Source organism: Prosopis cineraria, unplaced genomic scaffold (genome assembly GCF_029017545.1).
Source record: "Prosopis cineraria cultivar Desert tree isolate PC_DT_omini unplaced genomic scaffold, ASM2901754v1 PC13, whole genome shotgun sequence".
Taxonomy (NCBI): Eukaryota; Viridiplantae; Streptophyta; class Magnoliopsida; order Fabales; family Fabaceae; genus Prosopis; species Prosopis cineraria.
The window spans coordinates 34,217,440-34,289,528 of record NW_026555344.1 but is presented as its reverse complement, the minus strand read 5'-3'; the positions used below and the strand labels follow the sequence as shown (position 1 = coordinate 34,289,528).

The 72,089-nt window shown below is 28.5% G+C and overlaps 4 protein-coding genes across 7 annotated transcripts; 1 reads left to right on the top strand and 3 right to left on the bottom strand.

Moving 5' to 3' along the window:
• Positions 1 to 13,368: 13,368 nt before the first annotated feature.
• Positions 13,369 to 18,960, bottom strand: LOC129291698 (signal recognition particle 9 kDa protein). Its single transcript, XM_054929183.1, has 5 exons — positions 18,835 to 18,960; positions 17,269 to 17,424; positions 16,947 to 17,015; positions 15,003 to 15,096; positions 13,369 to 13,765 (listed from the first exon to the last, which is right to left on the bottom strand). Exons 2-5 carry the CDS (start codon positions 17,338 to 17,340, stop codon positions 13,689 to 13,691), a joined length of 312 nt encoding a protein of 103 aa, XP_054785158.1. The 5' UTR covers positions 17,341 to 17,424; positions 18,835 to 18,960; the 3' UTR covers positions 13,369 to 13,688.
• Positions 18,961 to 23,074: 4,114 nt separating this feature from the next.
• On the bottom strand, positions 23,075 to 29,120 carry LOC129290372 (enoyl-[acyl-carrier-protein] reductase [NADH], chloroplastic-like). Of its 2 annotated transcripts, none has more exons than XM_054927127.1 (13): positions 29,023 to 29,120; positions 27,659 to 27,936; positions 26,951 to 27,060; positions 26,795 to 26,850; positions 26,620 to 26,704; positions 26,477 to 26,524; positions 25,560 to 25,634; positions 25,375 to 25,486; positions 25,243 to 25,294; positions 25,100 to 25,151; positions 24,896 to 24,953; positions 23,589 to 23,687; positions 23,075 to 23,497 (listed from the first exon to the last, which is right to left on the bottom strand). In XM_054927127.1, the coding sequence occupies exons 2-13, from the start codon at positions 27,933 to 27,935 to the stop codon at positions 23,343 to 23,345; spliced, it is 1,179 nt and encodes a 392-aa protein (XP_054783102.1). In that variant the 5' UTR covers position 27,936; positions 29,023 to 29,120; the 3' UTR covers positions 23,075 to 23,342. The 2 variants fall into 2 exon arrangements, with proteins under 2 accessions (XP_054783102.1, XP_054783101.1); XM_054927126.1 differs by having other exon boundaries at positions 28,884 to 29,106.
• A 12,657-nt stretch (positions 29,121 to 41,777) lies between these two features.
• Positions 41,778 to 44,861, top strand: LOC129291342 (U-box domain-containing protein 9-like). The gene is made up of 2 exons (XM_054928636.1): positions 41,778 to 42,212; positions 43,514 to 44,861. The coding sequence occupies exons 1-2, from the start codon at positions 41,898 to 41,900 to the stop codon at positions 44,606 to 44,608; spliced, it is 1,410 nt and encodes a 469-aa protein (XP_054784611.1). The 5' UTR covers positions 41,778 to 41,897; the 3' UTR covers positions 44,609 to 44,861.
• A 7,225-nt stretch (positions 44,862 to 52,086) lies between these two features.
• LOC129291047 (E3 ubiquitin-protein ligase CHIP-like) lies at positions 52,087 to 60,563 on the bottom strand. 3 transcript variants are annotated; one of them, XM_054928155.1, is made up of 8 exons: positions 60,196 to 60,560; positions 59,998 to 60,065; positions 59,823 to 59,884; positions 58,246 to 58,319; positions 55,469 to 55,602; positions 55,099 to 55,252; positions 54,897 to 55,007; positions 52,087 to 52,257 (listed from the first exon to the last, which is right to left on the bottom strand). In XM_054928155.1, the coding sequence occupies exons 1-8, from the start codon at positions 60,313 to 60,315 to the stop codon at positions 52,240 to 52,242; spliced, it is 741 nt and encodes a 246-aa protein (XP_054784130.1). In that variant the 5' UTR covers positions 60,316 to 60,560; the 3' UTR covers positions 52,087 to 52,239. The 3 variants fall into 3 exon arrangements, with proteins under 3 accessions (XP_054784130.1, XP_054784129.1, XP_054784128.1); XM_054928154.1 differs by lacking the exon at positions 52,087 to 52,257 and adding an exon at positions 53,414 to 53,546 and having other exon boundaries at positions 60,196 to 60,563; XM_054928153.1 differs by lacking the exon at positions 52,087 to 52,257 and adding an exon at positions 53,829 to 54,161 and having other exon boundaries at positions 60,196 to 60,555.
• Between the last annotated feature and the right edge of the window lie 11,526 nt (positions 60,564 to 72,089).

Genomic DNA, 72,089 nt, shown 5'->3' with positions numbered 1-72,089 from the left:
TCATACGAAGAATTGTCTAGCCAGTGATTGATTGTGAAATATTTTATTTTTCTTCCTCACCTGTTCATGTTATTATTTTGTACTTTAATTAGAATATTTGGTTTAGATTTAAACCAATCACAAGGGCAATTAATACTCATTAAAATAATGCTTGTAAATTGCGATGATTTGATTAGAAGTTGAGTTTTGAATTATATTTTATGAATAAATATATTTTTAAAATTGAAAAAGGTGGACTGGAATTCATAATCCAACTTGTTTGGATTTTAAAAATGATGTACGAAATAATCGTATACTTTTTTCTTAATTGAAACCCACTTTTGATTATTGAAATTTCCTTTATGATGCAATTGTTCGTTAATTCTTTGTTTTTAAGAGTTAGTTAATTCTTTTCTTTGTCCAAATTGAAAAGAAAACCAAAACTCTACTACATAGAGAAAAAAGTCTGAATTATATTAGATAATTTTTATAGCATAGTGTATTAACTTAATTTTTCATTGTCATTACTTTAATGGAATTTTCGCTACGTTACACATAAAATATATAGTTCCTGAAAAAAATTTCGTTACGATCTTAGTTTCAAATTATATATGTGTGTGTGTGTCAAATATGTTAATTAAGATATTTACTCCCACCATTCAATATTATAAAACACTGTTTACACTATCTTTGACACAGGAAAAACTAATTTACTTAGATAATGACATTTAAAATTATACATTATTTTCATGTTTGACTTTATTTAATTGATTATCTGAATTAGACAATAATATTAATTATATCTTTAATTAAGATCATTTTTAAAAAATTATATTAATTACATCTTGAAAAGCTCAAAATGTTTTTATTCTACATGACATTTCAAAATAATTTTATAATATTAAATGGAGGAAGTATTTTTTAGGATCCGATAATATTTGAATTTGCAGTAGTTGGTAATACAAAATACCACCAAATAATTTAAGAAAGAAGTGTCTTAAAATAAAATTGAGGCAACAACATTTTTTATTCAAGGGAAAATAGACGAGGGACAAAAAGGTTGGTTGAGCTGGTTTCCTTATTAATAATAGTGGGTTAGTGTCACATCAACCTAAACTAAATACTTGCATTCAGATTGTCCAACAAAATAAAACAAACATAAGAATTACCTTAATATCTTACAAAATTAGGTATTGGAAAAAAGTGAAGTTTCAACAATTCAACTCATGAGCTATTTCACAATTTAGTGCCTAAAAAAATAAATATGAAATGAAATAAGAAAGAAAATGATAAATGTTAAATAATTTTTGTGCATTTATTTTAAACATAAATAAGATTAATTAACTAATAATAAGACCATAAATATTACATATCTCATTCTTTCATTCATTCATTTATCCTGATTCAAAACATTTTTATTTTTTAGTGAGATAGCATTGACTTCCCCCGTTTGATGAACATTGACTTCAAAAAATTACATCATATAAATTTTGCAAAATTGTTTACAGAAAAAAAGATGTTATCAAAGAGGGAATCCTAAACTTTTTTTATCAAAGAAAAAAGATGGAATCCTAAAGGGATATATCATAAGATTTATAATCTTGTAGGGTGTCGTATAATTTTGTATAATGAGAAAATTAGCCCCTTAAGTTATAATCCAGAAATGTTTGGGATTATAAACTTATTTTTAATACAATATTCTCCCTCAACTTTTAAAATGATGCAATTTGACCCTTATTGTTTAAACAAAAATTAATTTTGACAGTTAATTAACCAGAAAATGACATAATGTGACGTCAAAAATTATAAAAAAGGACTCAAAATTATAGTAAAGAACTCAAAAATTACAGACAATGACAAGAAAAATTATAAAAAAAAGGATAAATTTTTTTAATTCTTTTATGTAATTTTTTAGGTTTTTCTATCATTTTTTCATTAATTAACTATTAAAGTTAACTTTTATTAACAAAAAGAGTCAAACTATACTATTTTCAAAAATTGGAAAGAAACATTATATAAAAGATAAGTTTAGGCTTCTAGATACTATTTTCAATAATTTTTTAAATTGATTTTAAAATTACATATCAAAATGTTATCCCAAAAAAATATTTTTAAATTCTTTAAATTCAAATCTAATAATTAAAAAAAAAATAAAGGGAGTGACATCTTCAAATTAGCCTTATGTCTTTAAAAAATATTTGGCTATAGTAAAGGTTCATAAACTAATTTATGCCTTAATTAGGAAATAAAAAATGGTTTTTTTCCCAAATAGAAGAAACTTATTATATCAATAATTGGTACCTTGATTTTCTCCTTTTTTTCCCCAAAAAAAGAAGAAATTCTTTCTCCAGTAGCTAATATATCAAATATCAATCACCTAACTTGCTATTCAAGAACTAAATAAAGTAAAAAGCTGGTGAGTTCCAGTGAAATGAGGTCATCTATGAACCAAACTGACGTTTCAAATTTGCAGTTCAATTGTCATAATCAAATGAAACATGCAGTATAAAATGTCCCTACTAAGATAAAAAAAAATGAATTTGTAATATTTTTATGCACATAAAATATACAGAGCATACATCTGAGTCAAATTATCTAAATTATATTAAGCACAATCCAATTTTAATTTATTTTTATTTTATTTGATGATTTAAATAGAAGAAAATGAGAGCCTACCAACAAAGAAAAATGTCTGTTTTTTGGGAGAGTTTATAAGGCACTTAAAATGATGATTAGGGTAGGTACCCTACTCATCAAAGGTGTCATTGTAATAATATCACCCACTCTTCCACTTTTACTTTGGGTCCCTTCTCTATTTCACCTCTTATGAAAGAAATAACAATAATTAATAATCAAGAGTCACATGTTTTTAAATAAATCAGCATTCTTTGACCCAATTAAAAGTAGTTTTTTTAAAAATATTTTGACATTTACATAAACTCGAACCGATATCTCGTGTTAAGTGGCCATAACTCCTTTTACTAGGACCAATGCAATGTGATTTGACTTTAGTGAAATGGATCCCATCAAAATCACATTTTTTTATTAAAAAAGTTATTCTTTTTGTTCTTGTAGTTATTTTTTAATTTTCCAAATTAATTTGATCTCTATTTTTATTTTCTATATTCTATTGAATTTTATTGACATAGCTAATTGTATCCTATTTTCGCTTTGTTATATATGATCCTATTTTCCTTTTTTGTCTATAATTGATGCTATTGAAGATTGAATATAGTTTTGAATCCTCAAAGTGCTCATGTTTAATATCCCATCATGTCTTAAAGATAACTGTCTCTAATAGAAAGAATATTGGTAAGTAATTAAAAAAAACAAGAAGATTTACACTGCAAAGAAGAAAAGTAAAGTTTTTTTATTCCTTATTTGAGTGAATTACACACAGATTTTCTACTTTATTATAATTAATTATTTTTCAAAGAAAAATCAAAAAATAAAAGAAATTAAAAATTGCCGTAAAATCCCTTTCGAAATTGTTTTGAGAGATTAAGACCAATTTAAGGATCAAATGTACACTAGGCCTACCACTTTGTATCCCAAGCTTATCACCTTGCACACAAAGTCTATCATTTTGCACTCCAACCTTATGATTTTGCACACCAAAAAGGTGCAAATTTTATGAAAATATAACCTATTATCTTAAAAGTGATGAGTTACAAGAAAATAATAACATGGGCAATGGATTGTTGAGACCACAAGCATATAAATTATATAGAATTTTCAAAGGCTAACATGTAATTTTGTTGTGCAAGGTGATAGGCTTAATGTGTAAGGTGATAGGCCTAAAGTACATTTAATTCTTAAACTAGTTTTGGTCATTCAAAACATTTCCCTTCTCAGGAAGGATTTTGTGGTGAACACCTTCCATTTTAGTCATATTACGTTTGTTTATCAAAATGCCCTCCATTAAATTTTTTTTAGTTTTAATAATATTAATTACATTAATAGATGACATTTTTATAAAAGCATTCAACAGTAAACGATAATTTTAAAAAATCTGTATATTCTAAAATTAAAAAATGATCAATATAAAATATAAAACTATAGGGACTAGGGAGTGAGATGATTTATACCATGGATGAAGACTTTGTGATTTTTTTTAATTCTTAATATTTCTTTACATATTTCATTAGAAATTTTTTATAAAAAAATATTTAGATGAGTTGAGTCTCAAAATGTTTCCTTTTGTTAGATTTTTATACAACTTTGTTTTCATTCATTCAATATTTCTATATATATTTTAATAATGTATAAATATTATAAAATAATTTTATTTAAGAAAAAACTTTAAATTATTATACATGATGAAGAACATATCAAATTTGAGAAAAATTTATATAAATGTTATTTTATTTTAGGCTTTTACAAACTTTTTGGTTGGAGGGGGAAAAAAAATCAGGACACTGGAAACTAATCATTCGTTTCACCAACCCCTAATCATTTATCATTTTCTATAAGTAAGTTCCTTTTTTTTTTCAGAAGTAATTTTGGTTACTGACAGACATGGAATATTTTGTTAAGCATTACAGAAATAAAAAATTGCTATAAAAATTATTATGATGGGCATTTAAAATTTAAAATGTAAGAAACAAATAAATGGAAAATTCCTTTTAAATTTTTTAAAATGTAAGAAACAAATAAATGGAAATCCTTTTAAATTTTTTGTTGTTTCAAAAAAACTACAAACTATGAAAAGTAATATATGAATATATATATATATATATATATATATATCACAAAACATATGAATTTAAATTTGAAAATAAGCTTATAAAATTTGTATTACATTTGAAGGAAAAGCAATGAAAGTTAGAATCATTGCATAAGTCATAGTCATTCCTTTATGTTTATCATCCAGTCACTATCACATACCTAGATTTAGTGTTTGGTTTTAGGGGTTTTGGTGCTTAATTATGGATAATCACATCGTTTAAACACTCACTAATTATGATTAGATTTAGGGTTTGACAACTAATTATAATCTCTGAGGTTAATTCAACAATTCGACATCAGAGTCGTTTCTTGGGTCCCACTACATAATCTATCAAGATTTTGCATTCAAACTGTTTATTAACAACATATCAGAGTATGGATAACACCTGGGTTCTTTGTCGGTGTAAAGTAACAGAACAGCACAGTATTACATTGGTTTGCATTAATTAGAGAATATGAATAATCTGCAATTAAATTTCAACGGCCTAGTTATCAAATTTCTCTTCAATCATTTTTTTAATTGAAATATATATCTAATTCTTTAATTTTATACAATATTTTATTTTAATCTCTTAATTTATAAAATATCTTTTTATTTCGTTAACCCTAATGTCATTGGTTTCATCATAAAAAAAAGTATATTAAACTTTTAAATATTGACAAACATTTTTAAATGTTGTATTTAATTTAATTTTTTAAAAATAATAATGATTGACATAAAAGTTAATCATATGAAATTAATAGTGTTAGGCTTAAAGAAAATACTTTATAAAATTAAGAGACTAAATTAAAATTTTATGTGAAATTAGAGATAAAAGTATACTTTAACTTATTTTTCTTATATTTAATCGTTACACATTTTTAGAAGATTACAGCTAAACATTACCTTTTATTCCTTTTGCATAATCATATGTTCATTTTCACTTGTAGGAGTACCATCAATTGCGAGATTACATTTGAATTTCACAAAAGGCTATTCTCTATTTTTTTGGGGAGAAGGACAATAAAGTTTCAAACTATAGAAATTATGATAATTTGACCCCAATAAAGTTTTCTGAACAAATAAGTTATAAATATTGATTCAAGTAATTTTAAACAAGAATCCTAATTACAAACTGAAATAAATATTTAGAATTTAAATGTATTATTTACAATTAAAACTTATGAATTTATAACTATTTAAATTAATATTTAATATTTATTTTTTTAAAAAAGAATTTTGAGGGCCTAACTATACTTAATTTTTTTATTTTAAAACTCAATTGTTCTCCTATTTTTTGAGATATTATATGTTCATACTAAGTTAATAATTTAGCTCAAGCTCAAAAAATCTTATAGTCAAACTTGGGAGTTCAATTTTTTTTTACTTCAAATTTATTCCGGTCACCTGAATAAGCTTGAAAAATCTAAGACAAGTTTGAACTTGAATAGGTTTAGCTTAAATAACCAAATTATTTTTTATTATTAATGAATTGATATTAACTTTCACTTCAGCTATCACTTACACTCACAAACCCTCTCCTAAACTCCAAATTTTTACATTTCACACTATTGAATGAAGTTTTAATGTTTTAATAACCTTTTCTTTTGAATATTTTTTTTAAATATTAATGAAAAATAAACACAAGAGAGGTTACCTCATATTCTTTCATTTTTACCCTTTCAATATTTGGTCTTATTTTAATAAGGATAGGGGAAAAAAAGGTTCATTGTAATGTTATATTATTTGAAAAACTTTAATTTTTTAAATAAAATTAAAATTGGCTCAAAAAAGAAAAAAAGTATTTAATAATTTGAGTATTTGGGTTAATTTAAATAAGTCTGAAAGCCAAAATGTTAGATTCGGGCTTTTCGGGCTTGAGCTTGATATGTGTTTTTATAAATACTTGAATATTTTAATCCCAATCAAAATAAATACATTCTAAATGAATCTCAATCTGAATTAACCAGCTGGCAGCTCGAAATATCGGCACTTTTCACAATACAGGGTACATATTTTATAGGCATACAAAACATAGGTGAGAATTGGGAGGCAGAATTTGTACCCCAATATCGATATAATTAGATTGAGTGGAAGGGAAGAGAAATACTTGAAAGAGATTAGGTGTATCATATTATTTATAATGTTCAATAAAAAATATAATATTTAAATATTATTAAATATAAATTAATTTCGATATTAATGATAGTAGATAAAAAAGATAAAGAAATTAAATATGCATTTTATTACAAAAATAAAATTAATTTAAACATTTCACACAATATTTTACTTAGGTTACTTAGAACATTTTGATTGAACAGACTACAAATAACATAATGCACCATGTTCTATCTAAATATTTCTCGAAAGGGAATTGATTTTCTTTAAACAAGTTTGAAAGTTCGAACCTTGTAGATGGAAACATTTTGTTGAAAGAATTACCCTTGTTTTTTATTATAATTAAGAAAAATTATCATACGCCCTCCAGTTTTTTTACAAATAAAATTATAAATTTCAAAAAGTATTATCATATTTTTCTCAAACTACCCATCATAAAATTAATATTTATTTTTACAAGAAAAATTTGTTTTATTAATTATAAAGATAATTTAATCTAATTTTTTTAATTTTAAATATAATTATATACTTAACTAACTTTTTAAAATTGTGCGAGTTGATTATTTTTTAGAGGAAGTACTTTTAATATTAATCTAAGTCAACACAATTAGCTATCCTAGTGACAATGACACTTTCCTTACTTAAAAAAAGTCTCGAATTTAACTTAATATTAACAATTTGTATGCATGAGTGGACGTGTAAGTCCCCATTTGTTACAGGAAATAACTGGGTTAGGAGTAAAATTAAAAAAAATATTATTAGATTCAACAATATTCAAATCTGACTTGCGTATCAGATGCTACATGGTTGTTTCAAACATATATTGGTGATATCACTTTAAAAATTTGAAGGCTATCTTTGTGAAACCTGGCATCACTTGTGGTCTTATCATAGAAAATAAAGAAAGTAATTCTAAGCAACGTGGTATAAATTCAACGATTTAAGTTATGGGATAGTTTAAGTCTTTTCTAAGTCTCGTACTTCAGATAATAGAAGACATCTGGCTTCTGGTAATTCTAAAGAGACAAGAGAGTTAAATCATTTTTCAATCTCATTGGGGATTTGATAACTTGCATTTAAATCTACTTAATTTTAACAGGATAAATTAAAAGGAGAATTTCAGTTAAAGACCACTGTAGATATTAATTTTAAGTGGGTTTAAAAAAATTCTGAAATTTTATTTCAGTCCAAAGGAAAAAAGTTAAAAAAATTTTGACCTTGAAAATATTAAAATATCATTCACTTATTATATAGAATCACTAGTTGTTAATTTTTATTACGCTTATTAATTACCAATATCACTTGTACATTATATCTGTTTATTAGACAATCACTAATATTAGTTGTTAATTTATTAATTTTACTTATTGATCTACTAATATCAGTTGTAAATTACAAGATCTATTAGTAATTTATAATTGATATTAATAAATTATAAAATCTGTCAGTAATTTACAACTGATATTAATAAATTGACAAGTAAAATTAACAATTTAACAACTACGTTGCAGCATATGATAAAAAATTTGATGTCAAGTTTTATATAATATTGATATGCTAACTCATGTAATTTGTAACTCATATTTACAACTAACAACAAGTGGAGTAAGAAAATTAATAATTAATAATTTTACATAATAAATAAAGGGTATTTTGATTTTTTCATAGTCAAATTCTTTTGGCTTTTCTCCTTTGAAGTGAACTGAAATTTTAAAAATTTTTAAATCCACCTAAAATAAATCTTTAAAATACTTCTTAACTGAAATTCTCCCTAAATTAAATTCTCGAGATTTCATTGCATTAAATATTTTATTATTTATCTATATATAAAAATATGAACTTTATGACAGAATAATTAAAAGAATGTGACTGGATATGAAATTTCACATTTCATGAAGATATAATTTTTTAAAATAGATATTTCTTTTTAAAATATTATATATTTATTATTATAAATGTAAAATGAGAATCGTTATTTATAATTTACCCTCTCTATCCAAATAGTAACGAATTTTCCTTGAACTTCCAAAAGACTTGGGCTTACTCCATCATAATAATAGAGGCTTGCGAGAGATGAAACAAATGGTTAAACACGGTTTTTTTTCCCCCGGAATGCTTGAAGAGAGTTTGATAAATTGATATAAGATCCACCCTTCAAGAATGAAATACTTAGGTACAAGATACACTACATCATCACAATCTGTTCAATTAAAATGTTTAAAGTAATTTAAATAAAATATTGCATGACATTTTTAAATTGATTTTATTTTTATAACAAAATGAACGTTTAATTTCTTGTATTTTTCCTCTATTATCACTAATATCAGAATTAATTCATTTAATATTATTTAAATATCATGTGTTTATTGGACAGATCACAAATATCATGCATCTAGTTTATCCAAGTATTTCTCTCAAAAATATACAATTAACCCAAATATATTAAGCAACTGATCCAAACTTAACCTCTGCAACCACTATCAGATTTAGAGGCAACCATTTTGTTTATTTACAGCCATAAATTTTATTAAAAAAGAAAAAATTTTAAAAAAATAAAAAATACCATTTATATCTTTGTTTTAGAAAATATTAAAACACAAATATTAAATTAAATACTTATTAAAGTATAACAAAATATTAAAATAAATTTATTACAACAACTATTTGGCAATCGGTACTTCCAACTAATCTAGAGCCCAACCCCTTGCAGGAGGGCCTCTTGATATACTTAATCTTTTTTAAAAAAAAATAAAAAGAAAAAGACCTTCATGAGCAAAAACAGTTCCACACGAACGCAGCAAATGGAAAACAATGCTTTCTGAGTGCCGTTAGTTAGATGCCACCTTTATGAACCAAGTGAAAATCTGCCATCAACAAGGAAGGAATACATTAGTTTGACTCAAGGATCAAACCCAGTATTGACAGTCAAACTGACTATTAAACTAGTGGACGAAGTGGTTCAAGGGTTATTTGTCCAAGTGAGAATCAGACCGGTGATAATTAAAATAAAAAAAAATAATTAATTGATCTTTCATTGTACTGAATTTTTAACTCAATCCCTGTACTTTATAATATTAGCAACTCTGTCCTTAGCTCGTTGTTGTGTCGGTTATCAGTAAAAAAATTATTGCAGAGAGTGCTGAGTTGGATTAAAAAACCACATACCTTGCTGCCACATCACCACACTCCTTCCTCCGTGGCTTTTTTTCCCTCTTCGTCTTCTCTCTTCCTCTCTCTTCTTTGCCTCTTTTAGGTCTGTTAGAAGAGAAGTGTTTTGAGATCAGAGGTGTTCAATCAACTAAAACTAATGGGTTAGAGTGTGAACTGTGGACTTTAAAAGCAGCAGGGGCCAAATCAATGAAGAAAGTGGAAGGAGCGATTTAATGAGGCCAAATCAATGAAGTGTTCCAGTTTTGAATGAAGGTTATCCAGTTTTATTCAAAAAAAAAAAAAAAAAAAAGGCGAATAGCATCGAATCAGAGAGAGAATGTAAGGTGTGCGGTGATGTGGCAGCGAGGTATGCGGGTTTTCTAATCCTACTCAGCACTGGGTGCAACAATTTTTTACTGATAACTGACACAATAACGAGTTAAGGACTGAGTTGCTAATATTATAAAGTACACAGACTGAGTTGCTGGTTTTTAAAGTACAGGGATCGACTTAAAAGCTCAATAAAACTATAAAAATCAATTAATTAATTTTTATTAAAATAATATAATTTAATTGAAATATAAAAAAATTTATATTTAATTATGAAAAAATTAATATTTAAATAAAAAGGTCATTAATTCTCAAGTAAATAGAATATTTATCTATAAAATCTTATAGATGTCATACACAAATATTAATTATAAGTTTTTGACAATAATGAAATACAATAACATTGAAATTATTAATTAAAGGATTTGGTTTTGATGTTGGGTTCATGATTTAGAAAGGGAAAGGGAAAAAGAAAAAAGAAAAAAAAAAATATATATATATATATAAAATTTAACTCAAGTCACAAGGTGATCAATTTGCCCAATCAACTAGATTGTCTAGGTGACTCATCCATTGGCTCTCAGACAACTTGGCTGGGCCAATCCAGGTTTGCAAACGATGGTTAGATGACCCCCCCAAAAAAAAAAGAAGAATTACATTTAGCTCCCGCAACTAAATAGTTCTCATTTTACTTTGCTTTTTTTTTTGGATAATGTCATTTTACTATGTTAAATTGCCAATAGAACATGTAATATCTATCTATTTATATTGTAAAATGCATCAATATTACTGTAGAACAACAGTTCTTTGAACAGTAAATAGTGAGATCCAGTTTTTCTTTTCTCCTTCTTTTTCTCAATTTTTTCTACCTCTAAAAGTGGTAGGGCCCAGCATTTTTCCTTTTGTACATGTAAAACGGTGGGCCATTTTTTTAAACAAATCTGCCTCTATTGTAGTTAGCATCCAACCTCTTTTTTTCAAATTTTTTACGAACATTTTTTATTTTTATAGTAATTTTTTAATTATTATATAGAAAATAAAAAATAAAATATTATGAAAATTTTATAATAAAAAGGCAGGCAGGAATGGGACTCATAGGAAAAATGAGTGGTTAACATGGAATAAATATTAAAAAATATTTTTTTTCCAAATCACAATATATAACATCTTCTAAAAGTTTTACTTAATTTAAAATATAAGAAATTAAAAATTTTTATAATTATTTTTTAACTGTGTACCTGCTTCATTTATTACACTTTTTGAAAATAAATTATGCATTAAATTTTAATTGTCATTATTAAGACACTTATCTAAAGTATTTAATAAGGATAAAATTAAAAATATGTAAAAAAATTTTAAAGATTAAGGTTTCAACTAAATTTTGTTAGAATTATAAAGTAATTACCAGTGTCATGTATTATGGTCATGTATTATGGTCCAAAGGAAGTAATTTATAAGATATTTTTTTACAAAATTATGCATATTAATAAATTTCATTAAATATACTTCATAATCTTATTGTTTTAAAGTAAAAATATAAATTTTTAAAAATAATCTTAATTTAATATAACTTTACTTGTGAAACATAAATTAAAAATGAAATATAATAAAGAATGAAGGGTAATATTAAACAAGTATAATTAATAAAATTTTAAAATATTTTATATTTTGGGATACTAAATTATCTCCAACCGTGTCTCACAAATTAAGATTGAGGGTGTATATGTATCACAATTTATTTATTTTTATACAAAAAAGAAATACTTCATGAAAATTAATGGATCTCAATTTGAATTTTTTTTTTCAAAAAAATGAATGGTGAACGGAAAACTTATACATAATAATATTTTGATTCATTGCATGCATAATACAGATAATTTATTCCTTTGAATTTTGTTACCTTTTATGATCAATATGTACAATTGTAAATTTCTAAAATTGTACAATTAAAAAAATTATGATCTATATTTTTTTTACATAGCGAAAGAACAAATTGTAAAAAAATTTTACCTTTTAATTTATACATAATACTAAATTATACATAAATAATTTGATGCTTATTTTCAAAATGTAAAAGGTAATAAATTGTATAATAAAATACTATGTAAAAAATATGGATCATAACAAATATTGCTAATTTAAATAACTTTTAATATACATAATTAAAAAAATTGAACTTGATTCTTATGAGCTCATTTTTCTAAAGCCTTTTACCTCAAAATTAGCCATTCGTTAAAACCAATATTTATTAAACAGGTTTAAGGCCAAGTCTAAAGGGCCATTTTTAATTTTTAAAAAATAAGTTTGACATTAGAATGTTATATATTCATTATCTAAAATATAAATTGTAATGTTTTAAAAATCTAAAATAAGTACAAATCCTTATTTTAATCTCACCCTAATTTGTTTTCAAATTAATATTATCTTTTTATATATACCCTTTTTTAATAGGATATTTCACTTTGAATTATAAAATGATTTATTCATTACCAATACTTTTTGAAAGAATGATAATCATTACACCTTCAAATACTAAAAATACTCTTTTCATTAAAAAATATAAGACATTTTTAATCAAATCTCACCCCAATAAAATAGTTACATATTTTCAAACTATCCATGTCTTTTTTCTATTTATCTCTATTAAATACTTTACAATAAATATAAAGTTATTCATCACTAAGAACACTTTGGAAAAAAAATAATTTCTAAAACTAAAAATACTTTATATTTTTTAACGGGTAAAGTATATAATATTTTTAAACATTTAACTCTTTAAAAAATATTTTATATTTTTTAATGAAAGAGTAACTGAAAGTTGCACGGGTATAAAAATCTAGTTTAACTGTATTGTGAAGCACCTGGATAGTTTTCTTAAAAAAAGAAAAAGAAAAGGAATGCATTAACAATTGAAATAGATTAGGAGGACTAAACAATTAAATTTTGCTTTAGAAAAAGATGGGGAAAAAGGGGTAAATCCTTGTCTAGTTTTTTCCGTTCAAAACCTTGTCCCCCAAATCTTAACCAAACGTGCACTTAAAATACACATCAGATTTTCTTCAATTGAGATAGCAGCTGCTGGAAGCTCAGAATTCGCCTTTATAAGCTATGCTTTGATAGAGAAGCAGACCTCAAGCACATAAAAGCCACATAGTCAAAGCAAGGATTCAAATACCGCAGCATGCATGAATCAACCAACTTAAGGCGGGCATTGAAAGCAAAATGGGATTTGCAATGAATTTTGATTGACGTCCACAATCAAGATTTGTGAGAGCCAAGACTGGTGGGGGCAAATAGAAAAGTATTCTTTTTTTTTTTTGGGCCAAAAATAGAAAACTATTCAAGATCATACAAAGGTCCTGCGATTCATAAAATATCATATCGATGTGAAAAAAAGCCAAAGTCATTGCCTCCTCCCTCTTCCTTTCTTGGTGGGTTGTGCATCCATTTGATCTTTCCCAGTGACTTCTGATATATCCACTGCATAAAATTAATGGGTCCCACAAAGTACAACCAAGGGCAACATTTCTTGTCAGTAAATAAATTGAACAATAGAACAACAGAGTTTTTGTCATGCTATCCTATCAAGCAGGACTAGTTTGCAGTTCCAAGTAATTACTGCTTCAGTATTTGAATCTTACATGATAACATTTGAGCAACATTTTATGAAACCCGCCTAAACCAGAATGTTTGAAACATCTTCAAATAAAGCATTGTAAGGTGTTCGGTAATTCTCGGCATATACCGAGCAGTTTCAAACCATTTTGAAGAATGGGGGCAGAGTATTATGGTCAACAGTCGCGTGCCTAAATATTTGAAAATCAGAAATAATAAAAGTTTAGGTTAGGGATACCCTTTAGGAAAAATGACATTTAAGGACCTTCTAAGAAGATTCATTACAATTAAGGAATCTAAAATTATGAAATTTCATAAAAGATCATGGTTCTTAATTGAAATTAAAAATTTTCTTATTGAAATTTTTCAGTACTCATCTACACTTTCAATATTCATCATTAGTATTTTCAATATGCCGCGGTATTTTGTTTGTTCAGTAGTCACCTTAAAGGTTTTCAATACTCATCTTCAATGATTTCAGCATTGAAAAGAATGAAAGATAAGTATTTTTCAGCATTGAAAACATAGAAGACAAGTATTAAAAACATTTGACATGACTATTGAAAATATGAGTACCGAAAATGTGAAGAAGAGTAATGAAAATATGGAAATGAGCATTGAGAAATTCAATCAAAAAAAATCTTAATTCCAACTGAAGACTATGGTCTTTTTTCCTGAAATTTCACAATTTTTGAGTCATTAATTGTAATTAATATTCCTATAAGATCCTTAAATATCATTTCCCTACTCTTTATTATGATTTCCTTTTGTTTTAAACATGTACATTCGGTTTCCTTTATAAACCCTCGTATACAAGGCGCTTGGCTATCAAATAAAATATCAGAAATTCATTCTCTCTCAATCTTCCTCCTCCTCCTTCTATCTTTATGTTTTCCCCCTTTCCAATTCTTTCTTCCTATATCTCCCTCAATCTCCTTAGTTCTCCCGCCATCTCACTTTTTCTTCTATTGGTCCCACATCACATATACAAAAGAAAAATATGCCTTGACCGATCTTACTCTTACGTATTCAGGAAAATGAGTTATAGCTTCTCCAAACTTCAAATGCAACAAAATTAAAAGAAGCTCAATGTAAAACATACCATCAGGACCGCGAGCCATCAAAGCAAAGAATATATTATTAAGTTTTTCCATCTTCTTGGCTTCTTGCGCCTGATCTGTCTTAAACTTCAGACACTGATGGAAAGAACAATAATTCACCTTTAGCACATGTTTAAACTGACCAGAAAAGCTAGTAGAGAACTTAATCCATGAGTTATCAGCAAAGGCAATGATTATTATCTAGCCGCCTCATAGTTCATCATATAATGTAAGCAACAAAGGTGATATTCTACTTTCAAATGGCCAGAGTAAGTAAAGCCATACAAATTTCATGGATTCTAGGAGTCCGATTTTGGCAAATTGTTTCAACCAAAACTCAATGAATTGAGATCGTCCTGTCTAACATGTGCAGAGCAAGACCCCTTGTTAAAATGGTCTCGTTGCAAAAGAGTGTCCTTTGCTACCTTAACAGTAAAGAATATGCCACCATAAATAATCAGACAACTACCACTTGTCATCCCTTAGCAACCCTTTTGCAGTGCCAAAAAGTCTGTAAAGATATATGGCGCACACGTAAAATGTGTTGCTTCCAAAATAAGACTTTGGAGATTCCTAAACATTGTACCGCCCGTAGTATGAGCATATTTAGTCCACCAATAAAATGTAACACCTCATATTTTAAATAAAATATTTGGATAAATTTAAAAAATACTTCAAGGGAATAGCCAACTAAACTAAAATAAGATCCTGCTCCTGCGATTAAAACTTAAAGTTTAGCAACGCCCAAGCACTTGAAATATTATTTACCAATATTAAAGTGACAAAAAATGCTCAAAAGAAGTAATGGCCACAAAAGCATGCAAAATTATTCAAGATACTTGTGAGAATGAACTCTAGCAAGCATCATCTTAAATATACAGCTTTAACAAGCAAAGACCAAAGGCTACCAAATTTTACTGTATTATTACTATGTGGCTATATGCAATATGGCAATATATTTTGGTATCCTAAATTCTTTTCTCTTAATAAGTTTTGAGCAACAAATTAAGCTCGTTGTTTTCATTAATGATATTCCTGAGCAGATGCATCAACTGAAAATTTCCAACACAAGTTTCCAGCCTCATCACAATCTTTGTAACTTCATTGGTCTAAAAGATGACACACAGGGAAATTGTGAAAGTTTTAGTCAGTCGTGAATTCCCAGGTACTACTTCTTTTTCCTTATTTTGAATAAGCATGCCAAACATTCCCTCTATTTAATCAGTGCCAAATAAGGCCTTCCATCAGCATCTTGAACTAAAAGCATTTTCAAATCAGATGACCAAGTAATCAAAGACCAATTCATCTCTTCATTCTTTTTATTTTTCTTGTGGCAAAAGAAATATCTTAAGTAATCAATCAAATACCAAGTAAAGCTAGAAGAACAACAAGTTTGTATATCAAAGAGTGATCTCAAATACATTCCTAAGAAAAGGAGTAAAGTATAATGGTAAGATCTCATAAAAAAGGATTAAAACCCTATACCCAATCTACATCATCTTACATAGTAATACAGTTGACATAATTTTTTGGGGAAAATTGGAAGAAAAAAAAAAGAATTTACTAAAAGACATAAATGATCCAAAGATAAGAAGCAACTAACTTGATTGTCTTCATTCCATTTCCATCAGTTGCGAATAAAATTGTATAGTCAAATTAAAGTAGAACAGTCGCAAGTAACTCACAACTCAACCATCAGTATTTTCATTCGGCCAATTATATTATAGGGGAAATCATAAATTTTATGTACATCAATACTCACTTAATTTTAACTCAAAAGCCAACATCATTCAGCAGGACAACTATATGGATATGAAAAATTATCATAATTTTAGGTGCATACAGACTATTGATCTCAGACTATCACATCCAGGATTGAGTGCATAACAAGGCAACAGCATTGGATAGAACATAATTTTTAAAAACAGAAACATAAGAAATACTACCTCACGATTATCAGTAACTTTAAGTACCAACTTGCCGTCACAATGTCTGTACTTCATGACATACCGCGTCTACACCCAAAAATTTTAGTAAAACAAATAAGATAAGCAACTTGAAGAATAGGAGCCTAAATACTAACACTTGTGCACGCATGTGTGGGTTATATACAAATTAATATCTTGAAAATTAATCAAGTAAAGGAAACTTAGGTTAACAAGTAAAATTGTCTCATGCAGAGATTGTAGAAAACATAAGAGTCTCAACCTTTTTACCCAACAGTTTCTACTACTTTTTTATATCAAAATAAAAGAAAGAGGACATTACAGATTCAGGATCTGCCCGGAACAACTGAATGGATCGCTCAACAAACTCATCCCATGCGCTAATATAAACCATTGCACCAGACAGTAAAGGAGCGATCTCGATTCAAGGCTTTCAATAGCCTTTTGAAGGTTTGAAGCTCTAGTCAAGAGAGATCACCTTTGAATCATGAGAAAACAGATGAATTAGTGATTTATCAGCAGGATTTTATGTTGTTAGTTGTCACAACTAAATATTGAAGTTGGTCCAATAGATTCCATTATCCTTGCCCCTCATCTACTCAGCTCCCCTCAGTGGAGTCATGCTTTGGGAAAATAAGTGCGGAAAATGCTGCAAGCAGTAAGCCTCATCCATGGAACTTAATTTTGCAAGATTTAAGATGCTCAGATCAGGGCATTATTACTTCGCTGTTTCTTTTCAATAAAAGGGGTGCCATGCATATGACATGGATTTGTTACTATCAAATGAATTGCTATTCATAGGTCTTGTGAGATAGGGTGATTTTCTTGACATCTCAAATTTCATGGCACGCATTCTTCAGGGATCTAACTAATGGAATTGCAGTAGGACTAGAGATCTGCTTCGAATTAGGATTTTTATCTTTACTTTTTTAGATCTTCTTTCTTTGGGCTTCTGTTGTTTTAAAATGGTTACTTGGTTTATATGTCTCTCTTATTTCTTTCTTCTTTTAACGAAATTTCACTTGAAGTAAGAAAATTGATTTTGGATGCACCAATCAACAGATTAAAATAATTTATTATCAAAATTCATCATATTTATTGTCATTAAAAAGCAACAGAGAAAATTCACCTGTCGCCAGAGGGTACTAAGCAAAGATATAGTGATTCACAGTCTTCTATTAGTATTAAAGCAACACTCATTGAGTCACACTTTGTAAAAATATGCGATATAGCAACAAGAAACATATTTCCATCACCACATACTCAGTGTACATGATTAATCATAATGATAATAGCATTTCTTTAGCAGCGACTTCTGCAAATTATCTAAACTTCGCTCGCTTACAGTTTCCGCAACCTCCAAATCAGCAAGTGACAAGTTCACATTTACCGCTTAGCATGAATAATACCAAGTGCTGACGCCAATTTCATAAAAATCTCACTCATATCCATAGGCGGACCTAAATTGAAATCTTTGAAACATGCATAGTTGTTGTTCCAGATGCTTTGACACAACTTTAGCCAAGTCATTTACAAGATCATATAAATCACAAATACCTTGAGAATTTTCTAAATTGATGATAATATAAAAAGATTAATAAACAGAATGCCACTACACAACAAATTCAACATTGCAAAACAACACGATGTAAATCATACAAGTCGCCAGTAATAGCCAATTACACACCATTCAAGCAAAAACTAGTACCAAAAATTTTTTATCTCAATCTGAAAATATTCCCAAATTCAAAACCGTCAATGTTCAAAAGATTACACGACCAGATTCAAAGCCAAATTAAAGTGAAAAATGTAAAACAAAGCAAGAACAACCACGCAAGGAACAAATCCAAATATAGATTCAAAGCCAGATTGAACAAATCAGTCTCACCGGACCGAGAACAAGCACACAGGGCTGACAACGGTGGATGGCGTCGGACAGAGGGTGGAATGCTTGTTCGTCGACGAAGAGAAGTTAGTCCGCTACCCACGAGATGGGGTTCAGTCGAGACTCAGGGTTATAACTAATTTTAAGGGAAATTTAGCAATGGTCGAAAATTAATCACTTAAACAAAAATAATTACCTCATCTATGGAGTGTAAAATAATATTGAAAATTCCTGAGATTTTTATAAGAAATTTATTTAAATTTTTAAATTTAAATATATCAAATATACTTTTAAATATTTTTTTTTTACTTTCTTTCCAAAATTTTTTCAAGTAATTAAACTGGATCTTAGAACATGTTTGGTTTTGAATTTGCATTTTCCAAAATATGCAAGAAACAATAATTTGTTCGTAAAAATACATTCCAAACATAGATCAAATAAATTCAAATTAAATAATAATTTTATTTTTAAACTATAAATTTACAAGTATCTGAGATTTAAACTATTTTTTATATTCTTTTTTAACTTTTAAAAATTAAGTAATGCCAGTTTACTGTTAACAAAATTTGACTATGACCATTAATTTAATGAAAAATTATAAAAAAGAACTTAAACAATTATAAAAAATGACTCAAAAATTATAAATAAGGGGTCAAAAAAATTTAAGAAAATAACCAAGGAAAACACAAAAAATTTCTTGGTTCTTTTCAGTAATTTTTGAAGACATTTTTAGTAATTTTTTTTATCAACTATGGGTCAAAATTAATATTTGTTAATGGTGAAGGTAATATTGTATTATTTTAAAAAGTTGAGAAAGAATATTGGATTAAAAACAAATTTAGAGTCTTAGAAGCTTCCGGATCTATAGTTTAATAATTAATTTGCCATTTAACTTAACAAAAACCAAAATGCTATTTCAAAAAGAAAAAAAAGTACAGCCGATGAAAATATATTCTAACTCACAATTTTATATTAATGCAAATGCAAAATACGTATAAATTGAGAAGATAATAATTTAAAATATATACTCCCTCCTTCTGAAAATGTAAAATATTTTTTTAGGATTGAGATGTTTAAAAATAAAAATCATTTTTAGAGTTTCAAGCTATAAATAATATGTTTTTTTAAAGTGTCCATAATGAATAAATCACTTAATATTTAGTTTAAAGTAAACAACCCTATTAAATAAAAGTAAATATAAAAAGATAATATTATTTTAAAAATAATTAACTACTTTACTAAGAGTGAGATTTAGTCAAAAATAACTTATATTTTTTAATAGATAGAGTATGTATGTGTGTATATGAGTAATAAAAATATCTATTATTTTGCAAATATTTATATGATATCCAAATATACTAAACATTTGACCTTTTACAAATATACTAACACAATAATAGAAATTTTATAGGAAAAATGACAAAAAAAATTCCTTGAAATATGCCAATGTTAATGAGGTTCCATGAAATATGATAATTCTTTTTAAATTTCTTGAGACCTTTCTGATATTAATGTTATTTGTGAAATGATTATAATGCTCTGAATTTAAAATAAAAAAGAAAAGTGATGTTTAAGTAATTATCATTTTTCTTTTAATAATGACTAAAACAAGATAATAAATGACAAATTTCATTTGCAAATTTTTTAATAATTAAAGTCTAAGTGTTGTAATAGTGACTATTTTAATTTAAGTATTGATTGTCTTGTTTCTGACAATGACTAAAACAAAATAAGTAATCACAACTTTTCATTTGCAAAATTTTCAATCATTGAAGTCTAAGTGTTATAAATATTGACGACTATTTTAATTTAAATAATGATTATTTTTTCTCTCGCAATGACTAAAATATAATAGCAAATAACAAGTTCTGCCCTACCTCGTTTCTCTTTTTATTTTAATTTGGGAGCATTGTAATCATTTTCACAAAAGGTATTAATGTTAAAAAATCTCAAGGAACTTAAGAGGAATTTTTATATTTTGCAAGACCTCAATTGCATATTACAAAGTATTTTTCTGTTATTTTTCTAATTTAATATTTTGGTGATGGGTTTGGGGAATGGAAGATGAAAATTAATAACTTGGTCGAAACTTATTTATAACTGAGGCTATACATTTTAACTGGATGCAGTTCAATTACTATAGTTTTGATGCAATTGAAATCCAATTTTTGAATTCTAACTCAGTGCAGGTCAGTCTCTAAATTTAACAATTTATTTTTTATAATTTTAATCATTTAAAATATTAATTCATAAGATTAAACAAATAATTTTATGAAAATTTGATTTAGATTACATTTTTATAAATGAGTTCAAGTTCATTAATAGATGATTGTGTTTGAATTGATCCTAGTCAAATTGATATATTTCAACTTCATATACAAAAATATTTTATAAAAATAAAGATAATTAAGTTTTTATCATTTATTGACTAATTTTATTAATTCTGACCAGATCTTGATGATTTTATCAATTTTTTAATCAATTCTTTCCCCATTTTTAGACTGTTAAATTGGACGAGAAATAGGACCCCATCAAAATTAATAGAACTTAATTTTCCAATTCATTAGTTGAATCAATTAAATCCAATCAATTTTAACTGCATTACTAATGAAAGATACACCATCGATTTTAATCTAATTATTGAAATGTAGGTTTTGGATGACATTAACTTTTTAGTAAATATTTTTTTGGCCAACGAATTTCAGTAAATATTTAAGTTGAAATTGACAATGATCTGAATTTTTTAAGGCAAAAACATATTTCTGCCTATATACATATTGGCCCAAGATTTCTGCCAATATAGGACAATAATTATCATTAAAAATAAATCATGCCTTTTCTTCGAAAAATACCCAAATTAAATAACCCTATCAACTTATTAAAAACGCAATTCTAAAGCATTTAAGTATATGTTAAACAGTCAAAGGTAAATGTATTAATCCCGTTACCAGATCTAATTTCCCTTTTCCATTAATGATTAAAATATAAAGAACCAATAGGAACAGAGCAGAACAGCAGGAGCTAGTCTCTCATGATATAACGAACCAAAGTTTGAATACTCATTGAAAAAAATACTCACATTTAGGGTGCATTTAGGTAAACAGCTTTTAGCATTTGGAAAGTACTTTGAAGTTTTTTTGAAAAGTTGTTTGGAAAATTTTTAATTGAGCAAAATGACTTTTAAGATGTGGATTGAAATGAAGATTGAAAGTAAATTTTGAAACTTTATCTTGAGTTGGATTTCAGATGAGTTAGATGTGGGTTGAGCATTTAACAAGGGTAATAAATTTGTATCTACCTTTTTAATTGGCTATGTTATCCTTGAATTTTTTGGCTTTCTTTGCATGAGTTCACTTCACAATCCTTAGATTCTCTTTCATCTCTACTTTTTAAGCGTCGTTTGTCATTCCCCTAACTGAACTCCTCCTGGCTCCCTCTCCTCACCCTCAATGATCCCTCATTCGGTAATGAATGTTGAACTATTTATTACATATTTTTTCCAACATATTAAACTTCATATTTTTTATTCTTATTATTTAACATCTTAAATTTTATGTTATTTTAATTTTTTCACATTTTTTTAGACATTTTTAAATATATTACTCCCTCCGTCCCAAATTAAGACGCTTTTAGACAAAATCTTACGTATCAATCAACCTCATTAAATACATTTAACAACCTTATTTTTCAAAATAAAAATATAAATTTTTTAAAAATATCTATCATTTAATATATTGAAAAGAAAAGGAATGAAAATTAATTGTAGAGGAAGAAAGGATAATATTAAAATTGATACATTTAATGAAATTTAATTTACTCAAAATGCCTTATAATTTGGGACAGAGAAACTTCTTTAAAAGTGTTTTGTAATTTGAGACGGAAGGAGTATATTTTTATAACAAAAATTATAAATCATTGTAAATCAATGTCTTTCTTAGTCATTATATATTCAAAAGCACACTTGAAAAGTACAAATCATCATTAATTCAAACAATTTTTAGTTTACCAAACAGACTTTTGAAAAAAAAAGTATTCAAATATAAATTTTATTACAACTTATTTTTACTGAACTGATTTTTTGTCAAATGAACTTTCAACAAATAAATTTTTGATAAACTAAAAGCTAAACATACATTTAGTGTGTGATCGTGTCTCGAACATAATGTCTTTTAATAAGAGGATGCCTGTGAGCAATATTTAAAAAAAAAAAGGTGCAGGTTCTCTTAGAAGTTAAAACACTCGCTGATCAAGGAAAAAAAATTACCTTGAAATTTCACGGGAAAGATAACAATTCAAAGATAATATGTAAACATCCTCACATCACATAATAGTAGCCTTACACCCATCGTGAACTCAATTAATAGGTAAAGGTAAGTCACTCAACGTGGGAAAAGGAAAACATTGTGACGGCATCATTCTAAAGGTAAACTGCAACAAATGGTGAATTGGGAGGTAAGGCAATAAGTCTAACATCATTTTGCTAAAAGCTACTTAAGGTACCAATAAACTCATCAATGCTGGCCCTTTGGAATGTCGAGATCTTTAAATATTGGGCTGTCAACTCCCACCCCCATGGCGTTCAATCCATTGTCAACATATAAAACAGCGCCGGTGATGGCAGACGCCAGCGGCGATGACAGGAAAGCGGCTGCATTGCCCACCTCCTCTGTTAAATTCAGCTTAGAACTTGTTAATGTCGGAGAGATGAAATGGGAAAGGCGCATTATAAGAAGGAAGAATCTTGAGGGAAATGTTACCAGCTGTCAGCTCTTTCTGCAAAGGTGCATTGGCTAGTGAATAATCAATCATCATGTCAATGAATCCGATTGCTTTTGCTGCACGGCTTCTGAGAGGACCTAAAGGGGAAAAACAACCATTAAATTCAATCAAGAGCAGGAGCAACAATATTGTATGAAGTACTTAGGCCCCAAAGATTAATGGAAAATGCGCAGTTCTTGGATATCATGTTCTGTAAGACTGATGTATAAGTACTACTTTTTATTATAATATTTAACATATTCACACATGAAAACTCTTTGGGCTTGATGTGTAAAGAAAATATAAGCCCAAGATAATTTGGATTAAGAATCAGCTATAATTAGAAAGAATAAAAGGTAATGAGGATCAAAATTCTAACCACTTGGTTATTGAGCTTTACCCTTGGCTTAGATGGGTAGAAAAATGGGAGGAAGAGAACTAGGAAGGAAAACTTCCAAAAGTAGTATACAAATTTACTATTTTAGGAAATTTTCCTCCCTAGTTTTTTTGAAAGAAATATATACTGATCTCATACAAGAAAATTAATTACTACAAGGTCAATTAACAATGCGATGTCAATTGCCTTAGTTCAGTTGTTAATAAATCTTATAATAATTAATTTTTTTATGTGGGACTTCAATGTAATTCTCCCTAAATTTTTTTTCTCCTCCCTACTTTCTTCCCACTTTTCCCTTCATCCAAACCAAGCCTTAATGTTTTGTCAAAAGTCACTTCATCGCAAAAAGTTAATTTAAGTAAATGCTCATCAAAATTATTTCATATCTAATACTATCATGTCAAATTTGATAATTGTTAGATCTAATTGGATATAGCTTTCACATTTTAATTCTTTTTCACTCACAAAATTTGAATAATTGAACTTGTTTAAAGGGAACCGAATCCCTTCTAGTTGACCTAACTGTCATTAATCATCAATAGTATATTATTAATTATAACAGTTATTGTACCCACTTTAGCAGAAAACTAGACGAAATATAATATATCTATCTGGCAAATACAAGTATCTAAATGACCCCTAATGATGTATACCTGAACGCAAGACCCTGTCACATGTAAAAAGAACATCTAGAGAATCTTGATTATCCATTGTGTAAAGGAGTCCTCTACAATTTTTTCTTGTCTTTTAAATTTTGGCTAGATTTCAAACAGTAAGATACCCAACTCCCACTGGCATCAGAATAACAAGTTCAAGAGCATGTTAAAATCTTGAGCTGGTTAACCCTTTAAAGGGAGGAAAGTAAAGCAGACCTGAAAAAAATTTAATGAAACATGCAAAAATTTTTACCAGCAGATATTGTGTTGACTCTAATTCTTTTCTTCCTACCAGCTTCAAAAGCAAGCACCTGAAAATATGGAAAATTAATGCAAGCATTCTAAGGCAAGGGCCTAAGGATGAGCAAGATTGAGTGAAGAGTGCTACTAAGATAGTAGCATATCTATGTGAGTCATGCATTAACAGGCTAGAATTAGAGAAACATTGAAAACTCACTCTTGTGTCACTTTCCAAAGCAGCTTTTGCAGAACTCATACCACCACCATATCTGCATTTAAGTAGGTGCAAAAAGCTGTCAATCTGGACAAGTTATTTTATGACAAAAAGTATGCAAGTCTCCAAGGCATAATCAGACCCACCCAGGAATAACCCTCTCTGAAGCAATATATGTAAGAGAAATTGAAGAACCACCTATAACCAAAGAAGGAAGGTGAGGAAAAGAATAAAACGATGAAGGAAACAACATAAAGGTAGGCTATCAATAAACATGCCTGGGTTAATAATTGGAAGAAAATGCTTGAGTAAAGAAACATATGAGTAACTAGATGCGGATAATGCAGCAAGATATCCATTCCGAGATGTCTCTAACAATGGTTTGGTGACCTGCAACATAGTTGACTGCTTGTTAGCCAACGGGAGAGGGCAGAGGGAAACTTTGCAATTGAATTTACCATACCTCTGGTCCATTGGCAAGTGAGTGTACAAGGATGTCAATGGTTCCAAAGTCCTTCTTAACAGATTCGACTACTTCCTGCAAGTTCAAGCAAGTCCTTTTTCAGACAGATTGTGTGGTATAGTTCTGAAGATAAACCTGGCATCAACATCTTCATATATGACCTCAGACTGGCTCCCTGTGTCTCCGCAGAAATATAGCCAATACGTTCCATGAACTTACAATTTACAAGAGAAAGGACCACAGTTGGTCTTTCCACCTCCAAACTTACAACAAGCTTTAGTTTTCTCCCACAAGCACTGATCACTGATGTTTTAGTTAGTCCTTAAACTTGAATTTGAAACAATACTGTCCAAAAGCAGTAATGAGATTACTGTTGACATAAGTGATAGAATATCATCTTATGCAGAGTTATAAGTGAATAATTTTAAAATTTCTGAATGGTATAGGCGTACTCTGGTAAGTTGCACTTCATTTTTAATTAAATATCCTTTGAAAAATAGAAGTTACAAACTTACAACTACAAGTGAAAACTAGCTTTCACAATAAGTTTTTCAGATAAGTCATTTCTTAAACTCTACATATCTTAAAATAGACTTAAATAATTACTGCTTTAGGCTTATTATTGTATGTTTAAATTACAGTAAGCTAAAAGCAGCATAGTTGTATCCAGTGAGCTCTTTTCTTAAGTCCGATAGAAAAAGCACAAAGGAATCATATTTTAGCATTTATGGCATTGAATAAACACTTACTAGTTAAAAATAATTGCATCTAAATAAAGTTGACAAGAATGCTGATAAATTCAAAGCCTTGGACAATACTAAAGCGCAAATTACTTGAGAGACAAATTTAATTAACTTCGATAATTGAAAGGAATTCTTCAAGTGTAAAAGATTTAGGTAACAATGATAAATCCATACCTGGACAGTCCAGTTACTGGATCCAGCATAGCGCTTGTTTGTTTTAACCTACAGAAAATGTTGTTATGAGTTACATATATCCATGTCTATGGATGCATTTTTGAGTCTTTCGGAAAAGAAAATCTTGTGCATTTCTCCCTTACATCTTCTGGAACATCCTCAGGACTGTCGTAAACTGCATCCATGGGATAAACTTTAGTGATCTTCATCAGTGAACCATCTGGTAATCTGAAATTGGGATTTTCCTGTTAGCAAAGTACACGCAGATAACATAACCACTCAAATAAATAAACTAAATGGCAGAAACTAAAGTTATACATTCGTGACTCATCAAATTTTCCACGTCGAAGGCTGGACTCAAAAATATTTAGAGCCTACACAGAAAGGTCCAAAGTTAGTTCCTGCATCATTCTGCATGGATAAGAAAACTCAGGGCACAGACAGACAACCCTGAGATTCTGCAGATCTACTTACAGGTACCCAGGTACCAACAAGAATTTCAGCTCCAGCTGCTGCAAGAGATTTTGCTATTGCCCAACCATATCCATTGTCATCAGCCACACCAGCAATGAAAGCCCTTTTACCTACACAGCATCTTACTTTCAGTGAAAGTACAGATTGTTCCTATTCAGAGATTACTAAAAAAGAGAACTGCCAGCAAGCTTGTGGTGATTGACAGCAAATATTAGATAACAGCCAAAGAGATTTAGGAAAAGTCAACATAACAAAATGAAGATTTACTAATAATGAATTCGTATGAAAAGGTGAAAGACATAACTTGCAATTCGTATAATTCATGAACCTCAGGTGCAAGGTCTCCCTTTAGCTAATACAATTTAGATCTGAGTTACTGGGTGGTCAAATAATGTTTTAAACCCTTCAAAGGATTCGGAAATAGTATGTCAATGCTCAGTAGAGTTTGTTCTGGGATGAATAAACATGTGGAAAGGGGGAAAAGAAGTTGTGTTGCTGGTTAAGACAATACAAGAATCATATGGCCAAGATAGTAGTAATATAACTGAGTATCAACAGCAAGAATTTAGAGTTGAACCGCCAATTCAGTAGACATACATCAAGTGTATGAGCAAAAATGTGCAACAACAAGCCTTATCTCACTTTTGAGAAAAAATATGGATTAAAACAAAATAGGCATGGAGGAGTTTTGGGCAAAAGAAGTATAACCTTTCAAATCAATAGGCAATCCCGAGACTGGCTTGTTTTCACTAGACTCAGAAATTGCCTTTGTTACAATTTTGTCAAACTTTATGGAACGCGATGTAAGGCCATGCTGGAAAGGTTGCACTGATGCAACATGACGGACACTTGCAAGTCCATTCCAAGATCTTGCCTTGGGCTTGACACTAAAACCTGCAGCGCTTGCATTTGCAAGCTTTTGTGAAGAAGGAATGCTGGACCTTGACATTGCAACTTGCAAGTTAGAAACCGACGTTGTCGCCATCCTGATGAATGCGATTTGGCAGCAGAGAAGTTAGATGTACACAGAAAACTAATATTAGCACCCTTACAAAAATACATTAAAAAATATTCACAGATATCTTATATGTAAATGGAAAATACCAAATAAGTTCATGTTGATGAAAAGTTGGACATTATTAAAGGCGGCCTAAGTGCTCATCATTTAAAAAAATATTCTATTTATTCAATTATAAATAGTGACTATAACATTAAGTACGTTTCATCTTTTACCTGGAAGCTCATAACTAAAATTATCACAACAGATCCCCAATTTATCACCTAGACTTGTAGGTTTATACTGAAATTCAGAAGAAATACAGAGGTAATAGAGAAACACGCACACATTTAATTAATACAATAGTTCATATTATTACTATGAATTAGGCACATAGTTGGTTGATTGAGACATTATTACATAAAAAAAAAAAATTAAAAAGCATCTGAGACGAGAGCGTATCGTAATAATGATGACCAAGTCCGAGGGTAAAGGTAATACGAAATGATCGGATTATAAAAGAAATAGATTCTCCTCGGCGATCAAAATGTTGGACAGAAAAGTGTTAAACAAAGCCGAATTATTTCAACGATCGCTCTTCGCAACCAGTTTCCTCTTGTGGAAATCCCATCAGACATTACTCTCAGAATGCCAGTAACATTACGCTAATCTAATACTCAAAAAGCAATACCAAGAACAGAAGCAGTGTGAAAATAAAGTCATTTAATCTCGATCTCGAAGCTTCTAATTGCTAAGCATGTCCAAATTTTAACTCCATGGTAATGGAGGCACAGGAGCAGTAGGACTATTCCGAAACAAAATGCTTCTAATCAATGCCAGATCCATTTCAAGAGAAATCCTCACTTATTGAACAACACAAAAGGCAGGAATAAGCACACACACACACACAGAGGGGGGGGGGAAGACTGGATTTACCTGTGAGCTACGAAAACGGCCAATGCAGAGAGAAATTTGAGGAGTTCCAAGTAAAAAATTGAAAAAGCAAGTCTCTGTGTATTTTGTTTATATAACAGTTCAGAGGTAGCTTCAGGAAAAAGGAGAAGAATGGCCTTGCCTATGATGATGGCGATGAAAACAATGCTGTGTTTTACGAGGCGGCTCAGAGCAGTTGGAGACACTCCTCGCAAGTATCGAACTCGAACCAGAATTCAGTGCTCCAAGCTGGTGGAAATGCACGTGCATTTCACGTGAAACGACTTGTGTTTTTGTTTTTTGTTTTTTTGTTTTTTGAACGAACTTGTGTTTTTGTTTTCTACTTTTAAATAGATGCAAATTGCAAATGCAGGAAAATTTTTAAAGAAAGATAATCACTTAATGTACAATAATATACTAATAACTATGTCTCAATTTATAAGATATTTTTAAATAAAATTATTTATTCTAGTAAAACTTATTAAATACATTTTACAACTTTCCTTTTTTAAAACAAAAATATAAACCTTTAAAAATATTCTTCATTTAATACTCCATTTATAATAAAATATTAAAGAGAGAGAATATCTGTGAAAGATAATATTAAAAAAATATGATTAATAAAATTTTATTTTTATCAAAATGTTTTATATTTTAGAATATTGAATCTCTCCTAAAAATATTTTATAATTTTAGATGGATGGAGTAAATTTTTTCTAATAAATAAATAATTGAAATTTTGAAATGAAAGTGGACAGCTTAACTTGAAGATATGATAAGAAAGAAGAGAATAGTACATGTAATCCAATGATACAAAGTTTTAAAATTAAGTTAAAAAATAGTTTTGCCTCTAAACTATTTGCTTAAAAGTGTATGATGTCCTAAATTTACATATGGTGTAATTTTCTTTTCAAGATTCAACAATGGTACACTAGATATCCTGCCTTTGAAAAGATTAATTTTGACCATTAGTTCATTCAAAAAATTATAAATAAAAGATCTCTAAAATTATACAAAAGGACACATAAAATTACAAATAATTACTCTATAAGAAAATTCATTTTGATTAAGATCCTAAAATAATATGATAATTTATTAGTCTTCCTACAAATACTGTAAATGAACACATTTTTTAGACTAGTTGTAAGTTTTTAAAGGAGGATTTATAAAATTTGGAGGAAGAATTATAAATTATCATGCTATTTTAAACACTTAATTCATAATAATTTTTTATAGGGCATATATGTGTATTTTTCAGATTCTTTTATATAATTTTTATCATCCTTTTTTTGTAATATTTTAATCAATGAACAAAGTTAATTTTTTTAATAATAGTGCCTAGTGTATTATTTTTAAATATTAAATGAAAAATTACATTATATATAAATTTAGGATATTAAATTCTCTTGATCAAATAGTTGAAGAGCAAAAATGCCTTTAATCCTTTTAAATTTGATGAAACAAATGGTAACTTTTTGAGAAAACTATCAATCAATAATTATTGGAGGAAATTTATATTAATCAAAAACTAGGTGTTGTCAAAACCCAATTAATTGTTATTAATTTAAAATAAGTTATTATTAAAACTACAATAAATATTTGTTGATAAAAGACTAATCTGAATTAACAAATATTTATTCGAGTTTTAACAATAAGTAATCTTTGATTGATACAAATTTCTTCTAGCAATTTTTGATTGATATTTATTAATGAGTCAGGTTCATTACGAAGAATTTAGCAAACAACTTGTAAATCACACTTTTTATAAAATTATTATATACATTGATGTACTTAATTTTTTAAAAAAATACAGATTTATTGGTTTTTTGTGCAAATATATTGTTACATTTTAAGTTGTATCATTTCACAGTTGGAAGATTTTACGTGTGCATGTGTATGGATGGTGGTACTAAGGGTTGAGCAGCCACGACAAAAAATAAACAGAAAAATAAGAAAAGAAAAGTATAATTTTGGTTTCTAAACTTATTTTAATTATCAATTCAATTCTTAAAATTTAACACAAATAACTCAGCTTCTATACTTTATTAACTTGGAACAATTTGGTCTATATAGTTCTTGATTCATACAACTTGATCCTATGATTTCTTAGTTCAATAAAGAAATTAAATTATATTGAATTAAAGTTTAAGAATTAAATTGATAATGAAAAGAAAGTTTAAGGATTAAAAGTTACATTATACCATAAAGAATACAAAACATGGTTTCACCACATTAATTTATTTACTAGGAAAATAAGACAAAATAACACATTATTTAATTGAGTGCAGATTTCTTTTGGTCTAATTTCAAGTATATGTGAGAAGTGTATAATGTATATTTCTTCTGTGATGTTAAAATTTAATTTAAATAATAACAAATTTTCTTTATTATGAATTAATAATTTAAAAGACGTCCTTGTTCTTCATTATAACAACTATGATTAACCTGTTGGCCTTTTGAGTTTACTGATGGTTTTTGACATAAAGTACACCCTTGATGAATCAATGTTGTTGGCCCAAGCCTACATTGTACATTGAGAGGTCAAGTTAATAAGAGAAAAATATGAGGGTTCTTGACTACAATATATCCCAAATTCGTTTTGAGTAATGAGAGGGATGGCTAAAGTGTTAGCATTTCCATGTTGCCTTTATTATTTTTCATGCGTGATAGTTATTCAGCAACTTTGTGTGAAAATTAGAGTTAAAAAATGAATGGACTCGACCTATATGAGCTTAGCCCTTAAGGACTCGAGCTCTTTAGTTCAATTTTTTTTATTTTTTAAAGTCCAACCTTTATATAAAAGGTTCGAGGCTAAGTCCGTAACTCTTTATTATTATTTTTATATTTTTAAAAATTAAAATTTTCAATTTTAATATTTCATATATTTTTAAAAATATGAATTATAATATTTAAAAATAAAAATAAATAATAAAAATTCTAATTTTAAAGTATAAATATATATTTTAAAGTTTAAATTCAATTTAAAAATTAAAAATATTTTATTTTTAATAAAAAAATAAAAACGGACCTAAAAAGGCTGCTTGAGCCTGAACCCGTTTTTTCAGAGCCTATTAAGGCCAGGCTTAAAAACTCGATTTTTTTAAAAAATATCATTTTTTTCAAGTCCGAACCCTTATAAAATTGAGCTTAAACAAGTAGCCTTTCAAGCCTGGCCCTTATTTCGATTCTAGTGAAAACTATATCTCCTATGGGAGAGATATTAACAAGGTAAACAGAGAAAACTTTCACTGCTCTTTTATCTCTTCCACTTGTCCTCTTAGAGATGCATTAGTTGTGAATTAAGAATTGAATTTGAGTAACTCCATTCGTCTATATAGAGGTATAATCTGGTGTAACTTATAGTTATACTTTCGAACTTCATAATCCTACAACATGCAACCACTCAGAAGCCTATAATACAATGCTACTGGCTGTTGGCTTTGTTTCTTGCATTACTATTGTTTTAGGAATTCACTCTTAAGTAGTTAGTTCAAGAAAAAGAGGCTGCTTTCAAGTTTTCATTGTTTTTTTCAAAGGTAATGGTTTATCAATACATATGGGAATCAACACTCTGCTTCATACTCCATCTATTCCTTTGAGAGTTTGAATGACGAGAAGTTTAGAAGCATTTTTAACACATACCCTTACCTTTACTTGGTTCTCTTCCAAGATAATTTGATTCTTCTCATATCAGCTTGCTGGATAGCTTTTCTTTGTTATTGACTTTGTGCTTTTAATCTTTCTATGTAGTTTCTTAATAAAGTTTGCTTCTTTCTTATAGATTAAAAAAACTATTTATTATTTGGCAGTGTAATTAATTCAAATTGAATTATTATTTGGCCTCAATTAGATGTCACACTCTTAGTTGAACCACCCAACTAACTAGGACTCTTTTTCTCACAAAAGAATACTTTGAAATGTTGAGCCGAAAAATAAAATACTATGAAAAGTTTTTACTTTGCACATTCCTCCAACAGGGCTCATTTCTACCAGTTCAAACCATGGAAGCCCATATCGAGCTCACCAAATCCTTTAGGCACAGAGAGCCCAAAAAAAAAAAAAAAGTTTCGTTTTTTTTTTTTTTTTGTGTAAAAATAAAATTTTTTGCATCTTTTTTTTAAATTCCATAAAGTGGACTGATTTCACAAAATGCTAATATTCTATTAAGCACATCAAAAAAATATGCACATACGGATGCTGGAGACCTTTTTTTTCCGGATATATTATAATATTATTTAAAAAAATATAACTTTAAATTTTTATACTTTGTTTTCTTTTTATTACAAGTTCTTACAATTTTTTTTTTGATATATTAAATCCATACATTTTTATTTTGATAATATAAGTCCCTACGTTTTTAATTTTTGATATTCTAGGTCCCTAAATGAATAAGTATAGGGACCTAAAACACTAAAAAATAAAAACGTGGGATTTAAAACACAAAAAAAAAGTACAAAAACTTCTAATGAGCAAAGTATAAAAATTTAAAGTTATATTTTTTTATATCAGTCAATTAGAATGGGTTCATGCCTTTTTTGTAAGGTGCCTAGTATAAATTAAATTATTAAGTGTTCGTGATTTAGAAATTGTGTAGTTTCTTACCATTTTTATAAATATACTGGCTTTTTTAGAGTTTTTATGATTTTCGTATTGATTAGACTAAAGTTAAAATTGTAATAGAATAAAAGAAAAATAAAATCCAATATTAAAGACAGAAGCCATGTGCTAAAGTATATGTTAGAGCCTAGGTAGCATTAGCTTTATCAAGAAAAAGGAGACTTTAAGGAAACATTGCTGTTTAGTCTTAATATCTACAATTGAAGATATTATTTTCAATTTGAAATCACCAAATAAAATTCTATTTAATAATTTAAATATTTTAAAATAACTTTGGAAATTAATTTTTATATGTATTTTTATTTTATAATTATTTACTGAAATTTTTCCTACTTCATCATTTAAAAAACATTAGAAGAGTTCTTCTAGATGAGAAAATTGGTCCACGGACAACTCAACAAAAACATTTTTTTAGTTTCAAACAGAGTGCTTTTAATAAATTTAAGATCAAATAAAATTTAATTGAAAAATTGTAAAATAGTGAAAGTAAACAAATTATGAGGCTAGTTTGATTTTCTTGAAAAATGATACTCCCTCCATTCAAAAATGTAAAAATTTTTTTAAAGTGTTGGATTTTAAAACATATAAGACATTTTAATATTTTGAGTTGTAGTCATTATTTTTTCAAAATTACTCTTATTGATAATGACTTTATATTTAGTGTATGATGTTTAATAGGAGTAAATATAAAAAAAATAGAGTTAGTTAAAAAATAAATAATTATTTTATTAGGTATGAATTAGATTAAAAATGTTCTTATATTTAAAATAAAAATATTATTTTACTTATCAAATAAATCAAGCACAAAATTCCGGCCGACACAAGAAAAAGCCAAAATTGTCAATAGCAATTTTGAAGTAGACGGGCACTTATATATAGGTATATGCATCATGAGCAAAGACAAGCACTTATATAGGTAGGTGGTTTTGTGGGAATATGCAATAGTAGGGTTGACTTTTTCATGATGGCTTGGACCGCAGCATTTTATTTAATTTTAATTTTTTATTAATTTCTTAAAGACAAAATTTTAGATGGGGTGGATCTCCTAAAGCTTGTCAAGAATAGGTATATGTTATCCACTTCTCCACCCCTCGGATCCATTTTATAAGATTTTTTTTTTTGAGGTGATTTGAGAGTCTAAAATACTCTCTCTAGCCCTCTTTATAATAAATTTTTACAAATAATTTTTAATTCAAAATGTAAAATATTTTGTACTAGTTAAATTACTTTTTTTAATTTTATCTTTTATTAATTAATGTAAAGGTATTTAATACAATTATGTTATTATTTAAACCTAAAAATAAAAATAAAAATATTATGATGTGATGAAAAAAGCTAATTTTTTTAAAATACATGAAATGATTGAAATGTCTTTAAATAAAAATCAGGAAGAATATAAGATATTTAAAAAAATAAAGTTATATTAGTGATGATTATGTAAATATTATTCTCTATTATTTTATTCTTTGAATAAATTTCTATTCCACTTTCTCTCTTATTAGTTAACGGTAATTGAAAAAATTGTAGAGATATAAAATTAAAAAAGTAATTAATAATAAATCTTTCTATCCCAATGACTTGTGAAAGATACCCTCATTTCTTTCTCAAAATAATTTTACACACACACACCCCCTTCATTTAACACATTTTTTGAAAATTAAATATTAAAAATATAAGATATTTTATCATAATAAATGAATTACTTTATATTTATTTTGAAGTGAAATACTTTATTAAATAAGTATAAATATGAAAAGATGGTGTTAATTTATAGACAATTAGCTATTTTATTTGAGTTTGAGATCAATTAAAAATATTTTATATTTTTGAAGTGAGAAAGTATATATATTCTCTCTTTGTCAAAAAATATAGGGCCTTTTTTTAGGTTGGATTTAAAAAAATTTAATACTCCTTCCATTTAAAAATGTAAGGTATTTTTATGGAGTTAAATATTTAAACAATATAAGATATTTTTAATCTTTTGATATATAATTATTATCTTTTTCAAAAGTGTTCTTATTGATGAATGACTTTATATTTATTATAGGGTATTTAATAGGAGTAAATATAAAAGACAGAGTTAGTTTGAAAGTAGGTAATTACTTTATTGGAGATGAGATTCTATTCAAAATGCATCACATTTTTAAACAGAGAGAGTATATTTTAAATTTTCAATGTTTAATTAATAATTTTTTTTCAAACGTACCCCTAAAAAATAAATCACTCAACCCTTCGTGTTTAAGTGAGACATTCTATTAAATAAAGACAAATATAAGTAATGGCATTAATTTAAAAACAAATTAACTGACTTGTTGGAGTGTATTTTGATTAAAAATATCTTATATTTTTTAATGGAGAGAGTATATGATTGAAGATAATAGTTCAAAACTTAAAAAACACTTACATATATATTACAAATGATAAATTATCCATATATGGCAATGGAATTCAATGTATACCCTTATAAAATATAAATTGCATCTTCGTTTGCCAGACAATTTTTATTGACTTATTTTTTTTAAATTAAATTCAATTTTTCCGTAATTTCATTGAAGTGCAATACTACATTAGGAAAGAAACAAAGATGCAAGCAATATGAACATCCAACCTTTGTGGTGCCAATGTAGGATAGATTGTCCCTTTCAAAAGGGAGTGTACCTTCCCTTTCTCTTTTTGGGATATAGGTGGTCCTTCCTGTAACTTGCATAGACCACTTCATCAAAGCCTTTCTTCACTTATCCTTTTCAAACCACCAACAAAAAAAGTAAAAATCAATATTGTTTTATTTTTCATTTTAAATTTATTTATATTGGTGATCTAATTGCTTTTTCATAATTGAACTCTTTTCATCAATGTAAAGAATTAATCCTTTTAATTATTCTTTTTTGGTTAAGAATCATTTTTAAGAAAAAATTGTTTTATTTATCTATCATTTTAAAGTATGAAAAATGTTAGTCGTTATTTTTTTAATTTTACCCTCATTTTATAATTTTAGAAGGTTAAGGTAGTATTTATTACTAAAATAAATTAAATGTATATTATAAATATTAAAAAAAATTATACTATGTTATTAGAACTTTAAACTCCTAATAAAAATAATGGAGATAATATAATTTTTGGTTTAATGATGAGATGATAATACCTTTCATCGAATTTTTGTTTACAGGTATTTTCTTATTAATAGCAATCATATTTGAGGCATAGGTCTATATTTACTCCTATTTAATAAAGTGATTTGGTATTACGTACTCCCCTTGTTAAAAAAATGTAAGGGATACATGTTTAAAAATATAAAGTATTTTAAGTCTTTTAAGGTGTATTAATTATCTTTTTTTCTTAAAAAATGTTCCTATTGAATAGATTACTTTATATTTTTTTAGGGTAAAATATTTTATTAAATAGGAGTAAATATAGAAAGATAAGGTTAGTTTAAAGATAATTATTTACTTTATTATGGTGAGATTCAATTAAAAATACTTCGTTATTTAAAAATATAAGTTATTTTTTGAAGAGTTGGATGTTCAAAAAATGTAAGGTATTTTTAATTTTTCGAGGTGTAAGCATTGCTTTTTTTTTTTTCAAAAATACCCTTATTGATAATAACTTTATGTTTATTGTAGAGTGTTTAATAGAAGTAAATATGAAAAGATAAGGTTATTTAAAAAATAAGTAACTACTTTATTGAGAAGTGAGATTCCATTAAAAATGTCTTACATTTTTTAACGAAAGGAGTACTTCATATTTTTAACGGAGGGAGTAAGTATTAATTGAGCTTATTTCAAAAATATTTTTTATTATTTTATTTTTTGAATATATTTATTTTTATCTTTTATTAAAGGTGCTATATTTTTAGAATTTAATTTTTTAAAAAAATTAAAATTCTAAACTATATTTAATTGATTTTATTAATATTTATAATTTCATAAAAAAAAAGTCTTCTACGGCTGCATGAAGAAATTAGAAATAAAAATTCCAGCGCATTACACAAGTTTTAATACAACCGGAGGTCTCAACTATAAAAGGACGGCGGTGCCTAACGGTTTCGTCTCGGCTTTGCATTGAATCACAGCCAAAAAAGGTTCAAATATTCAACAACTCAATCATGAGCGAGCCGGCAAACGGTCCAAGTGAGCCAAAGAAACGGTTTGGTTCTGACCAATAACCCCCACTCTTTGACTTGAATTACCGCGTGGACCCCACCATTTTAACCCGATCATCTTAACTGGCGTGTCTTAGAATTCTTGTCGGATAAGACGACACGTGTAAAGATAATCCGAGTCATCGAGCCACGGCAAGCAATGCATGGTTTGTTTGTGCCAGGTGTTAATGCAGGTGCAGTCGGTCATTGTAGTAACGCCCGCAGAGGAACATAACTCCCGCACACAGCGGAGAGGGAGGCTATTATGTGAGTGACGAGTAGAATGCGGGTTGTATCATTGGGTCCCACACGCCTTGCCAGCTGTATAGAAGAACCGTGGATCCCGTGATTGCTTGCCTAATGGACCATGTGGATCCCACCGTCCTCTCCCTCAGCACCTTCCCATCATCAGACATTAATGTCACTATTTTTAAATTATTCGCAGAAGAAAATTTAAAAAAATTTACTCCATCATATTCTCTGTACTATATTACTTAATAAAATATAATAAAAATATAAAATGTATTTTTTTATAATGTAAATTTGAGTTTTGCTTAATTCAAATTTGAATTTCGGTTTTTACTAATTATTAGAGAGATTAATTAGTTCTTAATATAAGTCACATGAAGAATTATTTATTACTTGTATACAAAAGAATTATTTATTATTTTTATTCTTTTTGTAAATTTATTTTCTTGGTTCATTGTATATTATTTTTAGTGAGGAATTTTTTTTCATTTTAGGATATTCTTAATGAATTAACCGTAATTTCATAATTTTAATAAAATAATTAAAAAAGGCAATAAAATTCGAAGCATTAGAAGTATACCCAAATCCTTAAAATTTAGTTCAGGCAAACCATTCATATGTAAAACTCTCTCAACAATATTTGTTTTCTTTTTTATTTTTGATGTTATAAAACTCTCCTTTGTATAACATTAATGATTGATAAATTAAAAATATTTATTTCATCAATAAATAAAATTTGTATATCTTAATCTTCTTGTTATAATAATTAAGAACTTAAAAGATTCTCTCATTTTTTGAAACATAGTTTTTGTTTTTGGACTTGTATAGCCCATAGCTATTAAATACTTTCTCAGTTTAAAAATATAAAATATCTTTTAAAAGATTAAATATTAAAAAATATAAAATATTTTTAATATTTTAAAATATAATCATTACTTTTTTTAAAAAAATTTTTATTAAATAAATTATTTTATATTTATTTTAGGATGAAATATCACATTAAATAAGGATAAATATAAAAATAGAAGGTTAGTTTGAAAATAAATAACTATTTTATTAAAGATAAAATTTAATTAAAAATGTTTAATATTTTTAACAAAGAGAGTATGATTTTTTCCTTAATCGTTTGGCATCTGTTGAGATATTGTTGTACCCGTGATTGATAATAATATCCACTATTTGTATAAAATAAATAATAACAACAACTATAATGCTAATCAATTATAGCGTTGGACTACTCTTATAATTAGAGACTTTTTTTCGTTCAATTATTTCAGAATCTAGATTAATCATGATAACTACCTATCCTATATTTTGTTGTTATTTATGAACGATTTTTTTTTTGTTTTTGTTTATTTGCTTTTCTCATGGTATGTTGTCTATGAGGAAAGAAGAACATCATTTGGGGATCAAATTATTCTTAAGATTATATATTGATTTTGATGGAACTTTAATCATTATTGTTCAGGGTTTGCATTTGATACGTTTTTTACAATAATATAAATATTTAATTATTAAATATATGGATTTTTAGATAAACAATTAACTAGTAAAATCTGAACACATATTGATGGGAAAAAATCATACATCATTTTAGAGCAATGGCTAATAAACAACTTTGAGTCCTCATGTGAGCATTTATTTTTATATTTTAGCTTCTGTTAAAAAGAATAATTACTACTCACTCATGATATTTTTATTTTTCCACTATTTTTTTTCTCAATACGAACTATTTTATTCATAAATAACTTAAACACAATGTCCAAATTTCTATGGAGATAGATGTTTATATTTAATAGCTTGATCGCATCTTGAATGAAATTATTCTTGATAAGAGAACAAGTGTGCACCATCAAAAACATCTTTAATTACATTGAGTTAAATATGTGAATTTCTAATAATATCATAACAAGTGCCTAAGGAACTTAATTAAGTTAACTAATATTACTATGACAATTGACAAATACTCTTTGATCATCATATTTTAATAAAAATTAAAATATACAAAATTTTCCTTAATTTCAAAACAGTTGTACAAAACTTTCTCACATTTAAAAATTCAAAATTAACCTTTATAACTTTTTATTTTTTTATCACAAACTTCCTTACTATTATTTTTTGGTCATCTTACTAACAAAAATTGTCATGTTATATTAAGAAAAGACACTTATATGTTATTTGATATAAGCTAATAATAGTAGAAAAATATGGATAAAATTTTTATAAAACTATTATTAACTTAACATAGGATGTCATATAGCTTGCCATGTGTTTTTTTTTCTAATGCAACATGAGAAATTTTATTAGCAAGATAATTAAAAAATAATTGTAAGGGAGCTTATGATGAAAATAATAATAATAAAAGGTTGTGGGGATTGATTTTACATTTTAGAGCCTTAAAAATAAGAGGGTTCTATACATCTTAAAATTAAGGAAAATTTTGTACATTTTAGCCTTGATTAAAAAACTAAATTATTACTCCATCTGTGAAAAAGTATAAAGTGTTTTTTGAAAAGTTGGATGTTCAAAAATGTAAGATATTTATAGTTTTTTGACATGTAATTATTACCTTTTTTTTTTTCAAAAATACCCGTATTGATAATGATTTTATATTTATTATAGGGTATTTAATAAAAATAAATATGAAAAAGATAAAGTTAGTCTGAAAATAGATAACTACTTTATTAAATGTAAGATTTAATTAAAAATATCTTTCATTTTATAATGGAGGGAGTATGTAATAAGAAATATATTAATTCCGACAGTTTTAAATCATATCCATGGAATCATTTAAATTGAGTCATATACTCCAACAATGCAATAAACTTGTTCAATTCCTACTGATTATTTTTTGTTGATTATACATTTTATTATAGACATTAATATTGTTCGATTTTGTTAATAGTTGATATATTTAAATGAGATGTATTATAAATTTTTAATAATGATATGGAAACTACATGGTATAATTACTTAATATATTAAATTTAATTAAAAAATAATTAAATTATATGCGATTATAAATATATTAATCACCTGCTCATATAATGCAACTTGTTCGATTCTTATTTATTCCGGCCAATAAAAACTTCCTATTTATTATTTCTTAAGTAATAAACATCTGATTAACATTATATTAATGCATCTAGTATAAAATCATTAAAAAAAAAAAGGCTAAAGACTAAAGAGGGAAAAAAATGCATCTACTGTAAACATAAGGAAATAAAATTCATCACTCTCACAATATTCTTAAAAAAAAGACCAGCTTTATCCAAGTTCAAAGTCATCTCAAACCCTGATTACATTGCATTGTTTTCTTTTCTTTTTTTTTTTTTTTGCTTTTTTAAGAGTAAATTTCTTTCCACTTTCAGCTCGATCAATCAAAATTAAGGATCACGTGAAACTTGTAGAGTAAGATTAGAGAATTTAACTTTTTCTTTATGCCAATGAATGACTTGGAGGTCAATTAACCTCTGTGCTTTGTCACAATAAACAAAAATTCCTGGCTCATTTTTAATTTGTGCTTTCTAAATATCTAAAATATTTTCTTAAAATAATAAAAATGAAATAAAACTCATAAATTTCTTGTAAAAATTTATATAAAATAATAATAAAAACATAAAATTTGGATAAAATATCTTGTTTTGTTTTTGTATCATAGATATCTTAGTTTTTGGAAGCAACTTTTTTAAATGAATCATTTAAAACTTTGTATGTATACGATTATAAAATAGACAATAATTTTCATTGAATTTTCAAACACTTCGACGGAGGCCAAAAAAACTAAAGCGCCGAAAGTAAAAATGTTTATAAATAAATATAAATATAGAAAATAAAAATATAAATACAGTGAGAAAACAGAGAGCTGCACACGTAAAAGAGAGAGAATGAAACAGAGTGCGAGCATTCCCACTGACTGATATTCTCTGCTTCTCAATTCTCTGAACGAAGTTTCGTTTTTCTTTTGTATAAAAATTCAAAGCGACGGCACCGATCGTCTGCCGCCAGATCGCATGGCAAAGTCTGGCGTGGCGGTGGCGGACTCTGATCCAGCTGTGGCGACAAAGGTGTTGGAATTGAAGAAGGAATTGAACAGGTTGGTGAACTCCATCATCGACGATGATGATTGCAGCATACAAACCATTGATCAAGCTAAGGAAGCTCTTTCGACTCTTAAGGACCTCAAGCTTCGAAAGAGATCGTCATCGTCACCATCTTCACAATCTTCGTCGTTTAAGCTAAGCAAAAATTCTGGTTTTCCAGAAGAATTTAAGTGTCCTCTTTCTAAGGAATTGATGAGAGATCCTGTCATTGTGGCATCTGGAAAGGTTAGTGTCATAATTCGAATCTGTTTGGCATCTGTGAAAATGTTGTAGATTAAAGAACCAGAACTAGATAGATTACAATGTGTTTATTTGTTTTCTTTCTATTTTTCAGCGCCAGCGATTATTTTCTTGTCCGCGTAATTTCTTAAAAAAATTGAGTTTCTTGTAACTTTTCGACATAAATTTAGGCTAAACACACAGTTCATTGAAATATGGAACTTTTAACTACTCAGTTATTGCTTTCTCAGATACTCCCTACTTGTTATTACAATCAACCAAAGTGAAGATGTCGGATTTTATATTTTATAATTTTTCCCCTTTCTTGTCAGTTGCTCTTCTTGACTTGAAAGTCCTAATGGGAAAGAAAGAAGAATATGTTTTTATCATCATCATCAGTTCATTCTCCAGAACCTTGAAAATCAGGATTTTCTACCTGTTCGTTTTAGGTTAATTGAATCTTAACCATGTGAAACTTTCAGCTTTCCTTCTTTCTCTCTATTTTCTTTTCCGTCTTGTTTTCTTTAAGTCCAATCAGTTTTCTCCTGCTTTTCTTTTTCTTGTTCAATGTGGCACGCAATTTATTTATTTACTATTTTTTTAACTTTATGTGATTGTCATCAAGAATTCTGATGTCTGGTAGTTGGTGTTATTAAAGAATTCAATTGACTTCCTGTTAACGCGTTGCTGTCGCTGGAAGTGTGATTTCTGGTACTTTTTGTTTGATCCACTGAAAATTTTCAGATCTTCCTCTTATTTTGTCGTTAGCTTTCTGCATTAGTGTTTCAATTGGATAAGTAAAAGCACAAAAATTAAAACCGTAGTAACAGTATATTAACCATTGTGGAAGGAAAGAGAAAGAGTGGAAAGTTAAAGAATATTTTTCTTTATGTCCATTAAATGTGATTCTTTAGCGAATGGCGGTGTCGATTAGCAGCTTTGTGTAAAACTTTTTGACTAATTTCCCTGAAAGGGAATGATGAACTTCTAGTGTTTTGAGCTCTTTCCTTTCTGTTGTGAATTGCTAGTGTTGCTTCTCCACATTCCCCAACTTCTTTTTGTCTGTCTGCTCCAAGCCTTTATTCTGTAACACCGATGCTATTAGAGGATTATACAGTGAAATGATTCAGCACATTTACTTAATGACTTAACTGCTAAGGTAAAATGATTTTCACACAAAACAAAAGCTTTAATAATCATGTCTTTACTATTAAGTTAATGAACACATTAACTACCAAGAACTTTTTGACTTGTCGGCATAATGATACTGAGGTTTTCCCCTAACTTTGTTCATCTCAATTATGCAGACATATGATAGACCCTTCATTCAAAAATGGCTGAAAGCTGGGAACAGAACTTGTCCTCAAACCCAACAAGTCCTCTCACACGCTGTCCTCACTCCAAATCACCTCATAAGGGAAATGATAGAACAGTGGTGCAAGAACCATGGGGTAGAATTATCCAACCAACTTGAGTGTATTTACAATGAGGAAGACATAATAACAAAAGCAGATCACGATCACTTTCATTCTTTGCTCGAGAAAATGTCCTCATCATCACTTTCTGAGCAGAAAGCAGCCGCAAAGGAGCTTCGCTTATTGACAAAGAAGATGCCTTTGTACAGAACACTCTTTGGTGAGACTTCACATGCCATTTCTGAGTTTCTCAAACCAGTCTCTGCAAGCGACTCTTTGAACAACATTCATCCTGATCTCCAAGAAGATGTGATCACAACACTTTTGAACATCTCAATCCATGACAACAACAAGAAGCTTGTCGCAGAAACTCCTATGGTGATTCCAATTCTTGTGAAAGCCTTAAAATCGGGAACAATAGAAACTAGAAGCAATTCTGCAGCTACCCTTTTCACTTTATCTGCTCTAGACTCAAACAAAGATCTCATAGGAAAATCTGGAGCCTTGAAGCCGTTAATTGACCTCTTAGAAGAAGGGCATCCCTTAGCCATGAAAGATGTTGCTTCAGCAATTTTCACCTTGTGTGTGGTTCACGAGAACAAGGCAAGAGCAGTGAGGGAAGGGGCAGTGAGTGTTATATTGAGGAAGATCTCAAGCCGGGTTTACGTGGACGAATTGCTCACAATCCTCGCGCTGCTCTCAAGTCATCAAAAGGCTGTCCAGGACATGCTAGATCTTGGAGCTGTTCCTAACTTGCTGAGCATCATGAGGGAGAGCAATTGTGAACGAAACAAGGAGAACTGCATAGCGATTCTTCAAACTATATGTCAGCATGACAGAGGAAAATTGAAGGAGATAAAAGAGGAGGAGATTACCTATAGAACTATCACTGATCTTGCATTGAATGGAACTTCAAGGGCTAAGAGAAAGGCTAGTGGAATTCTTGAGAGGCTGAATAGGGTTGTTAATATTACACACACTGCATGATAGTATTGTTGTTACTGTGTATATTCTGCTTCTCTGTTTTTCCCAGGTTGAGTTGTTGAAAGTTGGAAAAAAAAAAAAAAGTAAATTTGTGTCTCACTAAATTTTGTAAATTCTTTGAGTCAAGTCATTCCCATGTTCAGGAGCTATTACTTATTAGCATCTCAATAAAGTGAATCCAATGCTCTTTCCCTCCAAATGTTTAAGAAACCTTGTAGAAGGAATAAGCTTATAATACAGTTCAATTATTCTTTTAGTGGCATTTGCAATTTCACAACTTATCCTAACTTCAACTTTCCTAGCCGTAAAGATACCAAAGAATGTGCAAAACCTTCATAGAAGGACTTATGTTTTCCATAGTTCGGAGTATGTATCAATGCCTATTTATAATATAAGCATGTATCGTGAAAGGGAAAAATGCAGTTTCGCAACATAAAATTGACAAGCATACATAAAGATTGAAAAATCATAAAATTTTAAAGAAATTAATTTTTATATTTTTTATCAATCAATTTTTCACAAAATTATTACAACTGTCCCAGCCGACAGAGCAAGGAGCCTATTACGAAGTATTTTTTAAGGCGTGTGTATCCTGTGCTGTGCCCATGATTTAAGGCTTTTTCTCACATGTCGGTTGAAAAATTTCTCTGAGTATTTTTTTTCCCCATAGCCTCATATTATAAGAAATTTGGAGTATTATTACCTTCCATCAAAATTAATCTGAACCCATTTCTATATAGAACCGTTATTATCAATGACAATTCACAATTACTCCAATTATATCCTCTATTATCTTAATCTACTTTTTTTGTATAGATAAATTTTTTTATAATTTTGTTAGGGGAATGACAATTTAACACCAATACTTTAATTTTTTTTTCAGATTAAAGAAATTAAAATTTCGGCAAAGAACATTTGGTCCTTGATAATCATATAAAATTACATAATTATTATTTTCCCCAAAATCTTCCATGTTTTATTTGAGAAGATCAATTGTAATATACTATATAGTTTTTTTTTTGTTAGCATGTAATATAGAGTACTATATTGTTAGTAGTAAACTACAGAAGATGAATATCAAATATTTTCAGCAAGTCTTTCCAATATTACCATGTTAACATTTGAAATTATAGAGGAATTTTTTTTAATATATCAATGTCAAATTTAAAAGTTAGTGTAGAATTTTAGAAGTATTTGTTATAAAGATTGACACTTATTTTACACAATTTATTATTAATTATATAATAATTTACAAACGATCTTCTTAAAACATGAAACATTTTATGGGAAATTTGAATTATGCAATTTCATTCGAGCATTATGAGCCAGATTCCTTTACTGAAAATTTTGAATTTTTAGTTGTAAATTTAAATTAAATTGATATATTAGTCCGAAGTGTCATCCTCTTATTTTCTTCAATCAATGAATGAAATTATTGTATTATATATCAGTAAACTATTTATTTTTTCTAAGAAATTTCGTTTGTTATTTTTCTAAAAAAATATAACTATAAATCTATAACTTTGAAAAAACTTAACTCATATTTCTCTACATTTTATATATGCTAAAATGTATCTTTAATTCTTTAATTTTACAAAAGATTTTATTTTAATCACTTAATTTTATAAAGTGTCTTTTCAATCATATAAAGTGTCACTTATTAATCATAATAGTATTAGTTTAGTCAACAAAAATAATATTTGCATTAAAATTGAAAATATTAACATATTAAGTTAATTTTTTTAAAAAATAACAATAATTAATAGAAAAATAAGGGTTAAAAAATTAAAATAATATTTTATGAAATTAAATGATTAAACTAAAAATTTTATATAAATTATAAGATCAAAAGTACATTTTCCTTTTCTCTTTTTAAGGATTGAGACCATCTTAAAATACAACAAAATTTGATAAAACATAACAATGTTTAGTTAAAAAAGATGACTCAATCCTATAGAAGTATGAGTTTGAATCTCATTTAGTGACGTGAAGATCTCATTAGTAATTTATAAGTATATTTTTAAATGCTTTTTTACACCTAGGTAAAAGGAAAAATGTGTTCTTTTTTAAACCTTAACCTAAATTCACAGAGGTTTCTCTTTAATTTTTTTTTAATACTCACATACATGCATTTATAAAAGATAATTCTATTCGAGATATTATCAGACACTAAACCGACATAATTTTATGACTCAATTGAGATATATAATTTTTTACTAAAAGAACAAAGAAATAAAAGATTAATTTCATTAAATTATATAAATTTATTCATTTAGAAAAATAAATCTTAAATGTAATATAGCTCACGACTGGGTGTGTGTGTGTATTTTTGGTGTCCGTGTGTATATATATTTAGCTAAACAGATATAGATCAAATGCTGTGTCTTTTCTCCTCCAAAGAGGTTGAGGTTTAGAAATTTGTTAACTCATAAATATTTGTGATGATATTTATAAATTATTCACTAATAAATTTTTTTTATTAATAATAAAATTTATAACCCATACACTAAAAAATAGGTATTATGTCCTTATCAATTAAAACAAACAAACTATGGCATCCCGTGTTGAACACTGCTCATGTCATGATATGATATATTTGCCTTTTTTTAGGGGGAAACTGCTCAGACCTTACTTACCCGTGAGGTGCCAAACCTCGAAATTTGGAGTACTTTGCCTATTCCACAAGTTTTCATTCCCCTATTTATGGTTTCCTAAAATGCATGCTTCTTTGATAAGTTATGCCGCCCATATCACTCTATCAAATTTTAATAGCATGAATTCAATTAATTAATACTTATCTTTATTGCTATGAACATATTAATATAAAATTGTGTTTGAATGTATAAGAATTTGGATTTCAACCAAATCATCCATTTGAGTATATCAAATCTAAATTCATGTTTAATAATAATTTCTTTATAATTTCAAATTTTCACTAAACTTTATTTGTTTGAAATTCCACATGTTATAACACCTGTTTTCTTCGTGTTTTTATTATTCTTGTCACTTTTTTCATCTTCAGTTTTTGTCTCTCACTAATTAAAGAGTAAAAGTAAGTTCATCATTTTTAATATTTTATTTCTTGCTTTGAACCCCAACTCGTTTGTCTTTTACATTTAAAATTTTGTCACACAATTCAAATGAAGGATTTTACATATGAATTTTAAATATAAAATTTAAATTTAAATCTATCACTACAAACGATACCCAAAAGAATTTTTACATTAAAATAAAAGCATCTTTAATAATTTAATTGTTCTACATTCACAAACAGAATGTAAAGTGTCTTCAGAAGATGAAAAAACAATTACAAATTAATGTAATTATAAGATGTAAATTCCATATATAATCATAAAAATATATGAATTGAAAAAATCCAATATTTTCAGACTTATCCCAACAATAAATTTTTTCTATTTAGATATCAATCTTTCTTAATAGAAATTTTTTAAGATCAATAATATTCTTCAACAACAATGAAGATTAATCTTTCATAAAGTATGAAAGGCAAATGATAAACCCCTCTTAATCACGTTTGCTTCATGCCAAACTCCTAACCATTTATTTAAAAAACGGTACCCATTCCATTTATACCAACGTGAGTTGGTTTCATATACCACCTAGGCCATAATATTTGAAACCTTACATACAACCTACATTATAGGCCTGTAATATATGGGATAATGACAAAAAAAAAATCATCTTCAAATATACAAATGACAATTAAATTTTATAAAATGTTATGATTCTTTTCAAGTCTTTGAAAATTTTTTTTATATCACTGATTTTTAATGAAATGAATAAGATATCCCTGGTTTAAAATAAAAAAAAAAGTAATAGTTCTGGCTCAAAAAAGGTAAGTATCGATAATCACTTTACTGTAAGTGATAATTAATTTTCTTTTAATAATGGTTAGAATAGAATAAGTATTTACAACTTTTTGTTCCTATGCAAATTTCTAATTTACTGAAGTCAAAGTATTGAAAATATTTTGTGAGGGTTTATGTTCATTCTTATCCATGATTTTTTTGTTTTTTTAGAAGTACTAGGCACCTTGTATTGATAAATAAGATAATGTTTCTCTAAATCATTTTTTTGAGGAGAAAAAAAAACTTTTTGTTAGTCACCTGTAGGGATGTTAGGCCAAGCTAGTCTTTGACCAAATGGGCCTAAGCTTATGTGGTAAGTTAGAGGCTTAAGCCTAATCTGAAGCCTGTATAAGGCTTCTCTCATGGTTCAAGCCTTAACATACTTAAAAGCTGATTTGGTTTAAAAGCCTATTTAAAAACCTATTTAAAAGTAAGCTTTTTAAATAAGCTTATATTTTAGTTTTAAATGTCTCAAATATATTTTAAAACTATTAGTATAAATATGTAACCTAATGTATCATTTATAATATATAATAATTAAAAAATTTACTAACTATAACACAATACAATAATAAAGTAATAACATTAAAATCAATATACAAGTCCAATATGATTGAAAATATAATTAAAAATAAAAAATAGATTGATTAAAAATTAAATTATGAAACTGATATGTGTGTGATATGTTACATAATATATATACATAAATAGGTTGACTTGTTAGTTTTGTAAGCTAAGCTTTAAAAAATTAGGCCTGATCTATTTAACTAAATATGTCTAATTAAAGGCCTGAACTTGTCCTGAGTAGGCTCAGCTTGAAGTAGGCTAAGGCGTAAGCTCCTGATAGAGGTTTGATCTATTCTTATCTCTAGTCACCTGTTAACTTTGTTATTTCTCACTAACGCAGCATGTGTGTGGATTCATGCATAGTGACAGGTAAAATTTTAATTATATCTTTTGATATTAATTTATCTCTAATTTTTTTAGGAGCGTTGAACATCACGAAGACTTGTTAAAATAAAATTTAATAAATATTATTAAATAAATATTTTTAATATTTAATAATTCAAATATTATTATTTATAAATATTCACCCAAAATTTATAAATTATTTTTTAAATATTAATAGCTCAAATTAATTTTATATAAATTTATAGATAACTGTAAATTATGTATGAAGATTTATAAATAATAATAATATTTATAAACAAATTATAGAAAATAATAAAATTAACATTAAGTTTTTAAATATTTTACGTTCATTCCCTTGGGTCAAAATAAACTTTGCACTGATATTGGAAAAAAAAAAAAAAAAACAACACTTTTGCCCTCTGGATAGACGAATTGCGTTCGGTGAGCACCGTGTGTTCAGTGGGGCCAGGAGCAATCCTGACCTTTTATTTTAATCTTATCTAATTCTTATTGTTCATTTAAATTAATTTTTAATATTTTTAATATAATATTTTATTAATTTAAAAAATATAAAAATTTTAAATTTTAATCTATTTATTTATTATTAATTTGATCAGTAGAGATTTAATCTAGCAATTTAATTTAATATTAAAAAAATATAATTTCCAAATTTGATTATACAAAATATACTCTGTACAGTTTAAGTATAATTAGATAATCTAATTTAATATTAAAAAATTTATAAATTTTAAAAACTAACCATTTAAATGTACTAACATAATTCATATTTAATAATTAAATTTTTTATTTTTATAAATAAAATATTAAAAAATATTTAAAAATAAAATTAAATGAAATCCCGAATCAATAAGGTTGAAATGAAAGGCCAAAATTGCTCCTGATTTTGATGAGCATTGCAGAATGTGGACGCATGGACAGACCACACCTGAAACATGACAAACTAGAACTCAGAGCATTGCTGCTAAAGGCAAAAGAAGTATTCGCACACACGCAACAAGTGTAGCACACAATCAGCGTTTTTTGGTAATATTTTTAGTTAATTAACAGTCTTTTTAAAAAAATATTACACCACTCAATTTAAAATTTTAATATTTTATAACTTTGTATTAAAAATAAAAGAAATGAACTGCCAAAATAATATATAAAATTAATATGAAAAAATAATAATAAAATTTTTTAAATTATATAAATGATAACTTAATTTCTCAAATGTCATAATTCCAATAAAGTTTCTAATAACCTTTTTGTCAATAACTTTTTTAGTGAAAAGAAAATTTTACCTTCATTAATAAATTATAATTTCTTGTTTAATTTTATGATTTTTTGAAGAAAAGTTATGATTCTTTAGAAAAAAGTTGTAAATAAAATTTGTTATTTTAAGAATTTATTTTTTAATATTAGAAATTATATTTAATAAGTTGTAATTTTTTTGTTCACTTTTGCTATTCACAGAACAAAAGTTGTGATTGTGATTTATTTTTCAATATAAAAATTACAAAAAACAATTGTGATTTCTTGATTAACTCTTGCTATTTACAAAACAAAAGTTATAATTCCTTACATAAAAATTATAATTGACAAATAGGTTCCTAAGGACTTCATTAAGAGTATGATATTTTGATAGATTAAATTATTATTTTTATAATTCGAAGCAATGTTATTGTCATTTTTTCAATTAATATTGCCTTGTTTAATTTGTAATTTGTTTTTTTTAATTTTAAAATTGATAATATATTGCATTATATAAAAATACCAATTAAAAACTCAAGAGACTTCCTTTGCAACTTAAAATTTGTTTAGACTTTGCCTGAATAAAATAATTTCTTAACCGTTATTCTCCAGATGAGTAATTTACAAGTTAATTAATATTAATTGTCTTGCAATGTCATTTTTTATAATTGATGATCTTTACACACAAGTTACAAGTAATTTATAAATTTCTGAAAAGCTAATTTGATCTCTTAATATTTTAAAATTTTATTCAGGATGAATATTCATAAATAATAATATTTAAATTATCAAACATTAAAATATTAAATATTTAATAATATTTATTAAATTTTATTTTAACAAAGTTTAAGGATGGTTAATGCTTGTGGAAAAAAATTAACCCAGAGGACATAATCAGAATCCTATCTATCATTATGCGTGTACCCTATATATATGTCATGTCAGCAAAAAATAACAAAATTAAATAGTGACTAACGGGGGTTTTTTGATCTCAAAAAAATAATCCAAGGAAAAAATTTGTTGTGTGTGTCAAAAGTTTCACATTGTTTAAATGAAGAACTCTTTAGTGTATAAATATTAAGGAATGAAATGAGCTAGTAAAATATGCTTGGAGGAGAAGTGAGCTTGCGTGCACAAAACAAGCCAACTCAGGACAATCACAGTTAAAATCAGTTGATTCGTCCCCCTGCACACGAGTTCAAGAGGTACTGAGTTCTTTTTATTAGATTATTTTTTCAAAATAAATAAATAAATAAATAATTATTTTTAGTTTACTGAAAAATTTTAATTTTTAGCTGTTTGAAGTTTGAAATCAAACCATGAACACTCTAATGGTTGAATGCCCAACGTTTTTAAGTCTAAGATCTGGCCTATATATGAGCATGCATTCATACTAAACAACTTGCTAGCCTCTTGAACTTTCAAGGCATTCTTCTCCACCACACTTCTCTTCGTCTGAGTTCCTTTTGTTAGTATTGTTGTTCTGTGCCCTTATATTGTGCAGGAAGTGCTTGTTTAATGATAAAGAACTGTTGGTCTATTGTCCTAGTATGCCGGAATAATTCTTAAGGACAGTATCCTTCCAGGCACGACTCAAGCAGCTCACCGTTTACGTCCATACTACTAACAAAAATTGCTCAACTTATTAGTAATGAATTCTCAATGCTCTAAAAAAAATGTTTAGAGGTAAAAATAAACCTTTAATCCTAGCCATGTTACTTTAATTTAAGCAATGATTATTTTTCTTCTAATAATGACTAAAACAAAACAAGCAATTACAACTTCTCATATGCAAGTTTTTTATCCATTGAAATCTAACTTTCTTTTGATATCATTAGAGCATTTTTCTACATGATACCTCACATTCCCAATTATAATAAAAGAACAATAGTTATTACTTAAACAAAAATAATCTTTGAATATTTACCTCGCTTGAACTTTAGTAAAGTACAAATTTGCATGGAACAAGTTGTATTGGCTTATTTCTTTTTAATTATTGCCAAAAAAAATTCATTATTTAAATTATAATTGTGAATACTTACAACAATCATACTTCATTGCATTAGAAATTTGCACAAGTAAAATTATAATTATTTATTTCATTTTATTTATAGCTAAAAAATGTTGAAACTAAAATACTCATAAATATTTATAATACTTAAATTTCAATATAGAAAGTTGTAATTGTATATTCAGTTCTAATTATTAAAAAAAAATTCATTACTTACATTAAAATAATCATTGATATTTACACTTTTTTAAGGCTAGAGCTACTACTTTTTTAGTTTTAAATCAAATGTAATTTAGTTACTTCAATAAAAATAATTAATGTTACAAAAAGTTTCCAAAAATTAGAAAAGAATCATAACATTTTGCAATATTTTATTACCGTTTGCACATTTAAAAAAAAAAAAATTCTACCATTCTTCCACAATATACTGATCCAAAATGTACTACTTATCTTTCAATTAAAATTTAAATCTTCATTCAACACTAAATTTTTATTATTAGATAAAAATGACATATTTTTCAAGATTATTTTTCAAGATTGATAATTAAAAAGATTATTTTTACTCAGCAATATACTCATTTTTAAATAAAATAATAATAAAAATATTTAGATTGTACAAAGCTGATTCCCAATCTCCCGTATAATGCATCGTTTAATTGATTTCTTACATGAAACTAAACACACTACGCTCTGTCTGGACGAGGAAAAAGATTAGAGAGGATGGAAAACTTGGAGGAAAAACTTCTAAAAATAATTAAATAATTTTAGAAAACTATTTTTAGACATTTCTCTTCATAATTCTCTCTTCTATTTCCCCCCCCCCCACCTTTTCCTCCATCCTCCAAGCTACACAATTAAGATATGAGCGAAAATTGCATCTTGCATGAATATGTCTTACCTGTTCCACAAGGTAAGTGATCAAGATGACCAAAAATATGAGCAGTTGAACAAGCTCACACAAGCGAACCAGCAAAATGGACTCAGTAGTGTGAACTTTGAAGAGTCTTTTCTCTAATTACGCAAATGAGAAAGGAATTGTTCTGTGAGCATTTAATGTACACACAGCAGGACAACACAGTCTATTGCAGGTTTTTTTTTTTTTTTTAATTTTACTCCTAACCTAGCCCTATTCTATTAAAAGGTAAAGCATACGCACCCACATATACAAACATGTTAACGATGGGTTCAAACTCAAAACCTTTTTCAAGAGGGAAAGCTGGCATTGCTACTAGTACAACTTGCATTTGACAACAATCAATTATAGTTAGTTATATGTACAGTTCGAAGCAAACAACTGGCATCGCTGGGAACTACAACCAATGATTACCAAACATGGACCACACAAAGAACTACAACAAACTCTCAATTGTTCAACATAAATCGTATGTTAATCTATCTTGTAGGCCCATCCATGTTTGTCCAAGAATGCCTGGACTGCTTCCTTTATGGCCAAATTTGGTACTAACTGGGCTGGATTAAGTGGTTCTCGGGTGACTGGATCAAACTTACCAACCTACGTTTACATGAGTTTAGAAACCAGGCAATGTAACCCTTTGTTTGGATAGCAAGAAAAACAGTGAGGAAGAAAAACTAAAAGGAAAAAGCCGTAAAAATAGTAAAATATATATATATATATATATTTTACTATTTTTGAAAATTTCTCCCACTAAGGATAATAAAACTCTTAATCTCTCAAATTTACTTTAATTATCTATTTGATCCACCAAGTTTAATTTTGATTAATCAGATCTCTTACATTTTCTTAAATTATTATATTAACCCTTTAAGTTTTAAAACACAAATTAATTTAATGTGTGAATCATATTGATAACATGTGTATAAAGCTAAATGAGAATTAGCCCTCAAATCAGTTTAATTTTTATCAACATAATCTTTTTTTGCATTTTGCTCTATTGTTTTTTAAAATTTGAGTCTTTTTTTCCTACCTAAATAATTAAACTTCTTTTTATTAATCTATATGGCTACTATCAATATTCACTTTTCCATGTCAGTAAATTTTAACCGTATTATCCTGTCTTTAAATAATAAAGAACAAATTAATAACTAAGGCAAACTTAAGGATAAAATTGGTAAAAATTAAACTTGAGGAACCAAAACAATAACTGAGACAAATTTGAGGAATTAAAAGTTCCATTATCCCATTTTCTCTCCTCTATATTTTCTTCCTACTTTTCCTTCCATCCAAACCAAGCCTAAACTATAAAAAAAATTTGATGAAACGTGTTACCTTCTCAAGATGTTCAAGAATCACTGCCCTTTCATATGTAAGACCACTTGGAGTGATGACAGGATCCCGGAAAATTTCAAGTGAAATTCTACAGCAAAGATGATCTGGCACCTGAAATACCCAAAATGCCAATCCAAGAGGTAAACAATCATGCATCAATTTCATTATATGAAGTAATTACAGATGAGCCAATCTATTCAACCTCAGCAGGTGTATCATCCTCTGCGGCTTTACCAAACACTCTTCCTAAAGCCGCTAACTGTTCTGATGGGGTGGTTGGATCTTCATCTACAAAGCCTTCCTTCTGGGAGACGTCTTGTAGATGCGTTTCCTTTAAAGCAGACTCGCAAGCTTCTCTGAGACACAGACAGGCATTATATAAAGCGGCTAATAAGAACTTCACAAGCAAAGTGAAAACTACTTTTCAAACAAAATAATAAATGAGGATTAGCTAATCAGGCACATAAACACAATTTATGAAGTAGCTGGTTTCAAATTTGATATGGAAATAGTTCACCCAGCATTAACGAATGTCCCTTGGCCAATAGGTTTGGCAATCACCAGAAACATACTTCAAGCTCTGCAATTCCCATGATCGCTTGGTAGATGAACGTTCCCATTCTAGGTATTTTGCTTTTGCTAGCTCTTGCCAGATCTCTTCTACCATATAGCCCTTAGGATTGGCTCCCCTCCCAAGATCCAAAGCCTATTAATTATGATTTTATAATCAGTATAAGAAATATTCATGCAAAAAGAAAGAGAAATACGGAAACTCGTATGTATCTATGGTGAAGTCAATTTAATTAGATATCATGCCAACAATCCAGAGAAGCAAGCAATGTGTCCCTTTATTAATTTACTTTTTGGCCAATAAATAACATAACCCTCAACAGCCCACAATTATAAGGATGTGCTCACTGCTCAGACAATTTCTCCCTCCTCCGTAACAAAATACGACTGCTGAATAAAACAAAGCAGGAAGATGCACAACTACACAAATTACATCGCAGGCTACCAGCTAGGCAAATGCCATAGAGTAGCCACCATGACATCAACTTTTTATGGGGGGCCAATTGATGGAGACTTGATAGTACAAAATACCAAGTCTTACATTGAGTAGTATGAGATGCTTAATGAGATATTTAAGTGGGCTAGTCTTACCACTTCAACAACTAACTTTTAGGATAAGGTTCTCCATCCCATAAGGTACCACTATAGGATTCAAACCCTAGACATCACACCAATAAAGAGTTGGCGTTGCCATTGAGATAGGAAACTAGCCATATTAATGGGAGTTATAGAGCTTCCTAACCCACCCCTTAACTATTATTTCACATGAACTATTATCATATGGATTTCTTTGCTATCAAGTATCCCAATACTCTATATTCTCATGTTTGGTATTGTACTAAGTATTAACTAAATATTTACACGTCCTCAGTATTTGACAATACAACAACCTGGACAATCTAGAAATGGGCATCCAAGAACTAGGGTATAAAGAGTAGACTTGGTAGAATCTTGAATCTATGCTATATTGCCATCATTTTTGGTCCAAACATTATGATCATAGGGTCTGAAAGTTAGTCAAAATATCAAATGAAGCTAAAATTTGAAACACTCAAATGCAACAAAAGGAAACAAAGTGACAAACAAAAATGAAAATGCGGTGACAAGGATGAAGTGGTAAACATCATCATTTGCTATAATAGTTATGAACATAGCTTTGATATATAGAGCATGCATCACATGCTCTCTTTGGTCCCTATTATAGAGCGCCTTTTAGAAGATTAGTTTTGTCCTTAATACAAGACACTTGATGAAGTATTAATTACATTTTTCTAATATTGCCCCTATTTAAACCTATTTACCATGAGAGAAAATGTAATGCAAATTTGAAAATTTTACATTTCAATAGGGGTAAAATTAGAAGTTTATTCTATTTTTATAAGTTAATAATGTAACCACCTCTCCTTGGTTCTAGTAAAGTAGTTATAAGTGCTTTATAATGGAGACCAGAGGGAGTACAATACATTGCATATAGGTTATTCAATTTTAGATCCATGGGAGACTTGGGAATCAAAAAGTAAAGATGTTATATCATTATTCTTGAACAGTAAATATTTCATTAAGCCATGCTTCGTAGTGACATATTTCTCTTCCACTAATTACTAAATATATAGAAATACCCATCATTCTTTCCATACAATTTTTATTGGCTAAAATCCTAGGCATTACTTCTTTCCAAATAATTCTGCATTCCCGCAATGCTTCCAAAAAATCAGAGGGGGATCAAAGTCCAGATAAATTGAAATAAGCAACACCTTACTTTTCTTTTCTAGTATTTTTTTTTTAAATGGAAATCTACCCTCTGCCTTGAGGTTTTTCATGTCGCCTCTTTCACCCATAATAAGCAACTGAGCTGATTGTCACCTCTCAGCTAATGAGTTCCCATTCAATCCTTTTCTCTATTAATCAACTATTGAAACTCCTCTTTCTTTATCTCATTCTTCAATTCCCTTTTCTCCCTCCATTCATTGGTTTCTTAAAATTTTCCATATATACCACTTCAATTTTCTGGGCAATAATAGGCTTGCAAATTAACCAAGTATCAATGTAATTCCACCCTTCAGCCTATACTGTCAATTTTCTGCCTCTTTCTCTTCCTGAATGTTGGTTGGTTCACTGACTAGCGTCCAACTTTGCCTTCATATGCTGGTGTTTATCTATATTATAGACTTGTATCAAAATACATAGTAAATGATGCAGGAGACAGACACAAATGGACTTTTTAACTGATAATTACAACTTGATGATCTTCCTTTGGATGAAAATTATCAAATCGTGGCATGCAGATTGTTACTTTTTCTTTAATTTACACCTATATTGTTTGCAAGTTTCCTCATGACTTTTTACTACATTCCATTTCTAATCACCCCTGTAGAAATTTAGAGAAGTAATGACTGCTAGTCCATATCATTTTTATTTCTTATTTATAATAAAGAGTGATGATGTCAAACAATTTTCACTTTAGGTTGTGCAGGCAAACTAGGAATCCTCATTGTATGATTGAACTAGGACATTGTTGACAACTTTATCTTGCCTAAATTCTTATCAACACCCCATCATTGTATTTCTATGAGCGATTGTTGTTTGACTTCTGCGTCAAATGAAGTGATTTGCAGTTAAATGCACAAAAGAGAATACAGGCATCGAGGGCTGAAAATACTTCTTTAATGATTATAGTAATACTTTTTCAAAGAAGCCATAAATCTCTAAGTTGCTAGCAACAGAAATAACAATTATAAGAAAACAAATATATGAGGAGGAGACTTCAATAGCCACAAACCTTCTCTAATTCTGCTATTCCCTTGGCATATTCTTGTCTCTGCAGCAATGCAAGTCCCAACATATAGTGGGCCTGTGATAAAGCAAACGAAAATTTACATAGGTATAACACACTCCAAAACAAAGAAATATGTTAGCAGTAAGAAAATACACAAAGAGGTCACAACTATTTGTTATATATAATGGACCATAGTCAAAAACTGTCTTCCAGCCATTGCTTCTATTAAACAGTACACACCTCTCATGCATGCCGCCACACCCCATTTTTTTTCTAAAAAAACCAGTAATATTATTCCAAAGGCTAGATCACATAATGAAATTGTATACAAGATAACATAGCATTAAATCCATTGTCTTCCAATTTAACTCTATCTCGCTATGAACAAATACAATATATATTTGATTGTAATCCATATTTGAAGAAAATACTCCAGATATATCTACCTAAACAGAAACCAAACCAATGAGACTCAGAACAGCCAATCATCCACCACAATCATTTTAAAAAAAGGACCCGCATTGGGCTTCATATGAACACTTACAAGTTCTAAAACATAATGTATAACCAATATAAACATAAATAAACAAAAATGCTCATCTATAGTCAATCATTCTAGGGTTTAATCAGAAAGATTTTGGCCAAATTTGTTAATGGTTTCATCTTAAATGTTTCTTGCAAGGAGCATATCTCATGATAGGCATGATTCATTCTGAAGTTACAATCCAGAAGCAGTGTTAAAAAAAAAAAAAAGAAAAAAGAAAAAAAGAAAAAAAGAAAAAGAAAAAAGAGGAAGACTCATAAGGCATAAAAATATATCATACAATTAGCATAGAAAATACATGATCACATAGCCAAATTCTAGAGAGACAAAATGATCGCATCAACAATCTGTTAAGGGCCGCAAAAGAAAAAAGGAAAACACAAGAAACAAAGAAATAATCACCTTGCCTCTCAAACCAAGGTAACTTATGAGATATCCCCAGTTCTAAGGTTTGAGATATCACCAGTTCCTAAAATTTGACACTATGTTTCTCCAACTTTTTCCTCCACCAAGCATAAATAGATCTAACACCTTACACCATCTACATTGAAGAAAGGGACTGCGTGGTACACCCAGAAAGATCACTCAAAAGGATAAGATCCCAGGGCAACAATTAAATATCACAAGAATTCATCTGAATAAAACACTAAAAAGGGCACCACAGAGAAACTTTGGTGTTATCTTAGAAAGTAATTAAAACTTCGTATCTCACAATCATTCTACTTAGTGTTTGCATCGATGATTTAATCAAAAGATTTCTACAAGCATACAATACCCCAGCCCCCCAAATTGTTGCTAAGAAAAACACATCTAAAGAAATATTTCACATTCCAAGTTTCAACATGCTATTATGAAAGAAATAGAACCATTCGAAATCTAGAGCTATTACTACATCTATCCCAGGACAAAATTAAATGGGCAGCACACTCAATTCAAACGTGCCAGATGATCAAGCAGTGAGGAAATGCCTGCAAATCAATATCAGACATGTTGAAGTCTTGAAGCACAATACAATTACAAGGGGATCGCAACAACCTGACTGAATTGTGATTAAGTTGAATAGCTTTCCGACAATCTTCCTCCACTTTCGGCCAGTCACTGCAAGAACCACAAACCAACAAACGATACGCATAAAAGAAACCAGAAACCAATTTCAATTCATGAAATTACAGACAAAGAGCAAAACCGAATTAGATAGTTTCCATACATACTTCCGCTTACGATGGCATAGAGCACGATTCGTGAAATAAACCGGATTGTTGGGCATCAGAGTAATAGCCTTTGAAAACAAAACGAAATCAAGAAAGGAAAAATAAAAGCAATCAGCACCAAGAAGTTCGATCTTCACCAATAAAGCAACGATAACATAGGTCGACATACAATTCTCAAAATCCTTATCTGAAGAATACCTCCGTATAAGCATCGATGGCAGCTCCGAAGCGATCTTTCTTGAAGTAAGTATTGCCGTTTATTCGAAGTTTCTCCGCCTGTTTCGCCACCACCGACAAAGAACCTGCATTTGGCCCCATGGCTGGAAAATTCTATGTCTCTATGAGAAAACTCTCTCGCGTTATATATGTATAAAACAGATATATGTGTGTCAGTATATCTGAGCAATTATGGTTCGCGAAGGAAGAAGCAGAGAATGAGAGATGAAAATTGTCCAGAATCTTCCAGGCGACAGCCGAAGCCAAACGCGAAAGAACCCAGAAACAGACGACGCGAAAGAACCCAGAAACAGACGCTTGGAATTGTACTGACTCCGCATAGAAGATTTTAGGTCCACGAGAAAGGATCAGATGACAGCACAAGCACGTAACTTATGACAGCTTGCTTTTATTGGGCGGTCCGCAGCTTCGTGTTATTATTATTCTGGTTATTTTTTATTATCATGCAATTTTCGAGAAGATGAGGAAAAAAATACATTTAAAATACACAAATCACAATTAAGTACTACAAAATATATAATAATTATTATTTATCTCATAGATATTTGTCAGACAATTTGATTTTTGATAAAAAATGGCGATGAAAATGACATATTTACCCCATAATTATTATAAAAAATAACTATTTTAATTGAGTTATTAATTAAAACGAAATATAAAATAATTATTTTTTATAAATTTATTTATTAATTAAATGCAATTAAAGTAATTTTTTTAGAAAGGAAGTATGAATAAGAAATTTGTAAAAAAGTAACTAGTCATTACAAAAAAAAACTAATTATTTTCTTTCTAATCCATTTATAAATAACAAATTTATATAAAAGAAATAGTCAATATGTTATTCTATCAAAATTAAAATAGCAGTTAGGTTTTTAGAAACTAAATAATAATTATTATATTTCATGATACTTTGCATATTTTAAGAATATTTTTTTGGTCATATTCCTGTTTGAATAACTAATAATATACTTGGGGCTGGCACAAAATCTCACATAATTTTTTTTCCCCCATTATGTGTGCGTGCAGCGAAGTACATTAATTATTAATTACATATTTAAAAGACAACAATAACCTAAAATCAAAATAGCGTCGGCCCCAAAATAATATAAACCATACAATGAGTTCAAATGATCTGTCACTCAAAATTTATCTAAATATTCATTAATTCTTATCATTAATTATTATTTAAAAATAAAACATTAGAGCTTTCAAATAAAGGTTCACTGGGAGGGGGTGGTGCTATTTTAACATAAGATCTTTAAAGTTATGTGTTTGATGATTTAAATATATATATATATATATATATATGTACATATATATACACACACACAGGATTATGAGTTAGCCTGAACTAATTTTAATGGGCTTATAACAGGCCTAATAGCACTAGAAGCTTATTATTATTATTTTTTAAGCACAACACAATTTTTACAAGGGCTAATAGGATAGTTTAACAAGTCCCATTCATATTGATAATCTTACTCACCTTAAATCACCATAATTTTTTAAGATAAATTGGCTTAGTGGCTAGAAAAAATTGTGTCCAAAAAATATGGATCAAATTTTTAAAAATTTAAAAATATGACCGATTCACATTAATATATAAGAAATTTATTATTGATAATTATTAAAAATTTAAAATTTACAAGGGGTTTATTATTAATATACAAAGTTATATTACTAACAAATACTCTCTCCGTTAAAAAATGTAAGGTATTTTTTAAAAAGTTGGATGTTAAAAAATGTAAGGCATTTTTAGTCTTTTGATGTGTAATTATTATATTTTTTTTCAAAAGTGCCAATATTGATAATGATTTTATATTTATTATAGGGTGGTTAATAAGGGTAACCATGAAAAGATAAGGTTAGTTTGAAAGTAGGTAACTACTTTATTGAGGGTGAGATTTAGTTAAAAATACTTTATATTTTTAAATAGAGGAAGTATAATAAATTGGTCATAATACAAAATATAATAAATAGTGTCTTGTTTGCTTGACTTGGCCCTATAGTTATATTTGCAAAAGTCTTAATTTGTTTATAAAAAATTAGTAAAATTATGTTCTTTTAACAAATAAGCATTGAAGCTAAGGGAAATATGATTTCAAAACAAAATCTTTAGCTTTGATTTTTTTTTTGACCTGATTTTTGAATCGTATTTAATATATAGAAAGATGCTATATTCATGAACTGACCTTTAGGTAAGGTATAGATCAACTTTCAATTTAATATAAACAATTGAAGAATGTTGGCCAAAAAAATAAAAATAAAAATAAAAAAGTGATTTATATTTATTTTGAATTTAATTTTGTTGGCAAAAAAAATTTTAAATTTTAAATGTGAATTCTTTACGGTACAAATAGTATATATAATATTTTCAGCCTCTAATGGCCTGCCGGCTCGCTCGTGTCTCAAGGTTTTATGCTTTGCCAAAATCATTTGAGCATGGGTTCGAGCTGGTAGGTCCTTTTAGAGCTGGGAAAACGGGCGGGCCCGGCCCTTAAGGGCCTAGGCCCTTAAGCCGGTTCTTCATTTTCAACCCCTTTTCTGAAGCCCGGCCCTTATGTTCAGGGCTCAGGGCCGGGCCCGAAAGCCCTGATCTAAAAAATTAAAATAAAATTAAAATTAAAAATTAATTAAAATATTCAGAAATTGAAAACAATTAAAGTCCTCTCAATCTTTTAAAAATTAAACAACATATTTAAAAATCCAAACAATACATATTCATCAATCAAAACATAAATCCTCCTCATCTTCATCATCTACAAATAAAACATTAGAACTCTGAGAAGTAGGTCCACTTGTTAAAGGTGGAGGGGCTTCAATATCAATATACTCTGCAACCACTTCTTCCTCACCTACAATAAAAATGAACAAAATTGTGTTATTATTAAACATACACAATCACATATATCACAAGACAACATTTCACAAAACAAAAATTACCACATAATGGTGGAACAAAACCATGTAACCAATTTCGAGTACAAATTAATGCTTGCACATTATCTGGAAGGAGGCTAGAACGATACTTTGTTAGAACACGGGAACCAATACTAAAAGCCGATTCACTAGCTACCGTAGTTATCGGAATACTTAAAATATCGCATGCCATCTTTGAAAGATTGGGAAATCGTTGTTGATTAGTCATCCACCAATGCAACACGTCCAACTCTGGAAATTGGTGACCATCAAGAGAAGCTTCTTCCAAATAATAATCCAGTTCAGATTTCCCAACAGAAGAAACATCCTTACTCTTGAAATTAAGAAAATCCTATGTAAAAAAACAAAAAGTATCAAATAAGGGATTATAAACCATAGTAATGAGATAATGTGTATTAGATAAATAAGAACTTACACCATAAAGTTGAATCCAAGACATGGTAGGTTCCTTCTTCTCTACCATCCTTCCACTTGTGCTTGAGCTTGGTTGACTTTGTATTGGAGTTGAACTTGATGTAACATTAATGGAAGATCCACCCATCTCTTTGTATTGATCAAAGATATAAGACAACTTTTGTTTGATATTATCAACTTTCATGTAGTAATCCACAGGATCAATCAAAGAGAAAGAATACTTGATTGCTTCAAGCTTTGCTCGTGGATCAAAAACACTTCCAATTGAAAGGATCACACTATAATCACTCCAATACTTGTCAAATTTATCCTTCATTCTAATTGCCATACTAGAAATCACAGGATCACGATTGCTAATGGCATCATTCAACAAAATCTCAACTTTTGCTATTTGTCCAAAATACATATTGGAAGTTGGATAGGATGTGCCAAAAATCAAAGTAGTAATCATTGCAAATGGTTGTAAAAAAATGCACATTTCCTCTGCTCTCCTCCACTCTTCATTTGATAAGGAATACTTAAAATTAGTGTCACGACAAGACATGCAAACAAAAGCTCTTTTATATCTAATTCCACTTTCAAGCATGTCATAAGTGGAATTCCATCTAGTAAGCACATCTAATCGCAATCCCATTGAGGTGTCAATACCACCAACTTGCTCAACACATTGCTTGAAAATTTTCATCCTGGACTCAGACATCTTAACATATTTAATGCTGTCTCGAATTTTATTTATTGCAACATTTGTCACCTTCAAACCTTCTTGAACTATCAAGTTCAAGATATGTGCACAACACCTCACATGAAAAAATTCCCCATCACAAATCAAATTATTTTGCAAAATCAACCTCTCTTTCAAGATCTCAGCCATACAATCATTTGCAGATGCATTATCCAAAGTAATTGTAAAAATTTTCTTTTCAATCCCCCAATTACTTAAGCTCTCAAAAACTTTACTGGCTAATTCATGTCCAGAATGTGGAGGCTCCATTTTACAAAAAGAAAGTATCCTACTATTAAGCTTCCAATTTTCATCCACAAAATGTGCTGTTAAGCAAATATAACCCTCAGATGTTACAGAAGTCCAACAATCAGAGGTCAAACATATTCTACTAGGACACTTTGATAACATCACTTTTAACTTGTCTTTTTGTACCTCATACAATCTTCTAACATCTGACACAGCAGTCTTTCTACTCATAAGCTTAACATCAGGATTACATTCCTTAAGCAACTCCTTAAGAAGAGGAAATTCAACAAAAGAATATGGCAAATCATGTGCAACAATCAACATCCCCAACAACTCCCTTATACGTGAATTATTGATTTGTCTAGATCTTATGTTGCCTTAATTATCTAACATCATCAAGCCTACATTGTGAAACTTTGGAAGAGCTACACATTGTTTAATATGACGACTCAAATGTGAAGTGCCATAATTTCCACCACATGCTAATAAAGTGCCACAACCATTACACTTAACCTTTGCTACCCCCTCTTCATTAACCACCCTAGAAAAAGATTTCCAAACGTCTGAAGTCAAACCTTTTACTTTCTTAGGTGGTTTTAGACTACATGTAGTAAATTGGGTGGAAGTTGATTCTCTTTTACCATCCCCTTCAACTGACTTGTTACTAGTTTCATTACTCTTGGCACTAGAGGATGACATACTGTGCAAAGAAACATAAACCATATTATCAAAATTAAAAATCATGCATCAAAACTCAGAGTCTCAGACCAACAGCATCATATCATCATTTTACAAAAAATCAGGACACAATATCAAATCAAAAATAGACAACATTGTTATTTAATCAAGTGAATAAATTAACTAACCTGTGAAAGCCGAGATGAGCGAGAGGGAGAGACAAGATTCAAGAAGCAGAGAGCCAGAGACCGAGAGACGTGAGGCGTGAAGATCTGAAGGAGAGCAGAGTATGGACGAGAGGAAGGAGACGAGCAAGATGAAAAAGAAGGAGATAGAGATTCAAACGATCAAGGGAGCTGCGACGGCCGACGAGCTGCGACGGAGAAAAAGGAGAGAAGGAAATCCGAGCAGATTCAGGCGAACGAGAATAAAAGGTGTGACTGTGTGATTGTGACTCTGTGAGGCAAAGGAGCGAGGGCGAGGACGACGGATCTGGCGTCGGCGTGAGGCTGAGGGAGAAGCTTCGAGTTGAGAGCTGTGTGAGGCGTCGGCGTGAGGCTGAGGGAGAAGCTCCAAGTTGAGAGCTGTGTGAGGTGACGGCGTCGGCGTGAGGAGTCTTAGGGTTCAGTGTGACTGAGAAGCTCCGGTTCACTGTGACGCTGAGACCGAGTGGCGAGTGGCGACTGAGATTGTGAGAGCAGGGAGAGAGCTGTGTGCTTGAGTTATGTCTGTGTCAGTGCAGTGCGTGAGGGGCTGAGGGCTGAGGAGCGAGGACCGAGACGGCGAGACTGACACGGCTGAGGGAGACTGGGAGAGCCTGAGATTATTCAATTTGGATTTTGGACTTTGGAGTGGTTTGGACTTTGGACCGAGTGAGAGTATGAGAGATTTGCTGGCCTGGCACCTGGTGGACTGGACTAAATTTTTTTTTTACATTATTATTTTATATTACTTAAAAAAAAATAATCGGGCTTGGAGGGCTTGTCCGGGCCCGAGCCCTTTTTTACAGGGCTTATCAGGGCCAAGCCCTCAAGCTCGATTACTTTAAAAAAAAAATTTTTAAATCCCGAACCCTTATTTAAACAGGGCTTTCAGGCCCGGCCCTCCAGGCCCGGCCCTTATTCCCGGCTCTAGGTCCTTTGATATTGTCATTCTTCCAAGAAATTAATTCTACAATTATGAGGTATTTCAAAATATCTCTCCTTTTAGTTTTAAATCATTCAAAAATATAGTTAGCGAAAACAAAAGAAAGTTCTTACCGAAGAAAATAATATTGAGAGACCAAACCTTAAAGTGGGAGTTGGGTCTTGTAAATGATATAAAATTTGAGTAATTTAAGTAAGTAATGATAAGTTTCGTTTTCCTTAACTTATGGATGACAATGAAGGAATTTAGGTCGCAATTAAGTTATCATTATAACTATTTCCTTTCTAGTTATGTAAATTTAGGTCCTTAATTATGGAGTAATTAGTATATTTATTACAACAACAACAATAGTTGTCGCAAGTATTACATGCCTGTTCACATCACAAAAAGCTATGAAATTGAAAATTCATTAAACTAGGAAAATTAAATGTAAAAAGTAACATCTAAACTCAAGATCACACATTTCCACTTCAACAAGAAAATTCTGAATACATAAGATTCAAGGCTTAAGTTTTAATTTTATCTTTGTACTTATTTTTTAAGAGTGTTGGGCACCTTACACTTTTAAGTTGGACAATTTTATTTTTGAATTATTTTTTCAAGGAGCAAAAAATTCTTTTCTATTAGTCAATTGTTAAGTTTTCATTTTTTGTTAATATGGCATGTGCGTAGGGTCCATTAACAATACCATGTAAGGCTTTGACCATGTTTTTCAATGCTAATTTGTCACTGAACTATTTTTCTAAGAACATTAAGTATTCTAAATTTTTTTTAGGAGTACTGGGCACCCTAAGTCTTGTCAAAATAAAATTTGATAAATAGTATTAAAATATTAAATATTTTATTTAAAACATTACACACCACCACCCAATTTAATATTTTTTATATTTTTCAATTTTGTGTTAAAAACAAATGGAATAAACTTCCAAATTAACGAATGAAATTTTTCTTTTCATCTCTCTATTTTTCTCTTATTAAGTAACTTTTTCGCATCACATTAGTGGAATAAGTGATATATTTCAAATTAATATTTTTGTCTGCATATTGTTGGTCCTGATTTGTCATGTTTTTTTATTTTACTTCTAACACTACAGCGTATTGAAAGTATTAAATTTAGGTAGTGTAACATTTTAAAGGAAGATTGTTAGTTAACTAATATTAAAAATATAAATAAGTTTTAACATACACAAAAGGCGTAATGATTTAGGTTTTGTTTCAGAGAGAAAATTAACGATCAATGTATAAAAAATAAGAAATCATTTATAAATTTATAAAATGTTAGTTTAAGTTGTTAATGCGTAAAAAGTAATTTATAAATTTTGAATGAATATTTATAAATAATAGTATTTAAATTATTAAATATGAAAATATTTAATATTTTAGGAATATCTATTAAATTTTATTTTGATAAAATTTTAAGGTACCTAATGCTTTTAAAAAAGACTTTAGGGTACCCAGCATTTATGAAAAAAAGAGTTTAGAAATAAATTAATACTAAAGAATATGGTCAAAGTTTTAATTGTTATTTTGCACAAGTCTCACGCACATCCACACTAGTAGAAAACTTAATAGCCTCATAACAAAAGAGTGTTTTTGGACCTTAAAAAAATTATTCCATTTAAAAGTATAAGATATCCAGTGCTTCTAAAAAATAAGTACAGGGCAAAACTGAATCTTAACCCTAAGATTCAAATAAAATGAAGACACATTGACTTTTATATGGATTACTAAGAATTTTATGGACTAATGTTTTATTATATATAAATGTTTCTCAATAAATTATAATATATTTACATCTGGTATATATACATTAGACTAACGTTTTTAAACATTTTAGAGTTTTATAGTAATTTTTTAATTCAAATTATAATTATAAAATAAAATATAAAAATATTAGAGTTTAAAATCACTAGCTGAATTCCTAAATTGACATGTACATAAATTTTTACAATGATGCAATATAGGCTATCTACACCATTTTATTGACTTTTTAATTTGCTCAAAAATTTGTCTAAAAAAAAATTTGTTCGAAAAAATTGACTTTTTAAAAATGATATCTATGCCATCTCTGATCCTCTGTACTCTTATTTTCGATAATATATTATGCAATTTCAAAGCCTCGCAAAACTTTTATACTCACTCCGTGTTTGTATTTTTGTAGATCCCTCTTAAATGTCTATGACAGGATTTCTCCACTCTATGTGCTGTTGCTTTTTGTTACGTTAATTAGAGCTGGTAATTCTAATTGAGCTCAACAAATCAATCTGAACTCACTAAAAAAAAAAAAACTAATACCATAAAGATGAATGGCTCTGATACCATAAAGCAGAAGCAACAATAGATAGAGATTTAAAAACACGATATTAGTATTAAATAGAGATGAGTACAGTGGTATGCTTACAATGAAAGGGTGGATGAGGTACAGTGATAAGAAGGAGGAAGTTTATGAGTGAAGAAAGAGAGAATAGAAAAATGCACATGAAAGAACCTGATTCCATAAACTAAGAGAGTAGCGAAATTTATAGAGATATTTCGAATTCTAGTTTATCTAAACCTCAGGTTATTTATAATGGTTGTGTTACTTTTTAACTTCTCCCGTGACTTTGCTTTAGCTTCATTTTTCCATAATTGCAGAATCTTTTTCTTTTCTTTGTCTTGCTGCCACTTTCTTTTGTCCATATGCAGTAAATTCCTTCTGTCTTTTTTCCATTTCAGCTTTCTACTTTTGGCTTGTTGTATCACCTTATCTTTCAATCTCTTCTGCTTTCTTCTTTTGGCTGAGCATCTTGTTAATTGCTATTTCTTCTTGTGAGTGATCAGTCAAAAATCTTCAAAGTTTGCACCATAAATGTCTTGCTCTATATTTGTCTCTTCTTCAGAGCTTTGCAAAACTTTTATTCTCGCTCTGTGTTTGTATTTTCATAGATCCCTCTTAAATGTCTATGACAGGATTTCTCCACTCTATGTGCTGCTACTTTTGTTATATTGATTAGAGTTAGTAATTTTAATCAAGCTCAATGAATCAATCCGAACTCACTAAAAAAAAACTAAACTAAAAAAAACTAAGGACTTAATAAAACATTAGGTTTTTTTATAAGTCCCCAAAATTGACTCAAATACCTAAATAAAAAAATATATTTTTTAAAAATATATCATTATAGGACAAAAAAAATTTGAGCCAAGCTTAATTAGGTTCGAGCTTAACCCAAATGCCTAAATAAAAAAATTATATTTTTAAAAATATATAATATAATAAATATTAATTAATTCTTTTTAGGTTTTGATTATTTTACACTAAAGTACAATATATTTTAATGCATTACTATAGATATTTTTTAAAAAAATTAAAAATATTTATACTAAAAAAGTATCCTTATTGTATTATTTGAGAAAAAAGTAATTTTTGTCATACTGGGTTGATATTTTTCAATTCATGAAAATGATTTATTATTTCTTCATTTGTAAAATTTTTATGATAAATAACCTTATTGATAAAATTTCTATGGAAGTTATGAAAATCTCATATGCCCACCAAGGAGCTTGTAGTCTAATGATATGTAAACTTCTATGTAAGTGGTCAAAAAAAAAAAAATCATTCCCCCTAGAAGACACCTTTTGCAAATGATTTATATATCTATATATATGGAAAACATTTTTTTATTGTCAATGTTTTTTAAAAAATTGGAAAATAAAGAACTTTTATTAATGTCAATAATTTATTAACCCACATTGCACATCAATTACATACAAGCAAGACCTAGAAAGTCTCATAGAGTAGATAATTTTAAAATTATAGAAAATAAAGAACTTTGTATGATGCACTTGCAAGATAACTTCTATATGTTAATTAATTTATAAACTTGTGATCAGGACCATGAAAGCTTCGCATAAGTTTTGCAGTAAAATAATATTTTAATAAAATCATGATAGCATATTTGCTTATGACAATGAATAAATAAATACTTACCTTAGGCCAAGATCTTGAAACTTCTTCCTTAGAATTTCTTATGAATATTCTCACATGTTGCACATCTCCAAATTCAATTATCATATCACGATCCTTAAGCAATTTAAGTAATAAACCCAAACACATCACAATCCCACATTATATGGTAATCCAAAAAATTACTTTATATTTGGGGTAAAAAAAAGTAAGGTCACACCAAAACTTGCGATTCTATATTACCTTAAACAAATGAAATTATCATCACATATAACACATATATTATGTGATTACTGCAAAATCATGAAGAACGAAATTAAAATGAGATTATTTATTACGTGAGAGCTCATCCTAAAAGTATTGAAATTCAAAACTCCTATCTATGTTTTTATAAAAAGAAAAATACAGATGCGGACATGTAAGCCACTAACAAGGATTATTAATGACATGAAATTAAATTCATGTGAATGACCCTCAGATTACACGCATGAAGACAAGAGAAAAACTAGTTAGTGGAGGAATCAAAATGGGATATATACATATATGTATATATATCAATGAATATACAAGTTGAACTCATGGAAAGATGAATATATATATATATATATATCTCAAAAAATATACAAGCTGAACTCATGGAAAGATGAACTTACCTTTATTGATATCGCCAATTTCTCTATTTCTCAATTTTTTTTCTTTTTTCTCTCCTTTTTATAGACCACTACACTACAGTTATCTAGAGAACTGAATTGATCATATCATAATTCTCAAATATATAATTTAACAATATATAATATTAATTTTGTGTTCTTATTGTTAGGGGAAGTCAAGAGTGAAGTTAGCGGTGTAGTTGCAGGTTTCAATTCCTATCCCTTCTTTCAACTCTGAAGTTATGATTGATTAACGAGTACGGTCAAGCCCCAACTGCTATCCTTCAAGAGTTCTGTCCTACTTATATCTTGATTATTATTTACAAAATAAATAATAATTAAGATTTTTTTTCTCTTAACTATCTATATATATAAATATATAAATTATTTTCATATTTTGATTATTATCTTCATAGATTATTATTTTAAGATCTTGATTGTTATCTTAATATCCTTATTGTTAAAAGACTATCTGATTTGACTTTTCATTTCTCTTTCATCATTAGTAGAAAGATTCACAAGAGTTGAAGATGACTCTTTTTCAAGAGGCATACCTTACTATGTAATATGTATTTTTGGCCAAGACTCATTAATTAATTAGTGTTTCATGCGTCATTTGATCATTAATGGCATATTAAGGTTTATTTATTTTATTATGAATAAGTTTAAACCCCAATATCTATCCATTAATCTCTAATACCGCTTATACTCATTCAAATCTAGTTCGAGTGGACACTATTCCTATACCTTTACATTATATTTCGATTTTGTAATTGTTTAGATAATCTAGGTGATATTCCCCATTATCCTCCAACTACACGCACAGACACAGACATGCGCGCGCGCGCACACAAATATTGATTGTGGTATAATATCCTCTTTTTCCAAGTAATATATCCATAACACACCAAATTATCATTTTAATTATCTCATGGTGTCAATTATCTTTCTTCCATTCATTTTAAACAATAATCGAACCAAATATTTTATAAATTAAGCAAATTACAATAAACTAGCAAATTAAGAAAACTCCGCCTATGTTTATAGCCGGTCCTAAGCTCGAGTAAAGGAGGAGGGTTGTGTTAGGCCATCAACAGCCAATGTAAAACTTTGT

Bases quoted from the DNA above. Each gene is read 5' to 3' on its own strand.
- LOC129291342 (XM_054928636.1), top strand. From the start codon at position 41,898: ATGGCAAAGTCTGGCGTGGCGGTGGCGGACTCTGATCCAGCTGTGGCG. The intron at 42,213-43,513 runs GTTAGTGTCATA...TCAATTATGCAG, and splicing joins TCATTGTGGCATCTGGAAAG to ACATATGATAGACCCTTCAT.
- LOC129291698 (XM_054929183.1), bottom strand. From the start codon at position 17,340: ATGGTTTATATTAGCGCATGGGATGAGTTTGTTGAGCGATCCATTCAG. The intron at 15,097-16,946 runs GTAGTATTTCTT...TCTTTCCATCAG, and splicing joins AAGTTACTGATAATCGTGAG to TGTCTGAAGTTTAAGACAGA. The intron at 13,766-15,002 runs GTATGTTTTACA...AATTTTATGCAG, and splicing joins GATGGCTCGCGGTCCTGATG to TGGATATATCAGAAGTCACT.
- LOC129290372 (XM_054927127.1), bottom strand. From the start codon at position 27,935: ATGGCGACAACGTCGGTTTCTAACTTGCAAGTTGCAATGTCAAGGTCC. The intron at 26,525-26,619 runs GTAAGGGAGAAA...CATTTTCTGTAG, and splicing joins CTGAGGATGTTCCAGAAGAT to GTTAAAACAAACAAGCGCTA. The intron at 25,295-25,374 runs GCATGTTTATTG...CTTTGGTTATAG, and splicing joins TCTTCCAATTATTAACCCAG to GTGGTTCTTCAATTTCTCTT.
- LOC129291047 (XM_054928153.1), bottom strand. From the start codon at position 60,315: ATGGGGCCAAATGCAGGTTCTTTGTCGGTGGTGGCGAAACAGGCGGAG. The intron at 59,885-59,997 runs GTATGTATGGAA...TGGTTCTTGCAG, and splicing joins CTATGCCATCGTAAGCGGAA to TGACTGGCCGAAAGTGGAGG. The intron at 55,603-58,245 runs GTTTGTGGCTAT...CATAATTAATAG, and splicing joins GAATAGCAGAATTAGAGAAG to GCTTTGGATCTTGGGAGGGG.